Here is a 72089-nt window from a genome sequence, read left to right on the forward strand (position 1 = left end):
TAACAGTGTAGAGTCACTTTTTTTGGCATTTATAGGATTCGAACCGGCAACCTTCCGATTACCAGTGCAGATCCCTAGCCTCTGAGCCACCACTCTTCTTATATTCTCCATGTAACTGCGTATTATCCTCTTTAATAAAACCCCTGTGTGCGTCCAGTGTCCGTGTGTGTGTCTTCTGGTGAAGTGCGCATGCGCGGGACACGGTGCGACGCTTTCAAAGCAGATGCTTCAAAGGCCGCCTGACGCGTCACACAAGACAGAGAGGGCGGGACCTATAAAATATCGTGCGGCCGATCCAATCGGATTTCGGTAAATGAGGTAAGACCTAAAACATAAAACACAAAAAAGCCAATCGGGTACTGAGACGCGGAGACCAGCTTCCCCATTGTTGTGCAAGTGTTCACTCTGAGGATGTCAGATTTGCGATTAAGAAGCTTGGCCCTGTAAAGTGTAAAGTGTCAGTCGTTGAAATGGTTTTCCTAAATATATGAATTTTCATGATATTACAATATGATGACTTTTAAAAGTGGATTTATTTTTGTGCACATTACATCAGTTGCTGGGGAGAATCTGCTGATTGCCCACTGTTGTGACAGAAAATTAAACGCATATTACGGACTGCAAAGCCAGTATTACTGTAAGAGAAAATTACAGGCATTTTACGGAAAAAATTTAATGAGGTAAAAGGTCCCATGCCATTTAATATAGACTGTTCCTACTAATGTTTATGAATTACTGTTCTAGCGCCCGTTCTTGTAACAGGCTTAATGTCTAGTATTTTAATAAAAATCTAACAAACTTGGTCTGTAATTTCTACAATGACTTAAAAACACAGATACTGGGAAATAATGATTCACTTAATTAGCCTAAGAGTTCAATGAAAAACAGAAGGTGTTTGGAACAAAAACCTGCAGCCACCGTGGGTCCCAAGGATCGAGTTTGGGGACCACTGGTCTGTGGGACCCCCTTTCAGACTCAGTATCCCACTGCTTAAAGTCCTCTCCTGTAGCTTGAGCAGGACTCACCTGATTAGATTCAAAAACAATCCCAAATAAATTCAACGTGCACCTTTTAATGTAGAAGATGTTTACATACATTGGGGTTACCCATGAGCCTTTGCACACATCTATGCAAATGAAATGCTGCTTCTAGAGTCTGCTGCAGATAATGACGGCCGCTAATAGTTAAGCAAAGCTGTGTTAAAATAACGTTAATTTTAAAGCCAAACACAGCCAATGTTTTTCTTTACAAATTAAATAAAAAAATAAGTGTAATATATCTGATAATACTAAGCACTAAGACTATCCATCCATCCATCCATTTCCCAACCCGCTGAATCCGAACACAGGGTCACGGGGGTCTGCTGGAGCCAATCCCAGCCAACACAGGGCACAAGGCAGGAACCAATCCTGGGCAGGGTGCCAACCCACCGCAGGCACTAAGACTAGTTATCATGAAATGCAACATCATAATGTTTTATTCCAATTCCATGGTGTACTTACTTTTTCGTTTGACTTTTGAAGGTGTTATTTTAAAAGCTCCTTGTTTTTATGGCTCTTTTTACTTTCCAGACAGCACGTTTCAAAATAGCTTATTCTTTACTTGAAAAGCTCGTTTTGTCGCCAGTCTCTCCATCAATTAATCTTTTGTATACATTGTTGCAGTTTTTTCAAAATGTAATGATAATTTATAATAATAATAATAATAATGCATTTTATTTTTTGGGGCACTTTACATTAGCAGTAAATTTCAAAAGCAACATAAAAAGATTAATACATATTATTTCCTTGAATTACCTTTTTATTTATCTCATTTAATACACGCGACTCTAATATTCCCCCTGAATCGCCAGGGACACACAAATAAACTTTATCACCCGACAAAGTCCCAACAGAAGCGAGCTCATCTTAACTAGCGACACATTAGTAAGTCTTCTTGATAATTCTCTCCTCGGCTCTTTGCAACCCAATCGAGCCGGCGTTCGGACAATTTGTGCTGCCTTGTCGAAATATGCTACTCGTGCAAATATTTACACGTCTCAAAGCCAAAACGTTGAAATGAGCAGGCGATTTTTTTATGGAATCACTCACTGTCATTTACTTTAATTATTTATTTACGTAACTTATTTATTGACTTGGGTGGCGTAGTGGTAGCGCTGCTGCCTCGTAGTAAGGAGACCTGGGTTTGCCACCCTGGTCCTCCCTCCGTGGAGTTTGCATGTTCTCCCCGTGTCTGCATGGGTTTCCTCCCACAGTCCAAAGACATGCAGGTTAGGTGCATTGGCCATCCTAAATTGTCCCTACGGTGTGTGTGTGCCCTGCGGTGGGTTGGCGCCCTGCCCGGGGTTTGTTTCCTGCCTTGCACCCTGTGTTGGCTGGGATTGGCTACAGCAGATCCCCGTGACCCTGTAGTTAAGATAATGGGTGAATGGATTTATTGACTTGATTCAGAATAAACGGATACTGCGCGTGCGAAGAACAGCTTTGGAGAACATTTCGTTAGGTTGCTTGGTTCGATAGAACACCTGCTAATTAGCTGACATTTTCTGCACTGGCAATCGGAAGGTTGCCGGTTCAGACCCCATAAATGCCAAAAGTTACTCTACTTCGTTGAGTCCTTGAGCAAGGCCCTTAACCTGCAATTGCTCCATATGACGTTAATCTGCATCCAGCCCTGCATGTAGGCCCTCCAACTTACCGGGAAGACTTGGGAGTTGGTGGCAGCACTCCAGCCACCATAAAAATCCTCCCAGTGTTCCACTCCTTCTGAACTGGTGTGGTGCTGAGGTGTCACCTGTCACACGGCTGCACTCGGGTCCTAATCTGGGGATCCTAAGATGATCTGTCATGTGGTGGGTGCGGCAATGCGCTGTATCAGCACCTGCTCCTAACCTCTACAATATGAAACAATAACACAATAAGGTTAAGTGTGAACCTGAAGAATTACATAAACCTCCAGTACCGTGGATATATACTACCTTCCAAATTTTTCAGAAATAAAATTGATTTTAAATTGGCCCTAGTGTGTGCTTGGTGTGTGGGTGTGTTTGTGTGTGTCCTGCGGTGGGTTGGCACCCTGCCCAGGATTGTTTCCTGCCTTGTGCCCTGTGTTGGCTGGGATTGGCTCCAGCAGGCCTCCGTGACCCTGTGTTTGGATTCAGCGGGTTGGAAAATGGATGGATGGAAAATTGCATTGAAAAGCTTCACGTTTCACCATGCCCTGCCGCATGTCACAGTATGTGGCACTGCTCTTCATTTCCTTGATTTATACCTTACCGACATTGGTGCAGGGGAGTGGGAGGAAGTGGGGTTTTATGGTGGTCCTGGAGCAACACTAAAGAGAAGTAACAAAGCTAAAAAATTGAATATAAATCAACAAGCCCCTGATTTAATGACTGCGTTTCTATCAACTCACCATGGCTCTGGATGCAGGAGCAGGATGGGCCATGCACACCTGCTTACAGGCACAGTGACGGCCACCTCGTCTCTTTCGTAATGTCTCAAGCAGCCCATGCTGACAGGAAGCTCTCGGTAGAAGTGTCTGTCTCAACTTTAACAGCATCAGCTGTGAGGGACGCTTGCCCCCACACTCACACCTGAGCCCACTGATCTCTCTCTTTTTTCTGATGTCTGATCCTTTACCGTCTATGAAGCACATGGCGTCAGAGGCATCAAAGTGTCTGAGGATCGCAGTCCTAGCCAGTGGTGAATGGTGTGTCTGTAGGGGGGGGGGGTTTGTCTATGCTGTTCATTCTGCCCTGACAGAGGAGCTCAAATGACTCTTCGATCCGCATGCAGTCATCTGCCGGCGGCCCAGCTTCTGCTTTTAGTGACTGAGCTGTGATCTCAACTGAAACGGAGCCCCCCAGGGGAATGTGTTAAGTACGCTTCACCGGGTTTGCCAAGTCAGACTGAAGCCCTTGGTTCACGTAACTTACCATCATGCCGGCTTAAAGCTAACTGACAATCCCCTCTCTGAGTTAAACATCTGCAAATGGGACATCAGGTGTGACTGGAGATGCATGATCTGCCTGTAATGGGCATCAATCCATCATTAGTGTTTCAAACGTTTATCTCTTCCTACGCTATTGTGGCATATATTTTATGCTGTCGATGTTACATAACTGACTGCCATTACGAACAATGCTGCACACCAACACTGAGGACTTCCATCTAATGAAACATTCAGCAGAAGTGTGACAAGACACACTTTGCAGTTTTGCAGATGATACCAAGATAGGTGGATTAGCAGATAATTTGGAATCCGTTATATCGTCACAGAAGGACTTGGATAGCAGGCAGGCTTGGGCAGATTTGTGGACGATGAAATTTAATGTCAGTAAATGTAAAGAATTACATATAGGAAGTAGAAATGTGAGGTCTGAATACACAAAGGAAGGTCAGAAAATCGAGAGTCCACCTTATGAGAAGGATTTAGGAGTCATAGTGGACTCTAAGCTATCGACTTCCCGACAGTGTTGAGAAGCCATTAAGAAGGCTAACAGAATGTCAGGTTATATAGCGCCTTGATGTGTGGAGTACAAGTCACAGGAGGGTTCTCGTCTAGAGTGTTCTAATGTTCTAATGTTCTAAAAGACACACGACTTGGGCTCCTTAATACCAACAACAACACGCCTGTATAGCACCTTACTGGGACTGGAACTGCCAGGTCTGAAGATTTCTTCCTTTGTAGTCATCCTGGTGTGTATATCTAATTATTTATTTATTCATTCAAACAGCTTCTGTAAAAATCCAAGTTTCCCTCTGGGGATAAATAATAAAGTTCTAATTAAAAGAATATTAAAATGACCCTGTTAAATGCCCATTTCACATAGTCGTTCCAATGTCTTGCTGAATCTAACTTGCATTGGCAGTGACCTTAACCATCTCAAATGGCCATAGTTTGCTGCAGATAAAAAAATGAATGCCAGATTTGCCCATGGAGGTGCCTACTATGCCTTTGCCATGCTGTGCTGTGGCGTAAAAATGTTGAATATTTCCCTTTGGGCCTGCAATGGGCTGGCGTCCTACTCTGAGCATGCGCCTCCATGAAGTGACCAATCAAAACACAGTAACTCGTTAGATCCCGCCCTCCCCACTTGAAAGTTTTAATTTTAAGTCGTATTTCATGCTGGGAGAGGCCTCACTGAAACAAACAAACAAACAGAAAAATTAAATCAATAAATATGTAAAGCAATAAAACATATTTCATGATATATTTGATGAATGTGATTTAATGTGCAGTAAACGGACATGTTTCAGACTGGGATTCCCCCCTGGCTGGGGATCAGTAATCTCATTTATGTTGACTTTTATGGTAACTTTGTTGGTTATTTACAGTCCACTCACTTCTCATTCGTATGAATGCTATGGTCAGACACAGTTCCTGCGCTCTCAGCTCCAAGCGGGGTCGGAAATAAAAGACAAAGAGTAGAAGACAAAGTAGAACGTCGTAAAGAGGTTCAAAAACGTTGACACGGTACATATGCAGAGCAGGTTAGAGATAATGAAAGTACGAAAATTTGAAAGTCTCAAAAAACTGATAGTAAAGATCACATCAGTGCTCACAAATGGAAATTATTACTCTGTGAAATGATGAAACAGCGAAAAGATAGATAGATAGATAGATAGATAGATAGATAGATAGATAGATAGATAGATAGATAGATAGATAGATAGATAGATAGATAGATAGATAGATAGATAGATAGATAGATAGATACTTTATTATCCCAAGGGGAAATTCACATAAGAGATCAAATATATGGACAGAGGTGATATGACAGAAGTATGTAGGTATTGTTTGGCTTTAAACTTTAAGTCGGAGACTTGTAGATCGTCTAATTCGAGTTGCCATCAGGAAAAAGTAATGTTTTTTCCCAATGAAGAGGCATATCCGCGAGAAATCAAAGTTTTGTTGTTTGGTGAAAGTGAACTCCACATACGAGAGCGGCAGAGACGCAAAGTGGCTGGTGTGTAGCGGGGGTGGGTGGGGGGGTTTGGTGAGTAGAGCCCCCTAGTTTGCGTTCTAAATATCAAAGTGTCTTCTGCTATGGTCCTTGTGTTTTCTGGCCAGTCCCCTTGCCCATCACCACAATGGGGCTCCTCTAACCTGTATAATGGCTGAGTCCCTTGCGGTTCATTGTGAATGCACTTGTGGTGGGCTCGAGTTCTCCTGTGCATGTTGCTCTACTGATTATTGTGAATTACTGGATTTTGATGACGCTTGCTGTGTTTTTCGACCCACTCATTGGATTTTTGCATTGAGTCTCAGTTCACTTTTCAGATTGCCTATCTTAAAGGCATTGCCTTCTGTGGTTTTAGTGTTCTCCAGAGCTTCGCTGTTTCAAGTCCTTTTTGTATAGTAATAAACCTTTTACTTATAAAGGTACTACGTTTACCTCTTTGATGACTTGCCGGGGTTTGACAGTTCTCTCCCCCCGCCCCTCCCCATTTTGAGTAGTTTTGAGACACCGTGTGCTTAGGATCTCTCTACTTCATAACTTATACATTGTCGCATTTCAAAATATATTTCTTTAGCGCGCATTTATTAATTAATTAGTCTGTTTAGAAATATTCTTCCATAAGAGTGAAGCATACAAAGGTGATGTTTTTGCTTAATCGGTGTGGCCGGGTGTAGGAATGATAATTTGGGGTGCCAGCCGAGTCGTTCTGTTTAATGTCAAGGCAAAATAAAGAAAAACAGCACCTGTCATGGGTCACAGGCCAAGAAAATAGAAAAGAAAATATTCCTCTGTGGGTCACCATTTAGGAATGTCCGTTGTGACGGGTGGCCTGGACGCCCCTACTGCATATGTTCCGGGGGAGCAACCATGAGCAACTCAATACCTCTTCTGGGACGCTTGGAGGCAGCCTCCCTGGCCAATAGTGATTCCCCAACCTCCGACAGGGCTCCTTGACAGATGGAGTCATCCACAGCCTGGTTGGGAGCTGGGGTGGCCGCTAGGGGGTGCTGTCTGGATTCAACAGCCCAGCTGGACGAGTCTTTAGCTCCACCCGGAAGTGCAATTGGGACCAGGTGGTCAAGCACCTGGTCCACTTCCGGGTGGGTTATAAAAGGGGCCAGCCACCACCACTCCACAGCCTGGGAGAAGTGGTGGTGCCAAGGTGGAGAATTGTGTGTTGGTCAGTGTTCAGTGCTTTGGGACTGTGTTGTGGCTGGGGGGGTTCACGGGGAAGACGTGCCCTCCAGCTGAAGAAAAATAAAAATCTTTGTGATTTTACACGTGCCTCTGCGTCAGTCTGTGCCGGGTCGGGCGCTATATAGCACCTTATTACACCGTTTATTGGTGCGTTCCTTTAGCAAATGATGCCTCCTTCCGAGAGTCCGGTGGCTTTTGGACGGGGAACAAGAAGGGGCGGAGTCAGGTGCCTAGACTGAGCAGTTTCTCAGCAGTGTTAGCAGCTGCGCCCCCTCTCGGCCCAGCACGTTATTACATATCGTGACGGAGTCCGTAATGAGACTCTCAGACCGGTAAACTAGGGTGTCACTCGAATTTGCACAAGAGCGTTGGTCAGCTCTCAAAAGCTGCTTCTCTGGCTCTGCTGGGCGCAAGGCAGATGTGTCAGATACAGGTGATCCCCCAGAGCATTTCAACCTCTTCATAAGTGACGACTTGTAATTGTGACCAACGGAGATGCACAACAACTGATCCGGCCACTCGCACTGACACCCCATTCTAGGATGCACAAATGCCTGGTACAACAAACTGCTGTGTTTTTGTATTTTGGAGCATAATTTAAATTCCCAAAGTTGAAATGTGCTGATCAACAAAAAGCTTTGCACAGAAGATCATGAGGGACACAACGTGACAGCTTACTGCTGAGGTGTATGCGCTTTTTTACCAACAATTTACCTGTCAGTAGTGAGAAGTCCTTTTTGAAAGGCCAGCCTTTCTTGACACCCCAATAGAGCAGTTCACTGAGTCGGCATACCTGAGCAGAAGGCTGCTGGTGACAAATCGCTTGTTCTTTGGAAAGGTCGTTTGACAATGACGCAAAAACTGCCTCAAGCAATATCGAGTTGGCCGTATTCCTACTGAATAATAACGTACCGTACGTAAAATAATTAGCAGGCTAACAAAAGTGCCCAGAGGCTGCAAACTGATGAACAACTAAAACTGCTCAGATATTTTTATTTTACTTTTGAATCTATTTCAACTTTTTTTTTTTTTTTGCTAGTTTCTGTTACAAAGTAGAGAGTTCCAAAGTACGTACGTCCCAAAAACGTGCCCACTAGAGGGGGAATGACCACCAAACCCCTGATACTCACACAAAGGACAGTGAAGAATCTTTATGAAGAAAAAGATTTATTAATAAAAGCTCTGCTGAGCAAAAATACGCTCAGAGTATCACAAAGGCATAGAACAACAACAACATTTATTTATATAGCACATTTTCATACAAATAATGTAGCTCAAAGTGCTTTACAAAAGGCAACAACAACTCCAAAATAGGCAAACCAGAGACAAACTAATACATCATTCCAAAAGGTGAAGGCAAACAACGGGACAACAGTTCAGAATACGCAGACATCCCAAAAAGTGCAGAATAAACTCAAGAGACTTCACCACACCACCATGAACCGCAAGGGACTGTGGGTTTGTAGTCCTCGGTGGTCATCGCCACCTCTTGGGGGTATCACTCACAAAACACAAGGAACACAACGGAATACACACTGGCATAAAGAAAATAAATAATCCGCACTGTTAATGTAAAATACAAACAAAATAAACAGAAAACAGAATTTGAATCCCCCCGGCTGTAACACAAACAGTTTTACCTTCACAGACGAAAATACCTGAAATTGTGAATATAAATCAGTGCCTGAATAATATGGTTAAATATTTCCCATCCCTCTCTAGGCCTCCCTCTTTCTCACACTCACTCTTTTTTTTTTTGACATTTCGCATGGCCAGCTGTCTCAGCTGCGGGATCACCTGCTGTCCTTCTGTTTTGCTCTGATGGCTGTCAAGTGACATTTCACACTCCTTCCCCCTCATATATAATATAATCAATTTTCAACTACAGGACACTGGATTTGTGGAGTAGCTGTGCTAACCTGTGCAGCATCTGAATTAAACTTAAATAAATAAATAAATAAATCCATCCATTATCCAACCCACTATATCCTAACTACAGGGTCACGGGGTCTACTGGAGCCAATCCTACCCAACACAGGGCACGCACACACACACACACACACACACACCAAGCACACACTAGGGACAATTTAGAATCGCCAATGCACCTCGCTTGCATGTCTTTGGACTGTGGGAGGAAACCGGAACACCCGGAGGAAACCCACGTAGACACGGGGAGAACATGCAAACTCCATGCAAGGAGGACCCGGGAAGCTACACACTGCGCCACTGTGCCGCCCATCTATATATATATATATATATATATATATATATATATATATGTATATATATATACATATATATATATATATATGTATATATATATACATATATATATATATATATGTATATATATATATATATATATATATATATATACAGTATAGATAGATAGATAGATAGATAGATAGATAGATAGATAGATAGATAGATTTACACAGTATATGTATAGCTTGAATTGAGTCGGCGGTCCCGCTTTTCGCCGCTGCATACCGGCAGTGTTCAGGAGTGTACCGGTATCACGTCTGTCCTCGCCACTCTCCGATCGAATATTTTAGCGCACTTAAGTCCAAATGGGGCCCAACTCTATTTAGAAATCCGACATAATCAGGGGTTACCAGCACTTAGTGTTTCCGTGTATATTATTACAGATAAAGTTTGAGCTAACGGATTTATCACGTGCTTCACTGTGAAAGGCGCTATATAAAGCAGTTGCGTTGTAAAGTGCTATAGGACAGTCCTAGATTGCATCCTGTTAAAAATGCGTAATCTTTTGCCATTTATTGTACCAACCATCCGTTTTCTCTTTCTTCTTTTGTAGTTCCAGACAGAACATCAGTCGCTAGGGATTTACTCGGCACTGCAAGTCCTCTAAAAAAGCAGAATGATGAAGAATGAGGAGAAGGGTTAAAGTTCAGTCTATTGTATTTCTAAATTTAAACTAGCTTGCACTTTGTTCTTTTGCTCCTCACTTGTGATTGTCAATTTTGTAGCTTTGTCCTGTCACACTGGTTCCTAAACGGTACCCCAGACTGATGATTACTGATTGTTTTGTAAGTCGCTTTGGATAAAACGTCCCGCTTAGTAAAAATAATAAAAATAAATATAAACCAATGATAATATTATTCTGTCATCTTTTATTTATTGTATTTATTTTTTAATTTTATTTTTGAATATAAACAAAGATAAATAAAGATACCTGCTTACATGGATGAAGACTGCTCTCTTAAGGGCGACCGAAGAAGCGCAGCCCTTCAATTTTCCCCGTTTGTCTTGTTAATAAAGTTATTGAAAGCTAGATTTTCAAGATGGCGGCGCCCGTCTGTCGAAACGCGCGCCCGGTGCTCCAGAGCTGGTCGGCGCTCTCCACGCGTTTTCGCGGTTTTTCGTCGCGTCCCGCCCGCACACCTGAGAGGACGGCGGAGAGCGCGGACGGCGCCGGTGGTGGTGGACTGAAAGCGGAGGATTTAGCCGAGAAGATACGCAAGGAAAAGAGAGATGCAGAGGTGGAGAAGAAGCAGCAACAGCAGGTGGGAGTAAAGTGACGGCCCCAACTCACATTTGGATTGGTACCCTTTTTAAAAATCCAATTGTTTGCTTCGTTAATTGTGCTGTCAGGCAGGGGGTGCTGTTTAAGTCACTCAGTGATTGGTTTTTATTTTGTAATTTAATTCTGGGCTCACGAGGACAGCGCTACACACATAAACACTCAGCTTTATGGAGTGGGAGATTCTGTTCCATAAAATACGGGCGGATTTGGCTGGGACAGACGGACGGACTGACTCCCTGCTTTACGTCGGATCCGCCAGTCCAACCAAACCAAAGCCCAGCCCAGTCGGCGAGTAGCTGGCAGATGGGCGTCAGTCCTACAGTGGACCCGACTGGTCGGCACAGACGTTCGTTTATCCGGATTATCCGTTGATCCAGAGCTCGATGTGTTACTTGTAGCTTTAACTCGATGTGTTTTGCTTGGCTGGGCTGCTTTCAGTTTTATGCCAAGTCTGGCCAGCCTAGCCCAAGCATGATGCATGAAATTAATACAGCCATGTGAAAAAGTAGTACATTTCATGGAAACTGACTGTTTCAACACGTTTAAATATGTAAACAGTGGCTACAGATAAAGGGTGATCTGCCGGAATAAAAATTACAAGGAAACGTTTCCTCTCAATCATTTATTCAACAAAAGTATCAATAGATGGAGTGGTTAAGTGGCAAAAAAGTAAGTCGACCTTTGGCCTCAGAAGCTGGTGTTGCCCTCCTTGAGCAGAATTGACTTCTTGTATTAATTTTCAATAACTGCTCACCCATCTCTGCCGTTGACTCTGTGAAACGTATGCCCAGTCCTCTGATGCTGAATTCCCAGTTGACTTGATGACTGCCAGCAGCTCAGCAGCAACGCAACCCCATACTGTGTAATATTTACACCACCATGTTTCAAAGTTTTTCTCCTGAAATGGTGTCTTCAGTTTGCACCAAGTATGTTCTACAGTTTCTGTGGCCAAATAATTCTTAATCTTTGATTGTACTGCCCAGGGCACATTGTTCCAGATGGCCTGGGCTTTACCTCGATGTTCAATGGTAAACTGACGTCTTGCTTTAATGTTCATTTTTGTACAGCAAAGGCTTTTTCCGGCAGGTCACATTTGCGCAGTCTCTTTCTAATTGTACATGCATGCTCTTTGAGACCCAACTGTTGCAAGAGTTACCTGTAGATCCTATGATGAACTTTTGGGGTTCTTAGAGACTTCTTTTAGCATTTAAGGTTTGCTTTGCTTGGCCAGACACTCTTGGACAAATTAGCAGTCATTTGAAATTAAAGCCACTTGTAGACGATTTTCCTTATAGTGGAAGGATTGATCTTTTTAAATCCCTTGCCAGAATCCTAAACATCCACAACCTTCCTTCTGAGGTCCTGGGAGAGAGCTCTTTTGATCTTGGCATGATGGCACCATACCCTTTAATAGCAAAGAGAACATATGATACCTGCAGTTTATAGAAGTCAGTTTGGTCTACCTGCATACTTACTTAGGAGGTTCTAATCAAAAGCACCCCATTTAGAACTCCTGATTCTAATTTAATTTAAAGTGGTGATAAATGTGGGATCCAGAAAAGTTGCCCCCCCCCCCCATTTAGCCCCTGATACAATTTCACCCCCCCACCACATTTCACTCCTCACACTTCCCTCCAGATATTTTTAGACTTTTTCAAATTATTATTTACCTGTATTTTATTATTTTGATTTTATTTTAAATATCAAAATAGTGTTCCATAGAACTAGAGGTACTGGATTTTGCGCATTTTTTTTGTCAGCACCATTACTCGGTTTAATGTGTCCGAATACACTACGGCTGTTACGCAGCACGCGTTTGCTGTTTTCGCTGCCTAACGTTCGGCGATGCTGACGAACAAGCAACACGTCATAGAAAGTGCAATATCAATATGTACGCCGCCACGCACTGTGCTGTATAATATTATACAAATTTACAATGGTGAAAAGAGTTCTGTCAATAAGAGGCCAATGAAGATTGGCAGATGATGACAACCATATTTTCATGTTTTCAAAAAAAGGTAGATTTTATTTTATTTTAAATATTAAATTACTTTTTAACTACAGAGATCACAGTGACTTTAACATATAGGTGGTGCAATTGGCCCAGAGACGAAATAGAAAATGGGACTGTAATTTTTATTGAAACTTTGATATAACATTATATGACATAATAATTGTCTTAATGAGCTCTACTTAAATATATTTCATATGCTTTTTGTTAACCTTAAAATTCCAGGTATATTTTTAAGTGTATTTCACATATTTGGTAAATTTTTTGGCAAGTTTAACGTGTTTTTATTAATCCATCCATCCTTCCATTATCCAACCCGCTATTTCCTAACTACAGGGTCACAGGGGTCTGCTGGAGTCAATCCCAGCCAACACAGGGCGCAAAGCAGGAAACAAACCCCGGGCAGGGCGCCAGCCCACCGCAGGCTTTTATTAATCCAAAATAAATTAGGAGATATATAAAAAAAATGAGGTGCATTATTTACATTTCTGTAACCTACTCATTATCTACAGGGTGAAAATTGTAGAAAGTGAAATGTGAGGGGCTAAGTGTAAGAGGCGAATTATTGGAGGTGAGATGTGAGGGGCGACTTTTCCGTAAACTGGTAAATGTAGGGGTGCACTTACTTTTTGCGTGTGACAAATCTTCAGTTTTGTTAACTTTGATTGAGAATGAATGCATCACTTTAATGTGTCATTTATTCAAGTATATCACCTTTATCTTTAGGCATTGTTTGAATGCAAGTCTAATGTTTGCTTTTTAAATTATGTTGAAAAAGTCCACAGTTTTCATGGGATTTACTTACTTTTTCACATGAGTGTGTATGGAAAGGGAGTCACTACTAAATTAGATATGATCGTCCAGTTAATGCATTTTTTTGATCTGGATTGGTTTGGCTATTTTCCTGTTTCTGCTTATTATGAAGTGGCTTGCCTGGATAGCACCGGTGTCCCTTTAAACTACTTAGACCCTTGCCCTGAATGGACGCCACTACCAAATGTTAACCAACTGGAGGCAGTTTTCTTTTGGTGTCACAGCTGATCATGGCCTTGTGTTTGTGCCAGTGTTAGATTTTTCTCAGTGATGAGCTTTCCTTCTCCTTGCTTGTCTTTTTTTTTTTTTTTTTTTTTTTAATTTATCTTTCCTTGTGCTGCAGGTCCCCACCTCCCCCCTTCAGGAGCGAGTTCAGGAGCTGAAGAAGTTGAGTGGCCAGCTGCAGCAAGTCCACCCCAATGTCCTAGCCAAAGTGCTGAAGCAGGGGCTTTTGTTTGAAAATGAGAACATCATTGTGGCGAACAAGCCCTATGGCGTCCCAATGGATGGTGAGTGTTTGCACCTGCTGGTATGATTCACATAAGAGATGGCAGTAAGAAGGGAGACTCGTGTAGTTTCTCCACTCAACCACTGAATGAAGTCTTTTCTTGCCTTGTGTCCTGCAAAACTTTGCCCACCAGCTTCACACACCTTCCACTGTTTTGCTTTACTCTTCCTTAGGTGGCCCTAATGTGAAGAACAACATAGCTGACATCTTACCCACTCTTGCAAGATGCTTGGTGGATGCGAGCAGAGCCCCTGCACATATGCCATAGACTGGACAAGGAGGACGACAGGTGCCTTTGTGCTGGCCAAAAGTGAGGGGGCTGCAGAAATGGAACGCAAAGTTTTGAAAACCCACCAACTGGAGAGAAAATACTGGTGAGGATCTGGCTAAATGTGCCTGGGAGAGCCATTATTTCGGGGCAGGCACTGGACTTGTGCAAACATGAAGCTGCATAACTGTGGCCACTCTTAATCTGGTTTTCCAGTTTTGTGTATGTTCTGACTAGTGCGGAACACTCTATTGCAGGGCTCTATCTGTCGGGGTACCTGTTCCTTCAGAAGGAGTGATTGACATCCCGATTGTGGAGAAGGAAATTGCCGGCCCTCAGCCTCACTTTAAGGTGGGTGGGTTTGCCTGAATGGCGGTCCACATGTGGCTATTGACAAACATGAATCATGACTACCTGTCCTCTCTAGATGGCCCTGTCCTCCTCTCTACAGACTGAATGAGGGAGCTGACAAAGTGACTCGAGTGTCGACCTGCGCAGGTGCTCAGAGTGCTGTGACACGAGTATGGCATCTTGAGCAGCACAGGCAACAGCGCACTGCTGGAGGTGCAGCCCAGTCACAGGTACTGGGAATGGGATGGGGTTTTGGTAGTGGCTACAACTCTCATGTATTACTTTGTATCTGTCTGTTTTTCTAAGTTGTGTATCCAGCTTAATATTGCAAAAAAAGAAAGAAGCATTCCGGAACAGATGGCCAGTTTATCAAATGGTGGCTACACGGAACTAATATTGATATCTTCCTTTTTGTAGACCAGGGGTGGGCAATGTCTGTCCTTGAGAGCCGGAGTGGCTGCAGGTTTTTGCTTCAACCCAGTTTCTTAATGAGAAGTCAATTATTGCTGATGAAGAAGCACTTAACTGCTCAAGTGACATTCTGATGCTTCAATTTAGTGGTCTTGCTTGTTAAGGTTCCACACCCTGAATTGCTTATTTCAGTCTGAAACCACTGCATTCAGTGAGTTAATGGCTCTTTATTAGCAATAAGATGCAAATGACAAAGCAGCCAGCAGTTCCCCTTTCTTTTTTTCCCCAATTACATCTGTGTGTGTTCATCATGCACTGCTTGATTTCATAAAACACTTACATTTTTCTATTAACAAACCTGAAGATTATCCATTTTAGGCTTCAAATCATTTGAATGATTTCCTTGGAAAGGAAATAAATCTACGAGATACGAACCTAACATTGTAGACTAACAAGCCATAAGATTAAATAAGGTCTGAGATTGCCAAGGATTGGTTTCTGATTAAGCAATTGGGTTGGAATGAAAACCTTCAGCCACTGCGGCTCTCCAGGACTCTGACATTGCCCACCCCTGTTCTAGAGTGACTCAGAGCTGACATTAAGGAAAAAACAGTAAAGGGACATGGAGATTTCAGTTAAAATAGTGCTGTTGCAACTACCCAAGTGAAACGTTACTTTCACTTTCAGTCACATTAAACAGAAAAATGATAGCAAATAGTCCTTCTTGTAATTTGGTATAATAAAATCGGTCAGATTTTTTAATAAATTAATATTTAATTAGCTTACTAGTAACCTTGTCGCAAACTAAACATCATGGTTGTATTTTTGACTTTGCCCAATATTCACTCCCCAGTTTAAAAGTTTTTCAAAACAATGTATTTTTTAAATGTTAATACAGATAAACACTTCTTACATGAAATTTCCTCAACCGTTGTAAATAGTAAGCTCAGTTCATGTAAAGAATTAACAATACAGACTAAAAATTAAAGTAAAAACATCAGCAATGTACTTTATAATAATAATAATAATTCTTTTTGCATTTATATAGCGCTTTTCTCACTACTCAAAGCACTCAGCAATTGCAGGTTAAGGGCCTTGCTTAAGGGCCCAACAGAGCAGAGTCCCTTTTGGCATTTACGGGATTCAAACCGGCAACCTTCCAATTGCCAGTGCAGATCCCTATCCTCTATAACAGGAACATGAATACTGAAAAAGAATGTTCAAAATTTGTGAAAGCTGCTGTTCGTATGCCCACTTGCAGCTTTGAAATATGGAATTAAATTTGTTCAATCTGGATGGGTGAGTACTTATGCTGCACCTACGTGTCACTTTAGGTGCAATCTAGGGGTTAGTGTAGTTATTGGATCACTGGTAAGTACAGTATGCTTAATTGTAGGCACAAGTTAATTGGGGAAAGGAGTTTGAAAGTCCTTTCATCTAAAAATAGTAGTTTGCTTGAGAGGGCAAAGCCCCCATGGTGCTTGGCCTGGTAGGGCTACCTAAGCATTATATTAGGATCCAGTTTATAAATGTTGCCTGGAGCTGGAGTGTTGTATGTTTATATGATAAATATTCTGTGTAAATGTTTTCACATTGCTAAAGGAGGTAATAAACAGCATTTACCTATTTGGTAAGGGAACTTCTAATTTTGCCTTTACATCTGTTCTGGGACATTGGTGTTTAACCAGACCCTAGAAGATTATGTCCCTTACTCATACCAACAACAATATGTTCTACATTTCTCTGGTCACACATCACAGATAACATCCATTGCAGCCAAAGAAACTACTGCTGAAACCTACCACTCATTTCCATAAGCACTATTCGGACATTGCTCCACTGGCTTTCTGTCATAAAAATTCAATGTAAGTTTTCAGTTATTTACGTCCACTCCAGCTACAGACCAGTTCTATTGCCAGCATTACTACAATATCAGAAATCACTCATTGTACCATTAAGAACTGGACGGTGTTTGTTTTCCTTGTTTGTAAACTTTGTTTTGTGTGTCAACATTTTGTTTATTTTATACAAATCAAACTTGTCACTCGCATATTATACATTATGCAGTTAAATATATAGGGAAATGCTTTGTTGCTTAACATCAATGACTGTGCCTTTAAGAAGAATATAAAAGGGCAGTAACAATAATACGTAACTTTATAAATATTAAATTATTGGTAGAATTTTAAATACTGTATGTGCTATTAACTAAATAAATAGATGAAATAACTTAATGTGGGAGAGTTAACAATAGGGCATCATGTAGTTCTAGACTTTTTTTTCTTTTGCATATGGACTGCAGAAAAAAAGCTCCTCTTGAGTCGCTCTGAACTGGACTTCAGGCAGCAGTAACGTCTACCTGACCACAGTACAGAAAACAGGCTACTGGTGGATGGCTGGTATAACTGATGATTTTTGTTGTCCTGGTCTGACATCTCTTGGTGTAAATGTCCTCTAAGTTAGGGAGTACACAGCCAGTGATGTGTTCGGCTGACTGCACCATTCTCTGCAGAGCCTTGTGGTGCTGCTGTGTGCCGTTCACTAACCAGGCAGGAATAAATGTGTGTTGTGAGGACTGCAGGGGTGGAGGGCAGTTCTGGAATTAGCGGTGCGAGTGCAGTGCTTGGTACATGACTGATGAATCTGAGATTGAGGTCTTGCTGTCGGGAGTGTTTGTTGTTTTTATGTGTATATTTTAATGGTCTTTCATATGTATGTATCTGTGTGTATGCATACGTATGTATATATAGTTTGTGTGTTTGTGCAGTGGATTCAGAAAATATTCAGACCTCTTCACTTTCTACGCACTTTATTGTGTTGTAGATTTAATTTAAAATGAATACATTTGCCATTTTAGCCCATCAAGCTACACCCAATATCTCACAATTACAAAGTGAAAACATTTTTTCAGAGAGGTTTGCAAATTCATTAAAAATCAGAAGATGAGGTTTTGAGAGTCCCCTACTTTTGCGATGTCCTTTCAGGGAAGCAGTTTCAAACACACCTTAACAGTGGTCCAGGAAAGGTGTGTGTCACTTTCAACTGGGAAGAGAGGACTTTGAGCTGCAGGTTTGACAGGTCGAATGGCAGTACGAAAGCCACTGCTAAAATGGGTAAAAATTTTAGAACACCCATTTTTCCAGTTTTTATTGAAGTTTATGCAGTATAATATCTCGGTGCCTACAATGAAATGTAAATTACAGAACAGAGAATACGGCAATGGAAAATTCTAAGGAAATGTGCTTCCAGACAGTAAAGATAATATTAAATAAAAAAATATATATATAAAAAGTGAAAAGAAGTAAAGACTGAATTGTTGGAACATGTTCCATTTTTAGAACAATGTCCAACAACAGTTTTTACATGATAATTTTAATTTAATAGCCAATTTTTGATATCACACAGAATTAAGTTATTCTGTTTATGCAATTTTATACACAAAATATAACGATATAGATAAATTAAGGGTACAGGCAGGACTGAAACTATTTTGCCACTGACTGGCAGTCAGACATGCTGCCATCTGCACTCTTCTGCAATGACTAATCCTGCTGTTCCTCTCTGTGTCCAGGTGTGAAGCATCAAATCCGTGTCCACATGGCCTATGGCCTGGGTTGCCAGATCCTGGGAGACCACAAATACGCCCATTGGAACAAATTAGCGCCTCAGGTTAGGAGTTACTGCTTTTATTTTTGGCTCAGAAGTAGGATAGTTTAAATTAGTTTGCCCCTGAATGTTGTGTGTCCAGCTGTCAGAGAAAGTGGAAGCCTTGATATGCACAGTGAGATGACCGGGTATTACTCATTAAATAAGGCCTTTCAAGAGAGAGTCCATTTCTGGATAGTGTAATTCCTACAGTATGTGGAGGCTGACACCTTCCCCACTGATGAGGTACAGTAACAATAAATGGGGATTTCACTGCCATACTCATGTTTTTCTTTTGCTGTCATCCTCTTGCAGAAACTTCCAGAAAGGATGCTTCAGAAGCTGGGGCTGGAACAAGCCAAGGTGCGTCATCTGCCTCTTCACCTACATTTACGCCAGTTGATCTTACCAGGGGTTGAAGGCCAGGAGGAGATCCGTGTGATTTGCCCACTGCCAAAGTTTTTCTTTGGATCATTGAAGAAGCTGAAAATCAAATTACCGGACAAAGACCAGAAGTGAGGAAATGGACCACTGCCAGGTGAGCTGAAGCTGAACATCTAGGCCTTGGACGTGCAGGGTGAAGTAAGTTGGAGTGCATCAGATTCTGTGCTTCTGTGTTTATTTAATGGTCCTGCACGCCACACATATTCAGAGATGTTCAAGGAGCTCAGCCAACATCTGCAGTCCAGCATACCAAATACCATAGACTTCTATAAAGCAGACATTCTTCATGTTGAATGAAAGATGCAATTTCAATTTGGAGTTGTGCTTCATGGGACAAATACATGTTAGTTTTGATTCCTAAAAAATAAGACCCACTACTGAAGCAGCTTTTTATTATGAGCCTTATAATGATAGAAATTCTGATACAAACATTGTCTGTGAATTAAATGGTTATTCTAAAAACTTGTTAAGACAACTTAAAGGGCTGATGGAGGTTCTGTGTTTCATATTCTCCTCTCCTAAAGGCTTTACTCTCTGGTTGGCTTCTGAGTATTGGCGTAGAGCCTGGATGAAAGTCCTTTTTGTTGAATTTTCATCTTCTAAAAACCACTACAGGCCCTCTATCCAAGCTAATTGTCTCCTGGTTGGCCTGCTTATAAAATCCACTGTAGGCCCTGACTCCAAACCCATTGTCAAGATGACTAGCTTCAGAATACTGGTACCGATCCTATCTAATTAGATAGGTCATGCTTTCAAGTCTGTTGACCTAGTTAGTCATCTTCTGGATACTGGTACAGGCACCAAATACAAACCATTGTGCTGAACAGCCACTTTATGAACATCACTACTGGTCCTGCCTCCAGACCTTTTATCTTGATTGGCCAGCTTCTGAAATGGTTTAGGCCATAAATCTAAGCTCGTTTGTGCAAGTTGGTCAACTTCTGAAGACTGGTACAGGATCTGTTTTGGGCAGTTTCCAAAGCCCTTCCCTAATTGGTCAGCCACTGAACACCTTTGAACCTGTGATCCTGACCAATGTGACATCCTTCAATGAGGCTCTGTCATATGCCTGACAAGGTTATTTTATTTCTGTGGTCTCTAGGGTACAACATTGTGTACTTGAGTCTGTTTTTTGACATTTCACTTTATGGGGCCTGGTTAGTTCTCAATAAATACATCTCTCTCTTGTTTTTGTATATTTGAATTATTCACACCAGTAAGTGGAGCATGTTTTCCAGGAAATTTTTTAGTAAGCTCAGTCAGATTCATGGGATGAGTTATCAGATTAACTTTTCGGTGACGAACTCACATTTGTGAGTTTATTTTTGGAATACAATGGATCCTAGTAGTAAACTCATAGAAGGCAATGCAGTGTTAGGTTTGAAAATTGATTAACTGCATAATATTTAAGCCTCCCCTTTAGATTGTTAATGAAGTCTGTTTAAATCCAAACAGCCTATAGATAAAATAACAAATTGTTCTTTTAAATTTTCCTAACTTTGAAATTGTTCTTTTAAGGTTTCCTAATAACAGACCTCCTTTTATGGGGCATTTCCTTGTCAAGCACCAATAAAAAGGCGTGTCTAAATGTTGACTCCACCCATTTCATCCCGACAGTCAGTTTGTGCTGCACTCTGGCCTTTTCTTGTTTAATTTGTGACCCACCGTCCACATTCTCCTTTTAAATGCATGTTGCCACACAAGCTTCCTGTTACATTAAAAAAATCTTTATGCCATTTTGAAAAGAAATAAATAACAAAAAAAATAATCATTTTCTTCATGCTTCTGACCATGTAGCCAACAAAAAAACAATCAGCACATCATTAAAGAGATACCATTAAGGGCAAAACAAAGAGGATGACCAGCCAGTAGCTTAATGTGCTGGCCAGAAGGCCTGTCCCAGCATTAAAGTCACAGGTGCAAACTTTGTCCTTAGATCTGGGGTTCTTGACTGGGGGCTGACTGGCTGTAGGCCGTGGAGAGCATCTCATCCAGTCCACTGCCACTGATTTGGATGTGCCTATTGCTTGGTCTATCCCACCTTTTTTCTGAATCCAGTACTCGTTACCCTTGAAGAAATACGTATCACCAGCTGTAGGGGAAGAAAAAGAGAGTGGGTTATTTAATGAAAAATCAGGCCACTTTGCAATGGGGGGGGGGGGGCACTGTTTTTTTTAAATGAACAGTTTATTGGCCTAATTTCTGACTGGGTGGCAGATTTCTCTGTAAGCAACCATTTTAATATTGCCACTGCTCACACAAAATTCAAAAAGGCTTCACCTCAAAAACTAGACATCAAAACTCCAATGATGGGCTAGAAATGTCTTAAAAACAAAAAGCAGGCCTGGCCCCCAAATTCAAGCAGTAGGCTTTGTTGCCTGCACAAGCCAAGAGAAGTTAAAGTCTTGTGACAGAATAGAGGTGGTTGCTCCTCCGAACTGTCATTACAAATAGTCCAAAGCCGACACCCTAAGTAATAACGCCGGCCTTTTCTTTAGGCAGAGTGTGATGACATAGCGGGCCGCATGACTTCCTCATCATGGGATCGACAACAGCTGTAAAAATGGTTAATAACCAAGGAAATTCTTCTTTAGCTCCACTGGCTGAGAAGGGTGTTGAGTAATTCAAGTCACATCTTGCTCTCTTAGGGATGATGACCAATGAAGATGAAGGATTGTAGCAGTGCTACATGATTAATGTCATTGTGAATGTATTTTGTGCTGTGTCCCGTCATTCGTAACGTTGTCCTGTTTACATGGTTTGTGTGTCTATGTAAAGATGCTCCCCTGGAAACAATGGGGGGGATAACACTGTGGAACCAAGGCCCCCTAACGATAATTGGTCCTGTCAATTCCATCGCCTGCATCCGATCATTCACTATTTAAATGGATGGACAGAAAGAAAAAAAAAAAAAAACGTCCCGTTCTACTAGACCGCCAATTCATTACAGAGCCAGGAAAAGCAGTGATCCGAATCATTCCCCCTATCTGTCTACCTGTCACTTTCAACACCTGACAACAATATCTTTTCACCGCAAAACCCCGAGGTTCTGGATTACGCCATGTACCGAGGATAAGCACGGTGAGACTGTTTCTTGTTGTTTGGGGAGAGGAGCAGGCCATCATTATCATCCGTGTAATTTCCATAGGACTATTTTTCCAGCTGAACCAGGTTCACAAACATTATCCATTTTCCGTTAAATCTTCCAGACTTTTATGTGCGTTTCGTGCTTTGTGTGTCTTTGTGAGTTCGTGTTCAGTGTGTGGTCGAGGGAGGGTTTGTATTGTGTATTAACTTTGTGCTGCACCTTTTCTTTTTATTAGTATACTTCCACAGGACACTTTTGGGGTTGGTTGGGGTGTGATATATAGATATATACATACAGTGCATCCGGAAAGTATTCCCAGCGCATCACTTTGTCCACATTTTGTTATGTTACAGCCTTATTCCAAAGTGGATTAAATTCATTTTTTCCTCAGAATTCTACACACAACACCCCATAACGACAACATGAAAAAAGTTTACTTGAGGTTTTTTGCAAATTTATTAAAAAAACTGAGAAATCCCATGTCCATAAGTATTCACAGCCTTTGCTCAATACTTTGTCGATGCCCCTTTGGCAGCAATTCCAGCCTCAAGTCTTGTTGAATATGATGCCACAAGCTTGGCACACCTATCCTTGGCCAGTTTCGCCCATTCCTCTTTGCAGCACCTCTCAAGCTCCATCAGGTTGGATGGGAAGCGTCGGTGCACAGCCATTTTAAGATCTCTCCAGAGATGTTCAATCGGATTCAAGTCTAGACTCTGGCTGGGCCACTCAAGGACATTCACAGAGTTGTCCTGAAGCCACTCCTTTGATATCTTGGCTGTGTGCTTAGGGTCGTTGTCCTGCTGAAAGATGAACCGTCGCCCCAGTCTGAGGTCAAGAGCGTTCTGGAGCAGGTTTTCATCCAGGATGTCTCTGTACATTGCTGCAGTCATCTTTTCCTTTATCCTGACTAGTCTCCCAGTTCCCCACAGCATGATGCTGCCACCACCATGCTTCACTGTAGGGATGGTATTGGCCTGGTGATGAGCGGTGCCTGGTTTCCTCCAAACATGACACCTGGCATTCACACCAAAGAGTTCAATCTTTGTCTCATCAGACCAGAGAATTTTCTTTCTCGTGGTCTGAAGGTCATTCAGGTGCCTTTTGGCAAACTCCAGGCAGGCTGCCATGTGCCTTTTACTAAGGAGTGGCTTCCGTCTGGCCACTCTACCATACAGGCCTGATTGGTGGATTGCTGCAGAGATGGTTGTCCTTCTGGAAGGTTCTCTCTCCACAGAGGACCTCTGGAGCTCTGACAGAGTGACCATCAGGTTCTTGGTCACCTCCCTGACTAAGGCCCTTCTCCCCCAATTGCTCAGTTTAGATGGCTGGCCAGCTCTAGGAAGAGTCCTGGTGGTTTCGAACTTCTTCCACTTACGGATGATGGAGGCCACTGTGCTCATTGGGACCTTCAAAGCAGCAGAAATTTTTCTGTAACCTTCCCCAGATATGTGCTTTGAGACAATCCTGTCTCAGAGGTCTACAGACAATTCCTTTGACTTCATGCTTGGTTTGTGCTCTGACATGAACTGTCAACTGTGGGACCTTCTATAGACAGGTGTGTGCCTTTCCAAATCAGGTCCAGTCAACTGAATTTACCACAGGTGGACTCCAATGAAGCTGCAGAAACATTTCAAGGATGATCAGGGGAAACAGGAGGCACCTGAGCTCAATTTGGAGCTTCATGGCAAAGGCTGTGAATACTTATGTACATGTGCTTTCTCAATTTTTTATTTTTAATAAATTTGCAAAAATCTCAAGTAAACTTTTTTCACGTTGTCATTATGGGGTGTTGTGTGTAGAATTCTGAGGAAAAAATGAATTTAATCCATTTTGGAATAAGGCTGTAACATAACAAAATGTGGAAAAAGTGATGTGCTGTGAATACTTTCCAGATGCACTGTATGTATGTATATATATTTTGTTTGGAGTTTGTTTCTTTTTTTAAAATTTATTATTAATGTTTAATACTGACCTTATTATTTTGCATATGGTTTGTTGTTTGGCTTATTTTGATTGTCGATTAATGGAAGTTTATTTGGAAGAAGTACGCCTTGTCGGGTGTAACATCCTTAGCTTGCCAGGCCCACGGGTCTTCGTGGTGTAGCTGCCAGTTTTGGCGAGCAAGTCAGCCACTATAGGATAACACCTCAAATGAATTCCTAAGTAGCGATACTTACCTTCTCCCCAACTGATGACATCATCCAGATCCTCTGGAATGCCCTGCCACAGTGACACTTCTTTTGGGTATCCCTGGTCCATGGTCCTTTTCTGCTCATCATACCTCCAGAAATGCTTGCCACGGAAAAAGTATGTTTTGCCATTGTGAGCCCAGATGAAGGCGGCATCAACTCCCCCAGAAGGCAGACCAAATTCGGTAAGTGAACGAGGGTATCCAGGCAGTGCCGTTGTATCCTTAAACAGCCAGTACTGGTCTCCTGTAACAGCAAAAGAAGTTTGGGTAGAGGAAGTTCATTTGTACTTTACATGTTGGGTTCCCAGCAGTCAAACTCACTGATAATGAAGACAATTTTGCTGTCTCCTGGCCGCTCATAAACTGCATCTATCTTTTTGAAATTCTTAGGAAGACCTTTCCAGAAGTTGGAAACTTGAGCTGGATTAAGGGAGACGAGGGAGCCAGTCCGCTGTATCCTCCAAAAAAACTCATCTGTGTAGAAAAGTGGAGATTGTTTAGTTGAGGTCAAGGGAGATGGAGGAGGATGAGGAGATCAGGAAAACAGGCTTCTCAAAAGATGTGTTTATTGAAGGTGAATGAAGGAACGTGCAGTTCAACGATGGTGAAACTGGCCAGTCCAAAGACTAAAGGAGAACAAGAACCAAAACTGGAATCACTAAACCAAGCCCAAGGGTGATAAACACTTCAACTCCGCCATGTTTTCAAGAACCTCCCTTCAGCTTTGAAATAAAAGCTGTTTTGTCAGCCGAGAAAAAGGGCAAATGTTAGAATTATGAAGGTGGCTGGAAAAAGAGACCTCCAAAATGCAAGCAGAAGAGATAGGATTTGTAACAATCTTACCTCGTTCCTAATTGCTAAACCAAAAATCTAAGATGATACCTGAAAAAAGGAACTCTTAACAGCAATCACACAAAGAATTCTGTAGATTTCTCCGGAAACTCTGGTCACCAGGAACTACAAAGTGTCGACCTTTTATCGTGTCTCAGTGAAAACATCAGCCCTGGACACCTCCGAGGGTTATTGGACAGCAATGTTGTAGCAACCACTGATCAATGGGGAGGTTTGCAGGAAAAAAAAGATGTATTTGGAAATACATAATCATTAGAAAATGGATTCTACAACCCCAAATACCTACAGTATATCCAGATATAGCGGTTAAATATTAGACCTCAACAAAATAATAAACTTAACTAAACCACCAGTCCAAAAGGGCAAACAAAACTGAGCGTACAAACAGACATGAACTGCAGTCTTTAATGGTCCTCTCAGGTGGTGGCGGCGGTGGCACCCAAGAGGGCCAATTCTAATGGTGGCTCCGCACTTCAAAATCAAAATAACACTTGGAAGCACGTGGGATCAATTTGAAATTACATACAATAATCGAGCAGGCGGAAATACAAATACATGAATGGCGTGAGGCACCGCTGCAGCCCTAGCACCCGATCTGCGGCTTTGGTCCATTTCACTTGCAGTGCCCCAAAGCGTTTTACTTACTCTTGAAGAAGAACACCTCTCCTCGGATGTTGGCGATAGCATCAAAGCCCCCCAGGCAGCGGTTTGGCAGGTTTGGTTGTGGGCTGTGGGACAGAAGATAACAAAGTAAGATGTGGCTGTGTTTAGAGTAATGGGGACAAAGTTGGAATGGGACTGAACCCTGGCCCCCTTTTTACAGATTCAGATGATGTATGATAATACGTTTTTTTTTCGGAAGATCGTACTGCTACTTGAGATCTGAAGTGTTGGACCAGATTGGAGAACATTTTGAGCTTGGATCATCAACATGGATGGTCCATCGCTAGAGTGCAGGATTGTTACGAGCCTGTGAGCCACCAATTTAAGGAACCCTGAAGGCAAAAACACTTCAGCAGGACTAGGATTAGTTAGCAGTTGACGAGACGTCGGTTTAATAAAAACAAGAACCGTTCACACTTGTTGGTGAGATCTCAACTGTTAAGAGATGATCAGTTCAACACGAGCAAGAACTGTTGGCAGTTAATGATCAGCTACTGTGAATAAGAACGAGGAAGATTCATGGATGAGGAACCACCAGGTTAACAGAGTGGGTGACGATCACTGGTTGAAGAAGCATCAGTTTATTAAAAAGCAAGGACTGCTCATGGATGATGAATATTGGGGTTTGAGGTTTCTATGGTCCTTATTGTCCTGTGTGCAGAGCCCTCTAATCAACATGGCAAACGCCACCGCTCTCCAGGGCCACGATTAATGAGTAGAACCATTTGGCCTCAAAAACATCTGACTTCCTTACCTGAAACATCTCAGAACCCATTTGTCATAACCCAGCAGCAACAAATTCTTTATGAAACACGTTCAGATACTTCTACCCCTTCCACACTGGCGTTAAGACCAAAGGGCAGCCCTAAACTTGGTGAAGATAATCACCTCAACGATTTAGAAACACCACACTGATGTGAAAAAGACAGTTGAGGATCCACCAGTTTAATGCAACCAGAGAACCAGAACCATCTGAGGAACTTCCAATTGAACAAGCACCACAATGGTCTCCATTCCTTCATTTAGTTTGGACTGAATGCTCCAAACCTTTGAGTGACCAACAATAGCGATAGCCAAGCCATCGGTGTAAGAGGTCTGAGATTCAGTAGTCAATGGTAGAGGCTGAAGAGCCACTAGTCATGGAAGAACCACAGCCTAACAAGAAGTAGAATTGCTAGCAGCTCAAGATAATGTGGAGGGCAACACAAGGGGCTTCCACTGACCAAGCAGTGGCTGTTGAAAGGCCCCCGATTTTAAGGGTGCTGCCAAACTTGGGACTACGACACCGGTGAGTGATCAAGATACCCAAGTGGCCAAGTGCATCACATCAATGTCGGCCAACACCCATGAAGATTGAAACCAAAGCTCCCAACTCATAACTCTCATCTCTTTTTTTTAAAAGAACTCACAAGCGCGTAGCCCTCGGTGGAGGTTGGCTGGGGACCTTAGGCAGAGCTGGTGTTGTCATCGTCTGAGTGGTGGGCTTGCTTGGGGAGTCCTTCCTACCTGTAGAAAGAAAAGTCAAGGTTAGGAGTTTGTTGCTGAAAATGAATTTCAGGACCCTGAGAGTGAAGAAAACTCCATCCTGGTCCAGAACCTCACTCCTAAAATTTTTGAGCTTCTGGTCAGCATTAGAAGATTGAACATGCTGGACCAACGAATGCATCAAACTAGCATCAGAGAACACATTTCCACTTTTTCAAGTCCATGTTGTCCTTACATGAAGACCAACAAGGGAGCATTACATCCAGGCCTCAGGAGGTGAGGTGCTTTCCGATATTTGCTTTCAGTGCCAACAAGCAAAACAAAGGAGGACATCCACCCCACCAGCCAAATCCATCATCACATAGCAAAATTCCATTAGATTAGAAGAAGTAATAACAGTAACCGTATGACAAATGTCCCAAAGCCCACGTGTTGACAGCCACTCCCCTTTTCCCAAACCGGCCTACCAACCATACAACTGCTGGATCCCTTGGAGATCATCAGTGTGCAGCTGGAAGGTGGTCGGATGACCCACCGGTCCTTGATAGTAGGGAGCCATGATGGAGCTAGAAGAAGATGAGTGAGCCAGACCAAGAGCATGTCCAAACTCGTGGATGGCCACCGTGTACAAGTCTGTGCCCTGGTCAGCTGGAAAAGAGAAAAAACAAAGGTTGGTGAAGCAGAACCAGCCTGATGGGACCCTGCTGTCTACTCTAAGATCAAAATGACTGCTGAGCAAATCTGACCCTCCTACCCTCCTTAAGGAGAACTGACTTCCACCACCCCGAGGTCTGATCATGCACCTTTAAGTAGACTTTATTGAACTTGGTGAGATCTGCTCAGAAATGACCTTGCTGGAATTGGGAAGGTCTGACTAGTTGAAATCTTTTTTATATATCTGTTAAGTAATTGGCCTCCGCAAGATCTGACCAGACTGAACCTGCCTGATATCCTCAAAATCTCTCCAGACCCGACTTAGTTCAGACTGCAGATATCTGCCCAGAGTTTAATCTGCTGAAATCTGACTAGACCTAACCCAGTCAGGTCACCACCACCACCGCTGAGATTACTCACATTGGACCAGCCCTGTCCTGACTCGGATAACTAAAAGTCTGACCAGACACGACCCATCTGAGATGACCAGTTTGTCTGAGATTGCTGATTTCTGAGCAGACCTTAACCTTCTGAGCTCATTACTGTCTCAACAAAACGTACCCTAGATTGGTAAAACATGACCTGTCCTGGTGAACATTTCCAAATTCAGACCTGACTTGTCCCAACTCAGATTACTCAGATCTGACCAGACCTGTCCCAGGTTGAGACTGTTGATATCTGACCTGACCTTAACCTACTGAGCTGACTGAAATCTGACCAGATCTATTGAGGTGAAAGTTGACAGAATCTGACCAGACTCGGGTGACTCCAATCTGACCAGACCTCACCCCACCATTGCTAAGATTATTGAAATCTGACCAGATCTGGAATTGCTGATATCTGACCGATCTGTCCTGGCTGAAATTACTGATCTCTGAGCAGATCTGTCATGGATCAGATTGCTCAGATGTTACCATGTTACTAAGATTTTACCCAAAGGAGACCAGACCATGATCTGTTTAGCTGACCACAGTCTGGCCAGGACTGACCTGACTGAGACTGCTACAGACCCGTTCTGGTAGACATTACCAGAATTTGAGAAAACCTGTCCCAGCTCAGACTGTTGAGATCTGTCCCACCTAAACTCCACCTAAATTTGTCACATGTGAGACTGTTCATGTGTGATAATTTCTGACCAGACCTCCCTGGCTTGAAACCACCTTTATCTGACCAGACCTGAACCTGCTGAGCTCGCCAAATTCTGATCAGGCTTCACATATCTGACCAGGCCTCCCCAACCTGAGATCACCAATATCTGACCAGAGTTTAATATGCTGAACATAACGAAATCTGACTAGACCTCGACCAGCTGAGCTTCTCCTTTCTGCCCAAATGTGCCTGATGTGAAATCACCAAGCTCTGACCAGATCTTGAACTGCTAAACAAATAGATGTTGTCCAGCTGAGCTTAGAACGTACTTGTGATCTGGACAGACCTGTCTCAGCTGACCAGTGTGGAGCTACTTGAGACCGAGCTGAGATCACCAATATCTGACCAGACCTGAACCTGCTGAGCTAACTGCTACCTGAACAGATGTGATCCTCCCTAGTGATCTGACCAGACCTGTGCCTATGGACATCACTGAGATCTGACTGAGCCCCCCCTTCTGATCTCTGTTCCACAGCTAGCAAAGATGGGGTTGTTGAAGTCTGGTCCAACCTTTCCCAAGTAAAATCCATGAGACATGGACACATCCAAACCTGCTGAGATTCAGCCAGACTTGACCCAACTTATTTATTGATATCTGACTGGACCTACCCTGGCACAGACCTCTTGACCATACGAGAGCCCCTGAGGTCTGACAGTCTGATATCACTGAGACCACCTCGAACCTCTCCCAACCAAACTCACTATGATCTGGATAGAACTGACTCAGATGAAATTGTAGAACCTCGTCCACAAAAATCTGTCATCCTGCCTGGACAGAACTCTACTAATGACCACAGCATTGGCCAGCGAGCAGAACCTCTAATGGTCAGCGACAATAAAATCGTGCCTACCTCCTTGCTGTAGAATTGTCCAGGTTTCTTCATCATCGAAATGGGTGTCACCTGAAATGGGGTGTTCGCCAGGGAAAAATGCATGTGCCAGTGTGCCACCGGCACCATCGAATGGGTAGCCGTCATCATGGTAGGAGCTGCTGAAGTCCACCACGATATCTGGAGTCACCGAGCCTCGCGGAGAGAGCTGCTGGAAGGTGAGTGGCACTGCATCCCCCCATACTTTAAGAGCATAGTACATGATGGAGTCAATGGTCCGAGAATCCAAGTTTTTGTTCTGCTCAGATTTGGGGTAAGTGTGTACCCTGTCAGGAAAAAAAAATTGAAAAGTAACCAAAAAAAGAAGAAGTTACGTTAGAAAAATAAGCATTTCACGATGATCACCACCAGATGTCGCTGTAGTTGCTACATTTTTGGTGTACTGTACTAAACAAAACTTTCAAATAACTAAACATTCTTCTCAAAGGTGCCCGTGGATGTCCTCACAGACTCCAAAGACATGCCGGTTAGGGGGACCGTGATCACCCTGCGACGCCTTGGCACCTGCCCTGGCATTGTTCTACCTTGCACCCGACGCTTGACGGGTTAGGCTTCATCTTCCCCACACTCCCATTCCGGATAAGCGGATTTACAAAATGGATGGCACGATAGATTGTCAGAACTGTTTAGTCAAATTCAAGGTGTTGGGGGCCGAAACCGATATCCACAACTTCGAGGGCAAGGTGGGTGCCACACCTGCATGGGGCACTTTTCAATGCAAGCGTAGGGGGATTTTTTTTTTTCATAGCTCGATATGTATAGCACCTTCCATTATATATAGTGCCTTTCATTATCTATTGTGAGGAGGAAACTTATTTACTGACATTTAAGCGACACAGGGCACATGTGGGACCCCCTTAGAAGCGCCAGTTTAGCACGTCTTTTGGGATGTCGGATGAAATGATGCCTGCACACAGAGACTCGGTTTGGTTTTGGTTTGGGTGGTCTCAGTCGTTAGGAATGTCACATGAGACTTCAGGGGAGCGCGCCATCAGCTAGGCTTATGTAAATGAAGGTTACAACTGAAAGTCGCCTGCTTTGAGACGCGGGCTTCAGTTGCGGCTTTCGCTCCGGCTAATGGACGACTACACGAGCTGACCACAAGGGGGCGCTGAAGTTCCGTCTTTGACGCCGGTTTCAAGTTGGATTTTCTTTGAGCGGATGAGACCCCGCTGGGATGTCGATTTCTATTTACGAACATTAAGATCGTAAACATTAAGAACCGATTTTAGATATTTCAGTGTTTTCATCAAACTCGCGTGTGGAGTCTCTCCTCGGATTGTGTTCTCAGTGTCCTTGTGTCTGCCAGCCAGTGTCACTTATTGGGATTAATAAAGTATCTATCTATCTATCTATCTATCTATCTACTTTCCCAGACAGAGACCCTAACAGTTGCGGGTCCCTCATGCCGGTGCTAGCGCCTGTACATCACCAGGTGGCGCAGTCGGGTCGCACTCACTTCCACGTTAGGCTCTTCTTCTGCCACAGCAGCCCGCTGAGCGCGTAGCGTCTCCGCCGCCGTCTGCGGCGCAGCAACTCCGATGTGCCGATGATGTCGGGCAGGGAGCAGCGGGGCTTCTGCATCAGCGCCAGGGTCGCGGCGTCTGTAAACGACAAAATGGTTACCACAGTTGCCCCGTTAAGGCGTCACCGTTACTATTCAGCAAACCCAGTTATATACATTTCTTACCCATCTGTCCAGTCTCTTTCAGACCCCCAAACCTCTGCATAGTTCTGATGGCTTCCTCGATCCCTTCTCTGGTCTGCAGCTGCGCTGTCATTGGGTCTGGAGGAGGGAGGTAGCCATACCGGGTAAGCCAGTCCTAGGAGGAGATCAACCATGGGATGTTATACAAGTTCTGATAAGATGCACTGTAAAAAATCCAAGAAAGGAAAATTTGTGGTTATGAAGAAAAAAATGTTGGTGCAACAACTGAGTTAAAAAATGTTGTCCTAAAACAGAAAAATGTGTTGAATAGATGAATATGCAATAATTGCCATTCAACTTAAAATATTTTATTAAGTGAAATAATGTTTCTGCACTTAGTCAGCTTTTCAGGTTTGACAAATAAATACATGTTGGCTGAGCAAAATCCTGGTACTTTTCATCTACTGAGCATGCGCAAATTGAGGAGTAAATTCAAACATTCTGGATTTTTCCAAACGACGAACTGTGCAATTTCTGTGCATTAATCTGTCAAAAGCAACGTTAAATGAACGGTCATACATTAACAGGTAAGTGAAGTTGTACACATATGTGTAATTTTGTTCAGTAATGCAAATTCCATACTTTGTTCACTGTTATTTTAACAATTAATACTTTGAACATTAACTTGGTCAGCAAGGTAATTAGTTTTCTGTAAAGTTAATATTATTTGCTTACTCTTTTTAACACAGCTCTGCAGGGCAGCAAAATGCATCACTTTTATGATTACAATCTGCTTTCAGACACATTTGCCATTTTCGAGTAAGCCGACATAGGCTTTTTGCAAGCCCGTGTCCAAACCTCCGCTTTTTTGAGAAACTATTGTGTAGATCTTTAATCACTCGCTATCGTAAGGTACGGGACTTTGGTGGATTACTGTAAAGGTGCGTCAGCACAGCGGTGGTTTCCTGCGTTATTTTGGCATCTACGGTAAATTCAGCAGTAAATGCACAAGACGCCAGTCCTGTTGTAAGGTTCATTCTGTCACCGTGGAGGATGCGTGTTCAGATGTGAAATGCAGTGAAACCAGCATTTTATGTATCCTGCCGATTGCACGCGTGCTTTGTTGGCACTTTGGAGGAAAAGTGGTGACCCTACGCCAGCTACTTATACAGATCTGTCATCTCTGATTCCTCAGTTTGAAGAAGCGAGGCAGGTAGCGTACTTTAAAAAAACAGCCATGGAAAACCTAGTTAGTGCATATTAAGTACGCGCCCAATATTTCATCTTCCCCCGAAGTGTCGTCATGAATGTCAAAGTAGTGTCAGAGCTCCTACACCAAAACACACTTCACATGGCTTACTTAACACAACTTCTGCATAAGGCAAATCAATGAGCAGCAAACATCAAGCTGAAGAGCACATGAAAACACATAAGCCCACCGACAACAAAAAGCAAAAAGACACAGAAAACAACATGTATTTTAGATAGCACAACTATAAAGAGATGATACAACAGTAATAAATACACAACCACACATATATATATATATATATATAACTTGTATAATACACATGCGCACATGCATTAATGCAATTGCCTATTTGTTGATAACACTTATGTTGTGGTAATTACAATTTTAAAACTAGCTGGTTGGCTTTACACATTTTATTTTTATCCTTGCACAGTGTGACAACTGAGGCATGCCTTGGAAGCTTTTCCCATTTCATTTTTTCTCTCCATTTAATAAACCAATCAACTAACAAACAGTATAGTTAAGATTATGCATTTTGTTATTCTTTTAGTGAAAGTTTGGGTATTAATAATCATTTGGTACAGAGTTTACCTTACTTTGTTATATAGCTAGCAGATCTGACATTACTTTGTATAGAAGTTGATTAATATTTATATTTGCTTTATTAAGAATAACTTTGTAATCAATTAATGTTATGAATGATATGTACAGTGATCCCTCGCTATATCGCGCTTCGCCCTTCGCGGCTTCACTCCATCGCGGATTTTATATGTAAGCATATTTAAATATATATCACGGATTTTTTGCTGGTTCGCGGGTTTCTGAGGACAATGGGTCTTTTAATTTCTGGTAAATGCTTCCTCAGTTGGTTTGCCCAGTTGATTTCATATAAGGGACGCTATTGGCAGATGGCTGAGAAGCTACCCAACTTACTTTTCTTTCTCTCTCTCTTGCGCTGACTATTTGTGATCCTGATGTAGGGGGTGTGAGCAGGGGGGCTGTTCGCACACCTAGACGATACGGACGCTCGTCTAAAAATGCTGAAAGATTATCTTCACGTTGCTATCTTCTGTGCAGCTGCTTCGTGACGTGACATGCTGCACGGTGCTTCACATACTTAAAAGCTCGAAGGGCACGTATTGATTTATCTCTCTCTCTTTCTCTGCTCCTGACGGAGGGGGTGTGAGCTGCCGCCTTCAACAGCTTTGTGCCGCGGTGCTTCGCATACTTAACCCTTTGCAGTCGTATTTAATTTTCAACGTCACGCTACATTAGTCGTAATTAATTATTGAAAAAACGCCAATAATTACAGCAGTTATTTTTTTCAAGCACGTAGGAATAACACAGGCCACTTTTCTCGACCAGGCGACTGTGCAAATTGGTCAGAAACTTGCAGGGCCACCAGCGGTGGCCTGACGACCTATAGCGCACTTTTTACTAAGGCCAGTTTTCTGGCCTAACGACCGCAAAGGGTTAAAAGCCAAACAGCCCTATTGATTTGTCTGCTTTTCTCTATCTCTTTGACATTCTCTGCTCCTGATGCGCACTCCTTTGAAGAGGAAGATATGTTTGCATTCTTTTAATTGTGAGACTGAACTGTCATCTCTGTCTTGTCATGGAGCACAGTTTAAACTTTTGAAAAAGAGACAAATGTTTGTTTGCAGTGTTTGAATAACGTTCCTGTCTCTCTACAACCTCCTGTGTTTCTGCGCAAATCTGTGACCCAAGCATGACAATATAAAAATAACCATATAAACATATGGTTTCTACTTCGCGGATTTTCTTATTTCGCGGGGGGGTCTGGAACGCAACCCCCGCGATGGAGGAGGGATTACTGTACAACATTCTCAGCACATTGTAACACATCTCTGCAGTACTCCAGTTTGAATTTAACACTGGGTATGTCTGCCCAGGGTGAACTTTCACTTTAATTTATAACATTCTCTGTCAGTGATCAGATTCATGTAAGCACCATTATGTTTTTAGTTTGAGTCTTTATATGTAAATTTATTGTTTGAAAATCTCCTAAATACATAACTTTTTGTTTTTATTTTAGATGTTTAATTCTCAACAAAAGTCAATGCAGTGCTGCTCTTGTAAATTTTCCATGCAACAGGATGAGCCAAAGTTATACACAATTGAACAACGATGGCCAGGGCTTTGTGTTGAAGAACAGGTAAGTATTAAATTCCACATGTCACTTTAATGTCTTCAACACCCTTGGTTTGTTTCTGAAGTGTATTATCTCAGTCCTCACTCGCTGTCTTGCTTACACGTTGGTTTATGCAGAATTTCTACACATAACGTGTGCTGATCATGAAGTTACTCCTAACATCTCTGGACAGTTCTACTGTGGGCTTGCTTATGATGTACAGAGCTCAAGAGGAAATGGAGAATCTACTAGAAAAACAGGATATGCAGGTAGATAACGTATCTAAAGTCATTTTACCAATGTATCAACTTCAGAGTAATCTAGATTTTTCTTTTTAGCTTCATCTGTGGATCATAAGCTAAGCAATCGCTTTTCCCTCCATTCATTGACTTATCTTGTGTTGGTTTTGTTTTTCTTTTCTTTCACAGAGCACAGACTTAACAGCGCACAGGACAGACATTGTTCTTCTGAGTCTTCCCTTCTACCTGCCAGAGCTGGCCTCAATTTCAAAACCATCCTGGTAATTTGCTTTCCTCATTTTGAGGCGCATCAGTTTGATGTTTTATGGGGGTGTGACTTGCATTAATATACGCAGACCTTTGATATCTTCTTACAGTTTATGTGATACTCATGACAATGGTCATTTTTATGAAGTGTCTAATTTTAATTCATGTCTTTTGTAGAATTCTGCAAGGAACATTACGATGGGAATTTTAGAGTTGGTCAGGAATGGCGTCCCTTCAAGATTGCTGTGCAGTGCAGTAAATGTTGTAATTGTCCTTGAAGAGGAGGTGGTTATGGAGAACCTGGGAAACTTTACAAATGCCTTTACAGTCCTGTTTTGCTCACTTTATGCTTTTAACATGAACTATCGCAAGAACCTTAAATACACATTTGTGGTGCTCCAGAAAGTGTTCCAGTACCTTGGAAATGACTACACTGCTAGAGTGCAATCTCTAAAAAACAAACTATCTGCAAATATAATACAAATTTCTGTGTGACAATTCCAGTTAATTTTGTCAGTTTGGGCCCCTGCTTTTGAAGAAAAAAAAAGTCTTTGATCGCAGTTTTAGTTAAATGGAATTGACTGTTAGATAGATAGATAGATAGATAGATAGATAGATAGATAGATAGATAGATAGATAGATAGATAGATAGATAGATAGATAGATAGATAGATAGATAGATAGATAGATAGATAGATAGATAGAATTTGGTATAGTAGGCAGGATTAGATAGATAGATAGATAGATAGATAGATAGATAGATAGATAGATAGATAGATAGATAGATAGATAGATAGATAGATAGATAGATAGATAGATAGATAGATAGATAGATAGATAGATAGATACTTTATTAATCCTGATGGGAAATTCACATTCTTCAGCAGCAGCATACTGATACAATAAATAATATTAAATTAAAGAATGATAATAATACAGGTGAAAAAAACAGACAATAACTATGTAAAATGTTAAATGTTAACGTTTACCCCCCCTGGTGGAATTAAAGAGTCGCATAGTTTGGGGGAGGAACGATCTCCTCAATCTGTCTGTGGAGCAGGACAGTGACAGCAGTCTGTCGCTGAAGCTGCTCTTCTGTCTGGAGATGACATTATTTAGTGGATGCAGTGGATTCTCCATAATTGATAGGAGCCTGCTGAGCGCCCTTCGCTCTGCCACAGATGTTAAACTGTCCAGCTCCATGCCAACAATAGAGCTTGCCTTCCTCACCAGTTTGTCCAGGCGTGAGGCGTCTTTCCTCTTAATGCTGCCTCCCCAGCACACCACTGCGTAGAAGAGGGCGCTCGCCACAACTGTCTGATAGAACATCTGCAGCATCTTATTGCAGATGTTGAAGGACGCCAGCCTTCTAAGGTAGTATAACCGGCTCTGTCCTTTCTTACACAGCGCATCAGTATTGGCAGTCCAGTCTAATTTATCATCCAGCTGCACTCCCAGATATTTCTAGGTCTGCACCATCTGCACACAGTCACCTTTGATGATCACTGGGTCTATGAGGGGTCTGGGCCTCCTAAAATCCACCACCAGCTCCTTGGTTTTGCTGGTGTTCAGGTGTAGGTGGTTTGAGTCGGACCATTTAACAAAGTCATTGATTAGGTCCCTATACTCCTCCTCCAGCCCATTCCTGATACAGCCCACGATAGCAGTGTCATCAGCGAACTTTTGCACATGGCAGGACTCTGAGTTATATTGGAAGTCCGATGTATATAGGCTGAACAGGACCGTTAAATGTTAAATGTTAAATGTTAAATGTTCTGTTGTCTTATTTGATTTATTTGTTTTCTAAGTAAGTCTCTAAATCTGGATTCCTTCACCATTCTACTGCTCTTACATAAAGCATTCTTTCTTAAATGCACAGTAATATTGCAGCTGCAAAGTTATAAATGTTAAGAATTTAAAGTGATAGGTCAATAAAATATTTAAAATATTTTGTTTTTGTCCTGTATTATTCAATAAATTCTGTATTAGTTTTAATTTGTAGAGCATAAAATTTACAGTTGGGCTTGGTTTTTAGTACTGGCTTTGTAGTTAACTAAACTAAACAACAGTATTTAATACAACACAGAATTTGTAGTTAGAACAACAAGCTGATCTGATGAGTACCGACAATGTAACTGACACAACTTATTATTGTTATTTGAGCCAACATGGTAAGGATGTCAACACAAATCAAAATAATCAATTTACACAACTTTAATTAGGTGAACTCAAATTTTTGAGTGCAACAGGTCACTAGAAAATTTAAAATTAAAAAGGACAACATTTTTTTACAGTGTGGGGGGCGCGCTGTGTGAGCTGTTGGAGGGTCCTGGGACATAACGGAGATCTGCTTTCACCAAAACACCCGAACAGCCATTAAGGTAAATGGAGCGAAAACAGTGGAAGGGTGGATATCCTTAAGTTTAGGGCTTCTCATTTTTGAAGGTATGCCCCAAATTCAGTACCTATCTCAACAGGTGTGTGCTGCCATCTCATCCCAGGACGCACTCAACATTTCAAGAGACATTTCAGTTGCCTAAACGGATGAAATGAAGAAAACGGACCGCCAGCGCTGCCATTCGGACACACGAAACCGTAAAGCCTCCGATTAAACAAAAGTATTGGGTTGGCTACAAACGGACTTCAGAAGTAACCCGGATAGCCCGGGACTGTCCGATGCTCTGAAGCTTCGAGGCTTATTCTGATTACTTTGTGACCATCTAAAATGCGAAAGGCGCTATGCGGCAAGAAGTATAACCGACTGACTGGCCGAGATAAAGGAAATGAGAGCAGGGTGACATCAACACTGGCGGCTTTACTCAAACTCTCCAGACAGCCGCTCCTCATATAGCGCCAGGAGCCATGTGGCAGACTGAGAGCGCTTCAAATGGGCGTCTCCTGGGGAAAAAGTGCGACCCTCCTGTCACTTGCAGTAATTGGCCTGAAGGGACTTGGGCTGCAAGGATGTCACCAAGACAGGCTGTCACCCGCCGCATGAAACCGCGAAAGAAAAGAAGCCGGCGGCCTTTAATGTCTCCTGAGAGGGGACAGACAATAAGAACAAAGAAAAAAAAAAGAAAAGAAAGAAAAAGGAAAAGACAGAAGTGAGCGACAGGCAGCGTCGGAGCTCAGAAAGCCCACTTGAGAGAAGCAACGTCAGCCTGTCGCTTGTCCTGACCGGTGGGCTTAACGTCCGACTGAGAGACGAAACAGGGAGGAGAACATGAAGGTCCAAGTAGACGACGACCAGGCTGAGAATCAGACACAGCTGTCGGGTGTAATGATCAAACTCTGTATTATATAGCGCCTTTCAGATCTATCTATCTATCTATCTCTGGCTACTACACCAAATTATATCTATCTATCTATCGATCTATTATATAGTGCCTTTCATATCTGCCTATCTAACTATACATAGGGCCTTACACAAATCTATTTATGCCTCAATTATGTACCCTTATATATCACATCTATCATACAGCGCTTTTTATTTCTGTTATATAGTGCCTCTACCTGTCAAGCAGTTAAGGATTCTTCACCTGTCAATTATTCGTCAAGATAGCTGAGTTTAACAACTACGAGGATCAAAGATAAAAACTCATAGACACGAACTTCTCAATACTGCAGTGAAAGGCGGACCGACGATGGAGTTTTAGTTTGATAAAGTCCTTAACGGTACACACTCGAGTTCTGTTGATGTGCGGCAGGTGCGAATGTGCAAATGAAGTGACAGGGAATTCCTGTGGGATTCGGTGCTTGGGCTTGGTCTACAATTTCTGTTATTTCGAAATTTCTTTAAAATATGTGTTTTCAGCACGTCATTTATGTCATTAACAGTTTTGCTTGGCATGGTTTTCTTTCTGTGCTTATTAAATCCCTAAAAAGGTGCTTAAAAATATAAATTAAAATAAAAAAAAACGTGCGGGAGTGCAGAAGCCCCCCAGCCAGCCCCCCCTCTTCAAAGTCCGCCCCTGCATCGAATAAGCGCGTTTTCTTAATTGGCCCGACGTGAGCTCCGAAGCCTCATTGGGCGCCCCCTTCGGGTCCTGCTCCTGACTCACCCCCGATACTTTATCTCTGATGACTCTCCGCGCCCCGCATTTGGATCAAGATGGTTCAAAAAGTTGGCAGAGTGAAGAAATAATAACCCTAAAGGCACTATATATAACAGATATGAAAGAAACTATATTTTAGATTGATATGAAAGGTACTATAACATAGATAGATATGAAAGGCGCTATAAAATAGATAGATAGATAGACATTGTGTTAATGCGTGCTGATAAGACAGTATACCATAGACATGAAAGGCGCTATAAAATAGATAGATAGCTAGATAAAATTTGGTATAGTAGGCAGGAATAGATAGATAGATAGATAGATAGATAGATAGATAGATAGATAGATAGATAGATAGATATTGTGTTAGTGTGTGCTGATGAGACAGTATACCATAGACATGAAAGGCACTATAAAATAGATAGATATAATTTGGTATAGTAGGCAGGATTAGATAGATAGATAGATAGATAGATAGATAGATAGATAGATAGATAGATAGATATGAAAGGCACTATATAATAGATAGATAGATAGATAGATAGATAGATAGATAGATAGATAGATAGATAGATAGACATTGTGTTAGTGCGTGCTGATGAGACAGTATACCATAGACATGAAAGGCGCTATAAAATAGATAGATAGATATAATTTGGTATAGTAGGCAGGATTAGATAGAGAGATAGATAGTGCGTGCTGATGAAACAGTATACCATAGACATGAAAGGCGCTATATAATGAGTGTAAAAGGAAATTCATCATAAATAAGCAGACGTGTAACGCACTCTATGACAGATAGCAATGCGGTCCGCACTAGCGCCTCTCCTTCAGCCCCATTGTTGTTGCCCCCCGCCCTGCCGGTCCCCGCCTAACGGTACTCACCACACCCTTGCTGACATCCACTGATTGCGGTCTTTCGCTTTTCGCTCCGCCGACTACGACGCTGGCCAGCAGCAGTCCCAGTATGAAGCGTGTCATCCTCACCCAGCGGCGCGCGGGTGACCCGAGCGCTGTCGCTGTCGCTTCTGTTCCGATGTCGCCCTTAATTCCGAGTCGGGCGCCGCATAAGCCGAGTGGCTTGTCCGCCGCTCGTTTCCCGTCAGTCCATTCGGTTTCAGGCGATTGTGTCTGCCGAGTGCGCGCTGCGAGGCGGGCGGGGCTCCTCCTGGTGTTTGTTGCTGCTGGAGTCCCAAGAGAGGACCGCCGACTGACCGGATCGATGAAGGAGTGGAGAGATGAAGAAAAGTGCGTCCTGCTAAGAAGAAGACCGGATTTGAGTGAGACGTCACACACACTCACACACTCACACACTCACACACACACACGCGCACACACCCCCAGCCCCGATCGTTTAATTGACAGAAGACTTGCAGCGGATATACGAAGCTGCCGCCCGCAATGAGCTCCAAATAAGGCCGAGGTTGTCCCGTACACTCGCGGTCAGTTTTTCTCTTTATATCTTCATTTCCTGAGAGGTGAGGTACAAGTCCTTCGGATAGCAGATCTATGTATAGCTACATCTGCCAGTCCTTATATGGAGTTATAGCGCCTTCACTTTTTATACATTTTGTTTTGTTGCCGCTTTTTTCTTCATATCTTTTAATTTCTTTTTTTCCCATCAAGCAGCACTCAATACCCAAAAAAGACAAACAAAAACAGGATTTAAAATTTTTTTGTCAAGGTATTAAGGAATTAAAAAAAAAAAAAAAATTAAACGCCATGTTACGTTGACTGTGGTGGGCTGGCACCCTGCCCGGCGTTTGTTTCCTGCCTTGCGCCCTTTGTTGGCTGTGATTGGCTCCAGCAGACTCCGTGACCCTGTAGTTAGGATACAGCGGGTTGGATGATGGATGGATGGACGTTACGTTGACCCGGGTGTTCCAACCCTCCGCTTTTAGCTCAGGTGCATCTCATCCTATGGATCATCACTGAGGAGTGTGGAGCCCACCTGTGGTCAGTTAGATGTAAATGGCACACAGCTGTCCAGAGGGGGTCCCACAGGTGAGCACAAAACCAAGCCGTGAGGTTCAAGGAGTTGCCTGCAGAGCTCTGAGACGGGACTGTGTTGGGGTGCACACCCCCGGGGGGGCTCCATAATTCTTAAACATAACATGTCTGAGTCTTCCTAGAGCAGGCAGACCAAGTTGAGCAATCACAGGAGAAGGTCCATGCGGTATGGAGAATTGACTGAGAACCTGATGGTGACTCCAGATGAGCTTCAGAGGTCCTGTGTGGAGATGGCAGAAACTTCCAGAAAGACAACCATCAATGCACCTCTCCATCGACCGGGCGGCCGGACAGAACGTTCTCTTCAGTCAAAGGCACATTTAAGGGCCGCTTGGCACCTGAAGGTCTCAAAGATCGAAACCAGCGCCATGTGTGAAGGAACCCGGGCACCTGAATGATGTCATTAAAATGGGGGAGCAGGGGACTCTGAGATGATGTCATTCAGCTTCCTTGTGACCCTGCGCACAGAGAGGGTTTAGAAGATGGATGGACCTTCTGAATCTAAAAGGTAGCCCAAAATGAATTATCCGGTTATGCAAACCTCCCTCAAGTTTAACTAAGTGGTCCGTCTCTAGACGTCAGCTCAGTGGTGATGACAGACTTTACAAAGCAAACTACACCCATATATAGCGCCTTTCAGGGCCATCATTAGGCCAATCCTTTTATGGTGCCATTCACAGACTCTACCATCTTTACAAATTAAATTGAAGAATTAATTTTACGCGGTGCCAGCGGTGGGCTGAGTGATCACAAAAGGACGTGTCCTGTGGTCTCCTGGGGGTCCTGCTGCTGTCCAGAGCTGAGCTGTTAATGGGATTACATTGAAGAGCTGAGTAGGGGGGTCTGAGTGAGAGGAGTGTCAGGGGGGAGATGGTCTTGGAAGGATGACTTGAGCCCCCCCAGTGCTACACTAACCCCCCCCCCCCCCGTGTGACCTGCGCAGGCGGTTGAGTGGACACCTCACTGGCTTTGATGACTTTGGGACAGCAAACCACGCAGCACCCACTTCTAGTCTACTTGTTAACAGCCCTCGAGTGTGTGAACGTGTGTAACACTGTGGGGGGGGGGGGGGGGCGCAGTAAAGGGGTCCAAACACTTTCTGGTGGTGGGATTGCCATTTAAGCGTTAGACTCCCCAGAGCCCCCCTTCCACTCAAACAAAGCGATGCCCATTGGCAGACCTCCTAGCCCCCAGGAACACCTCAGCTGGACCTACCAACGAGGTGCCATTTTGAAGGGAGTGGATTACAGAAACACATCAATGGAGGCGGAGGGCAGAGGCGGGAGAAGGCGCCGTGTCTGGCAGTAAGCGGATGTTCCTCCATTTTAACTTCTGTCTCCGTTGCCTTTCTCTGTGACAGACCACTGGGGGTCCTCATACATTTTATTCTGCTGGTTTGTGCTCCGATCCTCTGCTCAGGCTAATGATTTTGTTGGATGTTCATACGTGGCGCTCCTCCCACTGTTCATGCAGTGATGGCTGGCAGCATGCGGTCCAGTAAGTGGCACCAGAATGTCACGCCATGCGTATGTTTTCTAACCTGCTTAAAATAAATTGATTTTGACGCAATTGAAATCCATCAACAAACGTAGAAACAAAAAACATCCTCTGTCATTTAGATATCATTAAGGGTAAGGGTGATGATGACTGACAAGGCCCACTTAGACGTCCTCAAGCCATCCTCGATAGAAATCGACAGAGAGGGGGGTCCAGCTGCGGACCTCTGTTAGGCAGCCAATGGGATTGCAGGTTTTTGTCACATGGTCTAATTGACTTGCGTTGGATAACTCCTCCCCCCAACCCTAATCTTAACCGCAGTGCAACCCGATGTTGTTACCACTTGGGAAGTCCGCACATGAAATCCCACGCATCCCGGGGGTCCGTTAGAAAGTGGATGAACTGACAGATGGATATCCATCATTGAAACACGCAGTGACTTTCTGTTCACTTCATTGTCCTGCCACCTGGTGTCGCTAAAACGCCAACACCGAAAAAAAAAAGTCTGCGTAGGACTTACAGCGGAACTTTACGGCAACTTTGTGCTGGTAAGAAATGACTTGCACACATTTAAGAGCCTGAGCACGATTTATACAAGAGGCCCCTGGAGCTCATGGTGGGCTCCACGAACCACAGGTGGGGCACCAGTGAGAAACTGGACCACGACAGGCAGTGGTGGGAGGCCTTTGGTGACGTCATTATGTGCCTGAAGAAGGGCCTATAAGTAAATAAGTCCATTCAGCATGTGTAGGGTTAAATTGTATTGTCGGTAAATCATTAACATTAAGTGCTTTAAGGAAGGCAAAGATACTATGTTATTATTATTATTATTATGATGATGATGATGATGATTTTTATTGTTATTATTATGATTGTTATTATGATGATGATGATGATTATTATTATTGTTATTATTATTATTGTTATTATTATTATGATGATGATTATTATTATGATTATTATGATGATGATGATGATTATTATTATTGTTATTATTATTATTATTATTATTATTGTTATTATTATGATTGTTTTTATTATGATGATTATTATTATTGTTATTATTATTATTATGATGATGATTATTATTATTATTGTTATTATTATGATGATTATTATTATTTATCTATTTTTTTTTATTATTGCGCTAATGATGATGATGATTTTTATTGTTATTATTATGATTGTTATTATTATGATGATGTTGATGATTATTATTATTGTTATTATTATTATGATGATGATTATTATTATGATTATTATTATGATGATGATGATTATTATTATTGTTATTATTATTATTATTATTATGATTGTTATTATTATGATTGTTTTTATTATGATGATTATTGTTATTATTATTATTATGATGATGATTATTATTATTATTGTTATTATTATGATGATTATTATTATTTATCTATTTTTTTTTATTATTGCGCTACTCCAGATGTCAAGGTGTGCAGATTCTGTCGTCGTTTACGTCGCGTCACCAAATATCAACTAACCATGGGGTCGCTTTCTAGGCTCAGCCTTCAATTCCACGAGGCTGCCCGCACCTGAGCGCAGGTAGGAGGAGACCACTGAGGGTCCAAAGGGCAACAAAGAAACACGCGAGCAGCACCAGGCGCGACGAAAATGTCACAGAGAACGAGACGAGAAGGCCCGGGGCTGTCATGGGGGTTTGATGGTGGGCGGCATTCTCACCGAAAAAAATTTGAAACCTTACGAGCCGGTCGTCCCCCGCATTACCGTCTCGGTCGCGCAGATGTCGCATGCGACTTAAAACCAAATCCGTGCGTGCGGTTGTTCTAATTTTGTGCGCCTCGTTTATAATAAGTAGTTGGAATTTGCCCTTTTAAATGAGCGCAGAGACACACTTAGTGGACTTTGCGCCTCATTCGATGGCAGAGATGCCCCCCCAACCCCCTCCCCCCACGTCCTCCTCAGCCCTTCAGCTCAGTTCTGTCACTCGTCAGTCCCCGTTATGGCGCAACATTAAAGATCGCGCGCCGATGCGGGTGAAAGGGCCCGCATACCACCAGGTATCTCGAAGGGCAACGTGTGCGGCCCCCCATTCAAGTCCAGCTCGAGTGCCTTTCATCTCCCCCCACTTCGGTTTCCTTGTTTATTATTCAAAGTGTAGAAACAATGGCCGATATGAGAAAAACGCGCAGGTATGGATGTCAAGAAAACAGGATGTGCGGTGGATAAATTTAAAAGGCTATAAAAAGACTTGAAGGTGGTCACAGGAAAGCCCCTCACGCACTGCTATATACACATATAGATCACATTCATATCCTGGGACCAGCGTGGGGGGCGCACTGACTCATCACCCCAGAGTCCTGGGTTCATATCCCAGCCTGGGCACTGCCAGGGTCATGTCCGCTTGGCATCCATGAGGGTACTCTGGTACAGGTCACCCCGCATCCCACAGATGTAAAGATGTATGCGTGGCACTGATATGGGCAATGCCTTGCCGCAAAACCTACTGTCATAGACACGGGTCCAGACCACCTGAAATGCATGAAAATGGATTGACAATTGGGGGATAAGAAGAATTAGAGACCCTGGCATAAGCGGCACCACTGTGCCCACACATGCATTCCTCTTCTTTGAGCTGCGCAAACACAAAAACCAAAATGTGTACCATAACTGCCATACAAGGTGGGGGACATGTTGGCCTGTCATGGTGTGATAGATAAAGAAATATGAAAGGCGCTACATACATTAATAGAAAAGACAGATGCACAGGACACTACATAGATAGATAAATAGATAGGGAGATGAAAGGTGCTATATAACAGACATACGTGAAGATAGATAGATAGATAGATAGATAGATAGATAGATAGATAGATAGATAGATAGATAGATAGATAGATAGAAGGCACCATATACAGTAATAGATAGATATACTGTATATGAGAGGCACTATATAACAGACAGATAGGTGTGAGAGGCACTATTTAATGGAGACACAGGCTGGTATGACAGGCACTATTTAATGGAGAGCTGAATGTGAAAGGCACTATATGATTGTCAGACAGACACCCTTGAAACTCGCCACGTCATTGGAGGATACAAAGGGCACTCTTTAAGAGTCAGATAAAGAGACTGACCGAGGCCTTATATACTGCACAATAAATAGACAAATAAACAGACAGCTAGGCAGTGCCAGTCGATCCCAGTGCCCACTCCCGCACACGCCCTCGCCCGCAGTCACACTGGCCCAATTCCAGTCGGGTGAGCCTAGGCTGCCCACCATGGGGATGAACATATTTGCAAATTGAATTCTCAAGTTCTCACAGAGCGCTGCGATGCCCCCAAGTCTCTCAGGGTCCTCGTGAGTATTCTGAGCCAACGCTGGCACACCAGACTCGCATGCTGAGTTGAGGCCACGCTTGGAGATGAAAGCAGAGCCCTGGCATTGATCTGAAGACGGCAGACAGGATGAGTCACACAGCAGCCATGAGGTCATCGTGTTCTTAATGAGGTCCAGCTTGGGCTGTTGAGGGGGCTGAGCGGTGGTCACACATGTGCCGGGGCAGGTGCCAAGATGGCAGGGCAGTCAGGATTGAGCAGACAGTGATGGTCAGTCTGCCCTTCTCCTCTGACGATGCCCTTGTTGAAGTCTTTCATGGCACTTCTTCAGGATGGGTGGGCACACTGCCTGCTTCTGATCATTAGATTTCAGGTAGTCTGCCAGTTGTAGTTCTCACAACCCTGAGGTCCAAGGCTGTGGTCAGGATGGCCCTTGAGTCCAGGGGGTCTGTCTTGGGCTGGAGGGGTGCAGGCTGCTGCATTTCTCTTTTCCATCAAAGAGAGGTAGTAAAAAGCAGAGACCACTTGTGCAGACAGCCCCTGCCTCCTCACTGCAGGCCTCCACCAGCCATAGGAAGTCATCCTGCTTGTCAGCCCCTGGCCAGCCCTCCCTTTACCCCTCCCAGAAGTTTCAGACCCTTCATGCCTCTTTCTGGTTTCACTGTCCGCTTCTCCTCCACTTCATAAAACAGGAAGACCCTTTTCTCAGAAGTCACAATGGCCTCAGTTTGGCACAGCGGCTCTCTGGTTTGATGCCTTTTTTGGTGTCTTCTACTTCTGCAATGCTCCAGCTGAACAAAATATGGCAAGGCGGTGGGAAAACAGCTGATTTAGGAGAAGAAGGAACATCAGGCTGGAGAAAGGGTCACCCTGAGGGCACCAAGCTCAGTCAGAGCTGGTCACTGTGCTTCTCTGGTGGGACTCAGCTGGGTCAGACCCATTATCTGTAGACAGGGCCTTGTGGGCATCACCGTGGATACGCTAGTCACCTGTGTGGACAGCACCTTGGACAACTCCTGTTATATCTGTGGACAGCAGTTTAGACAGTCCAGCTGTATCACTGGATGGCGCCCTGGACAGTCCTGTTTCATCTTCACCTTGGACAGCTTCAGATGTTGAACCTCTGGACATGTCTCAGGGAGTCGTGGTGAGTCCGTCAGGTAGCAGGGGCAGAAACTCAGGTCCACTGCTCAGATCTCACAGAGGTGACACGAGTCATGAATGGTCAGTCCACCTCACATGGCCACACATGGAGAAAAGCCAAGTTTGTGTAAATATCCTCAGACCTGAGCGGACAGGGGATGGGTGACTAGTGCTGAGATCCCAGAGTTAGTTAGTTAAACCAGCAGCGGTCACTCCTCATAGTCACACCACTCTGGACAGCAGATGGACATCAGGTGAGACCTTAGGAGCTCATATGATAGATAGATAGATAGATAGATAGACAGATAGATAGATAGATAGATAGATAGATAGATAGATAGATAGATAGATAGATAGATAGATAGATAGATAGATAGATAGATAGATAGATAGATAGATAGATAGATAGATAGATAGATAGATAGATAGATAGATAGTGACCTTATATACAACATGCTCATTTCAGCGTAGTTGGTAGGATTAGATAGATTCATATATTGGTAGGTGTATATGATATATGAGAGGTGAATAGACAATAGGAGTGGCACCATATGATAGATAAGCAGAGTACCAATCAGATCCCAAGAAGATGAGCCAAGTCACCGTTGTTGGCCAATAGCTGCTCAGATGGTGTGCCACGACTGTATATGCCTGACTTCTCCACAGCTCCCCCTTATGGTTTACTTTGATCACACTGGATTGAAGCATCAAACAAATCATTTCCGGTGACTTCCATTAGCTGTGCTCACATTTAAATGGCGTCAGGTTGACTCTTGACAGCCATCCTCAGAGTGTTTTAGGTTTGCTAAGGTTCAACCGCCCTAACCCGACACAGACAGGCAGGACATGGCTCCTTCTTTCTCCAGCCAGTCCTTCCTAATCCACTCCTCCTTCATGAGCTTCATCCACTTCCTCCCGACTCAGGCCCCTCAAAATGGAGTGAGGCGGCCCCTTTAATAGTCATCCAGATCTTCTTCTGGAAGCACTTCTGGTTGTGGCGGAAGTGCTGCATCCCAGGGCTCAGAAACTATGCAGGTGCCCCCTGGTGGTGGCTTCTAAGCTCCAAACCTGTGGCACCGCTGTGAACCAGGAAGGTTGCCCTCTCCTGTTCCAGGGGAGGCATTGCCCTGAATATGCCCTCTCCCCTGGTCCTTCCATCACAGGGGTGTATTGGCCAGGCAAGGTCCCCGGCCATGTGCCACATGGGTCACTTCTGGCAAGACATTCTTATATGAGGCTGACCAACAGCAGGGTCAGTTATTGGGATCAGATCAGATCTGCTAACACGTTGACCAGTCTCTTCTGAACTCATGACACTCTGCACGTCGTCTTGCCAAAAAATGGAAGCCTGGCACTGGCACAGCCCGGTCACAGTGGACAGAAAGTTGCTCCACAGTACCCTCTGAGCCGGTTTTCATCAGTTGTCCTCGTACTGCAGTCTGCTGCCTACAGTGGACAGGAGCTGAGCTCAGCACTATGGTCTGGTGAGATGTCAGCAGACTGAGGGGTTTGGACAATTTTGTTTGGTTCTCAAACTCCAATTTGGCCAGAATGGACAGCAACGGACGTCAGATGTCGGTGAGCACCACGGCTTACAGATCTCGACATGTCTTCCTGTGCAGCACTCCAGGGGTTAATCCGCTGCCTCCTGCCTTTTTAGTGGACAGGAAATAAAAGACCCCTTTGAGTTGCCCCATGCAGTTCACTCTGATTGTGATCTGCTGGCCGCCTTCCTCCTTGGTCTGTGATCAGAGGCTGCCACATCAAAGTGGGGCCAAGAACGAGCTGACCCACCGGACGTGGGGCCAAGTGACTCACAGGGGGGGCTCGAGGAGATGAGGATGGGAGGTTAGAGCTGGGGGGGGGGATACAGATAATCATTAACTGGGAGTGTGGGGGGCTTGAGCCGACAAAAGGTCCTGCAGAGACTGGTGTGATGTAGCCCAGGGCCTATTGAAACAGCAGCAAATGCAGGTGTGAAAGAAAGAAAGAAAGAAAGAAAGAAAGAAAGAAAGAAAGAAAGAAAGAAAGAAAGAAAGAAAGAAAGAAAGAAAGAAAGAAAGAAAGAAAGAAAGAAAGAAAGAAAGAAGAAGAAAGAAAGAAAGACCATCCATTCATTACCAGTTTACTTTAACCCAGCAGCCCTGAGGAGTTCCACCTGTCACTGTGACGCGGCCCCCCTACAGCCCTGGGGGCGCGCCAACAGTAAAGCCCCTCGCACGGTGCCCCCTGTGCCTAAACGCCCACCATTTTTGAGTTCCATTACAAAGCCTTTATATCTTGAAAGGCACAGGGGCTGCCCTGCCGTCTCTGAGGTCCACAACGTGGGATTTGAACCCTGTGTGAAGATTACATGTCTTCCTTGTCTAAAAGTACAAAAAGAAAAGAAAAGAAACTGGTCACTGGACGAGACGTCCGTCAATTTTATGGAGAAAATTGGGCTCAGGTTAGGGTTAGGGTTAGTTCTGTGTTCTTCCAATTAAAGTGTCCTAAGAAAATGTGAACGTGAGCATGACCGTGGCAACACCCAAAGTATACACTGTGATCAGTGCCCACCATATCAGAGAATCGGCTCGGGAGACTCCTCACACCTCAAGACAGCCAACTGAAACGTCTGATGTGACAGAAATTCCTCCAATTGTATGACAGGGAAATGTCAGCCGATGAAGTTGAATTTGGGGCTGACTTGGAAAAGCGGTCGGCGACTGTAAATTGTGCCAGCGTCACACAGGGTGTGTCTGACATTAAATGACATTACCAGCAATTGTCAGTCCTGGACTTCAGTTACATGATCTTTAGTGATATGGAGGCAATCTGCGGAGTGTGTAGTCGTGTAATCTGATGAGCGAGCGACTCACCACGACTCGCTCTGACAAAATTAGTCATAGAGGGGGCTCTGTGTGCATGAGAGCTGACAGCCAATGAATGCTCATCCAGAGGTACAATGCAGAGAACTGCAGCGACAAGGAATGAGGAACACGGGGGACTTTAGAGGTCCCAAACAGAAGAGACGCTCGTCTGGCTGGTGTCACGTGATTCCATGTTTCACATACCATAGCATAGACAAAAAAAAAACAGGGGAGCCGAGATTGGGTATGTGTTAACCCTTTGTTGCTCCATCAGGCAGCACGCTATTGGCCGTCACACTAAAAGGAGGCGTGTACGAATGTGCTGGAAGGCCGACTTGCACTCGCTAAACGTGACACGGCAGTTGACAAGTCCGAGATAGGGTCACGTGACATCGGCTTCAGTCCATATCTGCTTTTATTTCTCCGTCTGTTGTGGTTCAGTTGTCTTCTCTTACCGATTCTCACCTGGTCCCATTGTTACACGCGCAGTTCTGTGTTGTCACGTTCTGTTAATGGAAGCCATCGTCAGCCGGCATTGGCCCCGTCGTAAGTCTCTTCTGTAGTTTCACATTGTTTTTTTATGCTTTTCTTTCTTTCTTTCTTTCTTTCTTTCTTTCTTTCTTTCTTTCTTTCTTTCTTTCTTTCTCTGTCCGTTTGTCTGCTGGTATCCATTAGATTTTCACCAATGCCTGTTGGTCACCTGTGCCTTCTCAGATCAGGGTGTTTCGTCCCTCCCGATTCTCAATGCCCATTTCTTGCCCACTGCAGCCCCTTGTTGCTCATCGGGCCCCCTTGCCCCAGTTGTTTTTTTTTTTTGGTCTCAGACTTGTTTTTCTATGTGGCTTTTTGATTGTTTCATTATTTTTCCCCACACCTTCTGTTCTGGCAGGGCGTGGGCTACCTTGGTATCTCCAAACTGAGGTTAGAGCAGCCGCCTGTTTCTTATCACGACTTCCCTTGCTAGATTTTTTTTTTGAATTTTTTGATGAAATGTAACAGTCTGTGGTATTCTATAATGGAGGTGACAGGAAGGTGACAATGACATGGTGACCGCACCTGGGCTGCTCTGCCACCAGTGATTGAGATTGCCACCAGCCACAGAGGTCTGCAGCCCGCATTCATTTGAAACCGTTTGGCACAGCAAGGAAGCCACAGAAACTGAAACCTGCTGTGTCAGGGCAGTGAGTCAGTGCAGGGTCTCGAGGACAAATGTGGGGGTCCCTAGGGGAAGATGGAGAAGCGATCCACTAATGAGCCAAAACTGAGCTGCAGTTAGGAAATTATGACCCTCATCCAATCATAGGGCTAATGGTTTTTGTGTTTGAGCCCAACTGAAATAACTTTGACAGCATTGTGATTCTCTGTCTTGTAAATTCGTTCCTCATTCTTAGACGTGTTCAGACTCTTTGCTGCGGAGTGTCCTCACTCAGCCGGGATACCGAACAGTTGGAAGGACTGGGGAGAGACAGCGTGCACAGGGCATTATCCGCCTCAGCCCCCCTGAGTTGCATTGGCAACTCGGATTCCCACAGGGCAGCATGGGACACGGAGTTCTTCAACTCAGCCCAGTTGGGTTCCGTGGGTGCCAGTAGGGGGTGCTGCAGGGTTCTGGGGAGCTCTATTTCATGGGGTTTCCGTCTCACCCAGAAGTGCTTTCAGACCACGTGTACGGAAGACCAGAACTACACCTGGGTGGGAGATAAAAGGAGCAGCCTGCCTCAGTCAGGAGGAAGGTGTGGAGGAGGCAGTGATGGAGAGAGAGAAGGGAGAAAAGGGTAATTGTGTGTGACTGAGCTCATTGTACTTGAGGCTGTGGTGGGAAACGCTTGACTCAAACAGTTTCCCACAATAAAAAACTGTCTGTGCCATTGAACTTGTGTCTGTGCCTGCTGGGGTTGGGTGTTTGGGGAGCTGCCCACAGGAGTCAGGTGTATTCTGTTTGCTGTTAATCCTCCTTGAGGTGTGTCCAGATCTTGACTGGAGTCCACCGGTGGCAAACTGAACAGATTGGACATCATTAGGAAAGGCCCACGTGTCTACCTGTGTACAGAAGGTCCCACAATCCACGCTGCATGTGTTTCTTGTGTGAATTAATTATTAGGAAACTATGGCAGAGTACACAGTCATGGGTTACAGAGGATGCTCTCTTCTTTTTTGAACTTTTGCTGCATTTTTTTATTGATTGTTAATAATTAATAAAAGGTAAACTTAAAAAACTCTTTCTTTCTTTCTTTCTTTCTTTCTTTCTTTCTTTCTTTCTTTCTTTCTTTCTTTCTATATTTAATGCTTGTGATTGTCTATGCTTGGTATTGCACATAATGCTATTTCAAGAGACTTCAGTCCTAATTAAAAGAGTTTACATGAGGATGTGTGAAAAAAATACGTGAACAATGAAAATGAAACATCTGTACATCTTTTAGGATGTGAAAGGAAAAACAACAAACCTGGAGGAACACACAAACACACACACAGACTCCACACAGACATGAATCAGATGTCAGATCCAAAGCCAACCGCTAATCCCTCTGACTATGCCACTACGATTCCTTAAATCACCATCACAAGAGGAGGATTGACAGGTGTTGAATACCCTAGGATGAGGGTCGTGTTGTGGTTGCTCCATAATGTTAACACCTTTACTTACCTATTCAAGAAACACGCCTCAGATGTTCTAGAGTCCTAACGCTTATCCTCTAAGTCAATAAAGGTGTCCATCTCTGAAATCACCATTTGCCTGAAGGCAGTTTAAAGAAGAGGATCGACAGTCGTTGAGCACTCCAAGATTAGGACCGTGGTCTGAGTTACTCCATGACGTTATCACCTTTTCTTACTTATCAAAGAAACACAGGCTAGAATTTTCTAGAGCTGTAACCCTTATCCTCTGAACAGATGAAGGTGTCACCCCCTAAACTCATCATCTGGTTCATCGTTGTCACAAGAAGAAGATCAACAGATGGTAAATACCCTAAAATTAGGGTTGTGGTTTCGTTGCTCCATAATTTTATCACATTTTCTTACTTATTCAGGAAGCATTGCTGGAACATTTCAGAGGACCACACTTAATCCTTTAAACAGATGAAGGTGTCATCACCTGCCTGAAGGCCACGAAAAGAAGAGGATCGGCAGTCATTGAATTTACTAAGGTTAAGGCCATGGTTGTGGTTACTCCATAATGTTTTGACCTTTTCTTAATATTTCCAGGTCCACAGATCACCTCCCGGTGGGGTACACCCCAGCCTCTGAATTTCAGGGCTCCCACTCCCTTTCCTGTTTGTTATCCCCGGCTAACTGGAGGGGCTGGTGGCCATCTGTGTCCATGCTGATTCGAAGTTTCTTAGCACTTCCTATTCGCTCCCTTCCCCCACTAACATTGTTTACACACAAGATGGCTTTGTTTCCACATCGTGGCTATCAAAAGATGAAGTCTGAAAACCACAAATTGATGAGGCAACAAGTATTTTGATGAAATGCTGGTGAAAAGAAGTGTTGGTAAGGAAAAGAAGAAGAAGAAGAAGAAGCTGAAATTCATTGAAGTCCAAGCTGGAGGCGTGTGGGAGGTCGTGTGATCCATGACAGGATGTGGTTGGCCACAGTTGCTTGCTTCAGACAAGGGTAAGCTGGACTTCCTCTGAAGAAATGGGGAGCCGCACTCTGTTTACAGTGCCCGCATAGTGCAAGATCTGTGCCAGGGAGAGAAGGGCTGGCACGTGAATTGTTCCGCTTACTCTTTCATCTTTAGTTTGGTGGCAGGAAGCTCCATCTCTCCAAATAATGTAGCCATAGCCGTTGAACCCTTGGCTCCTTGTCCTTATCTGTGCTCTTTGCCAGTTCTCCAAGTGTGTTTAGGTTGGTTTGGCCCATGATGGTGGACGTTGATGTTTTTTGTCCATTTAGGGGGGAAAATAACTGAAAGGCCACGTGTTTTATTTCCCTCTAGTCTGTCCTTTCTTTGAGTTGCACCTTGGCTACCCATAAATGAACAAAATGGAGAACTGTGTGAGTCATCTTGTCAGCAGACAGGAGGAGGCACAACTAAATGGGCCAAGTCAGAGCTCATTCAATAAAAATGAATTTTCAAGGCCTACCTTACATTAGACGAGGGCTAATGGGTAACAAGGTGCTGTAGGTGAGATGGAGGAGATGTAGGGTAGTTGTAGCAGTGATGTAGGGGAGATATAGGGGAGATGTAGGGGTGATGTAATGAAAATGTAGAGAAGTGTGGAGAGGAGATTTAGGAGGGGATATAGGGAAGATGTTGGGGTGATATAGAAGAGATGTCGTGGAGATGAATGTAGAGGGAAGATATGGGAATGATGTAAAGGAGATGCAGAGGAGATTTAGGGGAGGTGTAGTAGAGATGTAGGGGTGATGTATGGGAGATGAAGGTATGATAGGGGAGATGCATAGGAGATGGAGAGGTGATGTAGTGTAGACACAGAGATGATGTAATTGTGATGAAGGCATGATGTAGGGGACATGTAGAAGAGATGTGGAAATGAAAGTAGAGGTGATGAGGGGAGGACATACTGTAGGTGTGATATAATGGAGAAGCAGACGAGATTTAGAGGAGGTGTATGAGGCGCAGGAAAGACATAGGGATGATGTAGCAGAGATCAGCAGAGACGCATTAGAGATTAGGAGTGATGTATGGGAGATAAAGCTATGATGTAGGGGAGATGTAGAAGCGATGTAGTGGAGATGAAAGTAGAGGTGATGTAGAGTAGACATAGGGGAGATGTAGGGGAGATTTAGGGGTGATATAGAAGAGATCTCATGAAGATGGATGTAGAGGTGATTATGGGAAGACCCAGGGATGATATTGCGGAGATGCAGCAGAGATGAATTGGAGATGTTGGGGTGAAGTAAAAGAGATGAGGTGAAGATGAATGTAGAGGCAATGTAAGGAAGACAAAGAGGGGTGAAGTAGGGGAGATTTAAGGGAGGTAAGGGGGTGCAGGAGAGATGTAGGGCTGATGTAGAGCAGCCTTAGGAGTGCAGAGGAGACATTAGGGAGATGAAGTAAAGATGAAGGGGAGATGTAGGTGGGGGTGCAGTGGAAATGAAGGGGAGACGTAAGGAAGTCTTAAGGGTGATGAAGAGGAGATTCAGTAGAGCAATATAAGGGAGATGTAGGAGTAATGTAGGGGAGATGGAGGATTCATATAGGGATGTAGTGCAGATGTAGGGGGCCTAGTGGGAGGTAGGAGAGGGGTAGAGGACAAGCAGGAGCTTTGTAGTAGAAGTGCAGGGGGTGTAAAGGAGATGATGTGGGGAAGTGGAGCAGACATAGCGGAGGTGGCTTGTCGGGGGGAGCATGACTAACGTGAAGTGTCACACACTGTCGTGGTGAAGTTCATTTTAATTTCTCAGGAACTCGTTTCTTAATCTCTGTGTGTACCTTTGCTGACTGCGGTTGTGAAACTCTTACTTCCCATTTGATGTTCTTCTGTCCTGGCTGCTGTGGAGGAGGGGTGGTTGCTTTTTTTGTGATGAAATTTGAATTGAAATACTAAAGCAAACATGTCAAAGGAGAACATCCGCCATTCAGAGAGGAATTACATAACCTGGCACCCACCACCCAGCCTACAACCCCATAACCCAACCCCACCCAGCCCTGCTATGTGAACAACAGAATAAAGGAGCCCATGGGGACCATCAAGTGAGGGAACAACACAGCAGCACCGACCCCAGTAAGAAGAAGAAGAAGATCTGAGGGTTAGGGGTGCGCTCGGACCACCTGAACCACATACGTCCAGGTTTTCTGTCTGTGGGCTCCATTGTTATGTGATCATCTCTCTGTTCATCAAGTGACCTAGGGGTCTATGGGGGTCTTAATCCACTTACTTGGTTATCACACTGGGTGACACCAACCCTAGTGACGCCATTGATCTGTGACACAATAAGCCTCACTGAGAGCCTGAACACCACGGTGTGGTCCTCACTGCATGGCCAGGGGCTCCGAGGTTCGGCCCTGCAGTTCACTCTCTAAGCAGAAGAGTCAAACAGGAAATCTACAAAACATACGCCTTGAGGTTCTTTTGAACTCGTAGTTGAAGTCACGCAGAATGTTTTCCTGTGTTCAGACAGACGAGTTTGCAGATTCCCCAATACTTTGTCCTGGCAAATTCCAACAAAACGGGTCCTCTAGGAGACGAGATGTTTCATGTGGACACACAGACAGACGTGGCTACTGCAGTAGGTGCCCCTCGTATTTGATGTGATTTGATGGGCACCCAAAAGTGACCATGATGGCACCAATCTCAAAGGACGCCCCCAATGCCCCACCACTCGCTAGTCCATTTCAGTTACAGGTCCGACCACAGATCTCAAAGATGGACCCGATTACTTGTGTCTCCTTTTGTACCCCTAAGCCAATCCTGCTAAGAAGTGACCCCATCAAAGTAAATTTCACACCAACATTAGGACAAGAGAACCACAGACTCATGGGATAAGTGACCAAGTGGTGTGGTGGACAGCAGGACTTTAGGGACCCTCAGAACACGACTTGAGGTGATTTTGGAGGAACTGAGTGGGTAGGACTGGCTGGTCTTTTCACGTCTATATTTTTCTATTGTTTAAAGAAACAATATCTATTTTTTTTCCAAGTGTAAGACATTTATTGATGCCAACTCAAATGAAAAGAGACCCCCACAGTGACTACAAATGCTATTTAAGGTTTACCCTCATAAGAAAATACAACACCACCTACAGTTTTTCTAACGGGAATGGAGGTGACAATTGTTTGGTGACATGAACTGCAACTACTCAAGACAATACGATGAAGAGACGGAGCTGAAATGATGTTGAAGGTCACCCCTCAATACCAAAAGGGACCCTCATGGGCGGTTCAAATTCCATTCAGGGTTCACCCCTAATAACAAAAGTGACCCCATCAGAGAAGCAAATGTAAGAGGATCGTGAAGGTGACAACTGATTTGGTAAAAATGGGTGCCATTTTAATGCGGACCCCTAATACCAAAGAGGGACCCCATAAGGGAATACAAAGACCATTTACTGTGGAGCACTAATTCCAAAAAGGGTCCCTATAAGGGTGTACAAGTGTCATTTCAGATTGTTCCATAACATTCCACAGGGGGTACACATGCTATCTAAGGTTTACCCCAAGAACAAAGATAGCCCCCTTAAGAAAATAGAAACATTTCTGGCCAAAAGGGGCTGTGGAGGTGATAACTGATTGGTGAGGAAAACTGCAAATGTGCAACACAGTCACATAAAGAGAAGGGGGGCTGCAATGTTGACCCCCTAATGCCAAAAATGGACCCTGTCAGGGGGTACAAATGCCATTTAGAAATGACCCCCTAATGACAAAAGCGACTGTTATGGGTAGCAAAGATGCCATCTGAGGTTCCCAATACAAACGGGACCCCATAAGAGGGTACAAATGCCATTTAATATTGACTCCAAATTCCAAAAGTGACCCCCTCCCCCCGATATCCAAAGAGGTACAAATGTCACTTAACAATCACCCCAATGCTAAAACTGTCCCTCATGGGTAGTAAAAGTTCACCCAATACACAATGGACCCCATAAAGGGTACAAAAGCCAATTAAGAATGACCCCCCAAAGACGAAAGGGACCCCTTTAGGGGGTACAAATGACTTCTAAAAATGACAAACGTGACTCTAATGGGCTGTAGAAATGTTATATAAGACTCACTTCAGTACAAAAAAGGACCCCATAAGGGGTACACATACCCTCTGACAATGACCCTCATTAACAATACATATGTCATTTAACAATGACCACTAATGCCAACAGTGACCCTCATCGGGCAGTATAAATGCCATGTAAGCTTGGCCCCCTTAATAATTGAAGAGCCCCCATAAGTGGATATAAACATTTCTGGCTAAGGGGAGAGTGGTGGTGATAACTGATTGGTGACAGAAAGTGCAACTGTGTGACACAATAATGCTGACCCACAAAGGGTACAAATGTCATTTAAAATTAACCCCTATTTCCAAAAGTGACCCTCTAAGCAGGGTAAAGATGCCATTAAACAGTGACCCCCCAATGAAGAAAGTGACCCTTATAGGCAGTATGAACACCACTTTGGGGTCCATCCCTAGTGCCTAAAGTGCCTCCATAAGGGTACAAGTGCCATTTGCGGAGGCTGGCAATTGAGTGGGCACCATCAGAGAATAAGATGATGAGGGCTAACAAATCAGCTGAAGTTCACGATAGTTTCAGATTTCCTTTTTATGCTCTTTTCTTGGTGACAGTTGTGAAACTTCTGGAATTTCCCAGTGGTCTCAAATCTCCTGTAAGCGGTGGGGCTTCAGACTTTTTTTAACTTGTTTGAGCAGGACACACACACACACACACACACACTTGGACCTCCGCTTACACATGCTTATGTTTATTGATCCTTAAACCGCTGGTGCCCGTGGTGCCCCTCGGGTGGCAGATCAGTTGCAGTAGTTGTTGTCACAGCAGCGGCCCGTCATAATCGGGTTACTCAGCAAGTTGTCACACTCGGTTTCTGTGGCACAGCGCTTGATCTCGGCATCTGTGAAGAAAATCAGGTGTTGTGAGAGAGGGGACACAGAGAGGGGCCTCCTGCACCCCAAGTCACAATATGGGTGTCTTCCAGCCCCTCGATCTAAAACCCTTAATATTAAGATAAATCTGGCATGTTCAGTGTGTAATGAGCAAAGGCGCTATATGGGGACTCAGGCCCAATGCTCTTTAAACATATTAAGGCTGAGGAGCACCACACAGGAGGGGCATCAGAGCAAAACTACCAACCCCAGAGGTCTGCACAGTTGAGACACACACCTGGTCATTGACCACCTCCCACATGTCACCAAAGGGTTTGTCCACTCAAGAAAGGGCCGAGTGCCGACCGTCACAGCATGAGGCTCACTTACTGGCTGGAGGCAGGAAGATTTGGTGCATGCAGCGCATCTGCTCAGCCCGGCAACGCTCCACCGTGTCGTTCTGACAGCTCATCTCACCGGACAGCCTCACACACTGCTTACACGTCAGCGAGCTTGACAGCGCTGGCATGGCGAAGGGGGACAAAGGAAAGCTACAGTCAGTCCTGCGGGGGGCAGCAGCACAAAGCATGAGGAACTTCACGTGAATCGTATGACCACCCACCTCTGTACCTGCCACAGATGAGGCCGAGAAGAATCAGCGACCAGGCCAGCGGGAAAGCCATCTGAAGGAAGGAGGACCTGCGGTGGGTCTGATCTGCTGGGCCTTCGGGAAATGGAATTGTGCTGGAGGGGTCTGCACACGGGCCAGCCAATGGTATGGAAGGTCTAGAGAGGTGGACGGAGACACAGGAGAGACGAGGTGACCACCACAGCAGACTGGGAGAGTCTTAGTGACAGACAATCGGGCAGATAGAAGGAAAGACACAACCTGTATATAATAGAGTGACAGATGTGAAAGGTACTATATGATAGATAGATAGATAGATAGATAGATAGATAGATAGATAGATAGATAGATAGATAGATAGATAGATAGATAGATAGATAGATAGATAGATAGATAGATAGATAGATAGATAGATAGATAGATAGATAGATAGATAGATAGTAGAAATATATAAACACATTTTAGTGTAGTTGGCAGGATCATATAAATGGATTTATAATAGATAAGACAATATATAATAGAAAGGTATAAAGGTATAAATTAATTGTAGTGTAGTTGGCAGGATTAGATAGATTTATATATAGATGAATATGACACTATGTAATGGTAGGATATAGATAGATAGATAGATAGATAGATAGATAGATAGATAGATAGATAGATAGATAGATAGATAGATAGATAGATAGATAGATAGATAGATAGATAGATAGATAGATAGATAGATAGATAGATAGATAGATAGATAGATAGATAGATATGAAAGGCACTATATGAAATGAAAGTAGATACTAGTGTGAGTTGTTTTCACGTTTGGTTCTCAGCTCCACCGTCTAGTCTTCAGTCTGAGGAACAGCAAAGAGCCACGAGATGATTTAGATGCCGAGGAAGAGGAGCACATGAGGAAAGCTCGCAGAGAAGCAGCAGAGACAGACAGACAATCTTAGTGACAGACAATTGGGCAGATAGAAGGAAAGACAAAACCTGTATATAATAGAGAGACAGATGTGAAAGGCACTATATTTTAGATAGATAGATAGATAGATAGATAGATAGATAGATAGATAGATAGATAGATAGATAGATAGATAGATAGATAGATAGATAGATAGATAGATAGATAGATAGATAGATAGATAGATAGATAGATAGATAGATAGATAGATAGATAGATAGATAGATAGATAGATAGATAGATAGACTCTGTATACAAGTGATTTTAGTTTAGTTAGTATAATTTGATAGATTTATACCTCTCTATTACAGGGGTCTTCAGTTATACTCCTGGAGGGCCGCAGGGGCTGCAGGTTTTATTGCTCAGTTACCCTTCTGCTTCACTTTAGTGGTCTCGCTCGTTAAGATTTTGAGCCCTTATTGCTTATTTTAGTCTTAAACAGCTGTATTCTTGGTTTTTAATAGTTCCTAATGAGCAATAAGTTGCAGATGACAAACGAGACCAGCATTTCTCCATTTCACGTGTTACCATTTACCCCCTGTGTGTATTTATTTTTTTAAATTATTTTTTGGGTTTAATTAAATACTTGGAAGGAAAGTGAAGAGAAAAAAGTGAAGGACTGAGAATTCCTCCTCCGTTTTAGCCTTCAGATCATTTGGATGATCTCTTTAGAAAGGGGACGAAAATCAAGGATATGTGAATGAGCTGACATGGCAGAGTTAAAGCACCAACAACCCACAAAATTAAATTATTGACAAGAATTGTTTTCTAATGAAGCAACCGGGTGAGAACAAAAACCTGCAGCCAGTGCGGCCCACCAGGACTGTGACTGAGGACCCCTGCTCTGTTATATTAAAGTGTTTTCCATTGTGCCCGCATTATTCAGCCTTGACCACGCCCCTCCACAGCACTCGTCCAATCACCACTCCCCGTGACTCTCTGTGACTCGCCCTTCTGTTAAACGTCAAAGCAGAAAAGCAAACCATCTGCTCAAGAACGTGGAATTTTAGATCACAATAGAAAAGGAGCTGCAAGAGCTAATAATGAAAGTCAAAAAAAAAGAAAACAAACAGAAAAGAGCTGCCAATAATAAAATCAAGAATAAAGAGAATCATCCAATACAAATATTCCGCACAATATGTGAACGGAAATGCAAAAAAATAACATTTATAGAATGTAAGTTAAGAGGATAAAGTAATTCATAGTATTGTTTTTGATGAGGCGTTAATGTAATTTAGTTTTTTATTTAATTTTTATTGTGTTTTCACTACGTTTTATTATTCACTGCTATCTAAAACAGACAGCTGTATTGAAATGCTCCAGTGACTGATTTTTCTCTCTATAATTACGAAGCACCAAACCTTCTTCCTCCCGCACCCCACATGCCCTTCTCTATGCCATCTCTTTCAGTACAATCACTTTCTCTAATAGAGGAGCACCCTGATGCCCTTTGAGATAGCGGGTGCCCAGTGCCCGCCCCAGGGGTTGGCAAGCGAAGTGAGCAGGGGGCAGAACCCCCCCCCCCCCAGTATTTATAGTAAAAGTACTGCTTTGTGGAAACATGCAAATTAAATGTTAGTGTAGTTGGCAGGATTAGATAGCTCTCTATATATACAGTAGATAGAAAAGGTGCTATGTAATCGAATGAGAGAAATTAATTTTATTGAATTAGACAGATAATGTCATTCAGGCTAAAACGTTGCTGAATTAGTGGATGGACAGATGGGCACTGCCCATAATTAACTGCAGATAAACTCGTAACACGCACTCACTGATGGACACTGAGAGGTGGGTGGACAAAGATCCTGTGATCGTCCTGGATGTACAGACACACGGATGAAGACGTACAGATGGACAGGTGAACATCAAATTCAGGTGATGCTACTCAGGCTGAAACATTTTATGCTAGCAGATCAACATCTGGACAGAGCCTTAGGTGGGCACAGCCCCTAATTAACAGCAGGTGTAGACTCACCACTGAGACAGATGGACGCAGACCTAAACTCAGTGACAGAGATGGACACGGAGACCCACAGGGACACTTCAGATGAGGCAGGTGGACACACAGACGCCTTGCCGTCGACAGACTTAAATTCCTATTTAGTGACAGACGGATAGGCAGACACACACATGCAGACAAACAGATAGACCCACAAGCGCCATGCCTTCTTAAATGTTTGCCCACCTGGTCAATTTCTCTTCTCTTGTCTTCTGTCTCTCTCTGCTCCTTCGGCTTCTTCTCTCCACAAAGGCGCAGATTCCCTGCTTTTTGACTTGGTAATTGGAGACCCTCCTGTCCCACCCAGCCTCGCCCCCTGAACACCCCCAGGTGTTGCTCCTACCCCTGCAGACTCATGGATATCAACTAACAGTAGAAGACCTGGCCAGCCATTGCCTGCATTGGGTGGAGCTGCTGAGATTGGCTGACACCCAGGCTGGAGTCACCTGAGTGAAGAAGAGACTGGCAGGACACAGAAGGTGAGACATCCCAGAGGGATTAAGGATGTTCAGAATTCCCCAGGAAAGAAAAGGAAGCAGGAAGTGTAGAAAAGTAAGAGAGATATCATCTGCAATCAGAGAAGCGGGGTGACAAAGGCAGCTTTGTGCCAGAGCCGACATCTGAAAGGCAAATCAGGTCATCCAATAGCCCATCGGCCATCTCCACGCTACATGCACTTAACCAGTTACTGCCACCTTCAAAGTGGACGGCTCTGGGCAGATTTGATCCTCCTGACCACACCAGCCAGGTCACAGCCTGCTGAAAATGGCCAAAGACCAGAGCAGACGCTGGCCACTAGAGAAATATTTAGTCTGCTGACCATCCAGACCTTGATGACTACGCTGAGAGTTGTGTTACCCTGCTGACCACACCAGCAAGGGCACAGTCTGCCAAAAAATAGTCAGGGGGAGAAGCTACACTCTGCTGACCACCACAGCCATGATGACCACACTGTGAACTAAGTGACCCTGTTGACCACAATAACCAGGGCAAAGTCTTCTGATAATGACCACTGAACAGAGAAGAAACCACATATTCAAGCAAAATTCACCATCCAGACCTTGATGACCATACTGAGAGTTGTGTGACCCTGTTGACCACACTAACCGGTGCACAGTCTGGCCAAGGCGGAAGGGACGCACTAGAGCACCATTCAACCTGCTGACCATCCTGAGCAAAGAGACTCGTGTAACCATACTGACCACACAAACCAGTGCACACCCAGGACCACTGACCAAAGCAGAAGTGTCACACTAGAGTCCTACCGAACCTGCGGGAGTAACATGACCTTACTGATTCTACCAAACAGGGATGGCAGCCCACCACAGTCCGACAGAGCTGGCCGCAGCAGAAGTTCTGTAGTACTCAACCTGTCGACTGTCCTGACCTTAATGACCACACTGGTCTGACCAAGTCACTAACCAACGCCAGGCTGACCTCTTATCCTCCGGGAGATGTAAGCAGATTTCAGTGATCTCTACAGACCTGGCCAGATCAGGATCTCTCCACTTTACTTAAGTCATTCATCCCATCCTGTCCTGCTTGTATTAAAATCTACTGGACTGTTGACTTCCTCCAATGCCACCACAAGCCAACCTGTTGAGCTAACCACGCTCTGTCTTGAGTGGAAGCTGCCCGGTTCATCGAGATTTTCCTGATGCTGAATACGTTGGATACTACTGATGACCAAACAGATGAGAGTCCTAATGACCAAACTACGGAAGCACATTAGGGCCACGGAGAAGAAAAAAATAAATAAATAATACGGACACAGTGAAGAAAAACAAGTGTATGGTGAGAATGAAGTCAACATGCCAACTTTAATCTCGAGGGCAGCAGGAGAGTTATGCCCGACTGTGTGGACTTCAGCTCGTCGTTTAACACCATCCTCCCACAACGACTGGTGTCCAAACTGGCAGACCTGGGACTTCCATCACTCACCTGCAGTTGGATACTGGACTTCCTGTCTGGTCGCTCCCAGAGGGTCAGGCTGGGTCCCCACACCTCAACACCGGGACGCCGCAGGGTTGTGTGCTCAGCCCACTCCTCTACACATATGACTGTGTCCCCACTCACCATAGCAACAAGATCATAAAGTTCGCAGATGACACAACGGTGGTCGGAGTCATCTCGGGCAAGGAGAGTGAGCTGGCATACAGGAACGAGGAGGAACGGTGGTGCAGAGTCAATAACCTCCTCCTAGCCCATTAACAGCTGTGTTCGGTGTTCTTCCAGACGGACTTGGAGTGGAGAAGGACAAGCAAACGGTGTTTGCATTCACCACACTTGTGGCACGCAGACTTATTTTGTTAAATTGGAAGAATCCTAACTCTCCAGAGGATCGAGACGGTGACTTTAAAATGCGTTCATCAAGAACACGTGGACACAGTTGGAAACTTGTGAAGGGGAAATTTTGCACAAACGTTAGGAAGTTTTTCATCACACAAAGAATGATAGACACTTGGAATAAGCGACCAAGTAGTGCGGTGGACAGTAAGACTTTAGGGACTTTCAAAACTCGACTTGATGTTGTTTGGAAGAAATAAGTGGACAGGACTGGCAAGCTTTGTTGGGCTGAATGGCCTGTTCTCGTCCAGAGTGTTCTAATGTTCTAATCTAACCTTTCCATTATAAAGGATGAAATCTCGATGACTGGTCCACGCCTGAGCCTGCTGTCTACAAAGAGATGATGAACAAGCCATGCTGACCTCACCTGGATACAATGGAGCAGAACACACAACAGTATCTTCAATGAAAACTAAACTATCTCCCTAGGGTTGAACACCCTGACTCACTGGACTCCAGTGTAATGGGCACTGGTCATCAGTAATATCATATTCTGCACTGGTCACTCCAGCTTGTCTGGATCCTTAACAGTCAAATGTTGCATTATTATTAAGAAGAATGAAAATCACAGGAGTTCAAAACATGAAATTCTTCTTGTCATAGATTGTTGGTTTTTTGGGTGACAATGACCAACAGGCAGAATGACTCTTTCCCTGGGAGCAAGTGAACGTTGGCTCATACGGTTTATTTGATGGTTAAAGTGGCCTCTGGTAGGCAGCATTATACTGATGGTAATGGAAACTATCAGGTAAACCCCTAAGACCAAAAATGACCCTATAAAAGACTACAAACACCATTTAAGGTTGACCACCAGGATCTGAAAGTGAACATACAGTGCATTAGAGAATCAAAGTGTCCTCCATGCTGTCTATGTGACCATATTTGAATGAGTCGTGACCTGATCCTTCCTACTACGCCAGAATCGAACCAGGCTGAAGATATTTGTTTAGCCCGGCTTCACTCTGCGGACCACAATGAGGTCTAACAGTTCATCTGAATGGATGAAATCCTGGTGACGAGTTCAAAATGGTGCTTCAAACTCCTGTAGTTCAAGGTTTCTAACAAAATATCATCAAAATTACACCAATCCTCAGTGCCCCTTCTCCCAATTTAATTAGATTTCCCAAATAGACTTGACAGCAGACATGGGTTCTTTATTCATATCAGTAGGTCCTCGATGTAACAAAGCTTCAATTGTTTCACCACACACACCTTCAAACAGCTTCGCTGGAGTGGACCCCAGGACACCAGTCTCTAATCATCTGGTTTTCTAAATGTGGCGTCTGATGCTTCATTGCATTCTCACCCATGATGGGTGCCCCGCATGGTGGAGCATTAAAAGTGACTCCAGGCTCCAGTGGTCAGGCGTACCGGCATCTTCTCAGGCATAGTGAGCCCAGAGGAAAACAGCCACAGTCATCATAACAAGCGCATTAGCATTGACGATGTTTTTCCACAGGGGGTCCTCACTGATATCGGTCAGCTGCTTTGATGCGGCAGCCATTTCCTCCTCCGTAGGCTCGGGGGCTTGAGATGAGTCGACTCCACAGAACCAGCTGAAACAGCGCCGCAGTGGAGATGACGAGGACTTTATCTCTGTGTACCAAGAAAAAGGGTGGTCAGTACAGAAGGGGTGGGGGGACGAAAATGGGAGAAAGAAAGGGTGGGCATGAAAATGGGGAGAGGAGGAAAACAGAGAGAGTATGTGAAGAAGGAAAAAGTGGCAAAGTAGGGATACATGGGAAGAGAGGTGGGATATAAAAATGGGGAGAGCTGAAATCAGGAAAGGGGAACAGAATGTGGAGGAGGAGAAAATCAGGAAAGGAGGGATAGATGGAATAATGGAGAAGAGAGCAAAGGAGAGCAGAAGGAGGAAAAGAGAAAAAGAAAAAAAATTCCATTCGTCTTATGAAGTTTACGGTCATGGTGTGCCAAGGCACTGGGAGGTATGAGGGGAGCAACCCAGGATGGGGTGCCAGTCCATCACCAGGAACCCACACTCACAGACATTCATACTGGACAAATAGGGAATAGTGAGGAACTGGTAAATAAAAGGCAGGAAATGAAAGGATGACCAGTCAGAAGAAGTGTCTGATGTTTCAAGGGTTAGGACTGGAACCTGAGATCTTAACTGGGGACAAAAGGTACAGATGATAGGTGAATGGGTAGAATAAGATGAGGGAAAGAAATAAAAAGATAATTGAAAGAGTAGGTCAGCAAATAGATAAGCAATGTTTATGGTACCAGAAGTGGGGTAAGAGAAAAACACGAGAGCAACGAAAGGAGAACGTCTGTGCACAGAAATTCCCAATATCCCCAATCTCTCCAATCTAGCTGATCACATTTGACAAGCAGTAGCAGGACTGAAAGCTCTTCCTGATCAAGCAAAAGCCATCCAATCATTTCTCCTGATCATCCTGGAGTCACCACTCTTCTAATCTGCTGTGTCAAAGCCATACACCTACCATCACTGAACGGTCTCCAACTGAACTGGACCAGGGTGAGTGAACGGCAGAGGTGGACCCTTCATCAAAGGGGGCCACATGAAGGAATGTGTGAAACCTCACAAAACCTGAGCCAGGTATCTCTTCACCATCTCAATCTCTGTGAAGTAACACTGGCCACATTCTGTAACCTTCCTCCTTGATCTCCATATGAGCATCTTTCAAAACTGGCTTGAGCGAGCATTGATGTATCGAGGATGAAACGAAAGTGGAAGAGGGCAAGCGCAGATCTAGGAAGATTAAATATTAGAAGGAAAGCTGTGGAGGCAGGGATACCTTCCAACTCCATCTGGTTTCTCACAGTGCCATTCTCTGCTGCTTCTCTGCGAGCTTTCCTCATGTGCTCCTCTTCCTCGGCATCTAAATCATCTCGTGGCTCTTTGCTGTTCCTCAGACTGAAGACTAGACGGTGGAGCTGAGAACCAAACGTGAAAACAACTCACACTAGTATCTACTTTCATTTCATATAGTGCCTTTCATATCTATCTATCTATCTATCTATCTATCTATCTATCTATCTATCTATCTATCTATCTATCTATCTATCTATCTATCTATCTATCCAATCCTGCCAACTATGCTACAATTAATTTATACCTTTCTATTATATATTGCCTTATCTATTATATATCAGTTTATATAATCCTGTCAACTACACTAAAATGTATGTATATTATATATCGTCCTATATATCTATATTACTAATCATGCCAACTCCACCAAAATTAATCTATATCCTTCCATTACATAGTGCCATATTCATCTGTATATAAATCTATCTACTACTGCCAACTACTCTAAAATTAATTTCTTTCTTTCTATTATATAGTTCTCTCAACTACTACAATTAATTTGTCTCTTTGCATAGTGCCTTATCTATCTATATATAAACCTATCTAATGCTGCCAAATATTTCTTCTTCTTTCAGCTGCTCCCGTTAGGGGTTGCCACGGTGGATCATCTTCTTCCATATCTTTCTGTCACCCTGATCACCTGCATGTCCTCTCTCACCTCATCCATAAACCTTCTCTTAGGCCTTCCTCTTCTCCTCTTACCTGGCAGCTCTATCCTTAGCACCCTTCTCCCAATATACCCAGCATCTCTCCTCTGCACCTGTGCAAACCAATGCAATATCGCCTCTCTGTCTCCCAAACGTCCCACCTGAGCTGACCCTCTAATGTCCTCATTTCTAATCCTGTCCATCCTCGTCACACCCAATGCAAATCTTAACATCTTTAACTCTGCCACCTCCAGCTCTGTCTCCTGTGCCACCGTCTCCAGCCCATCTATCTATCTATCTATCTATCTATCTATCTATCTATCTATCTATCTATCTATCTATCTATCTATCTATCTATCTATCTATCTATCTATCTATAGTCCTCCCAACAGCAGTACAAATAATCTCTGTTTCTGTTATATAGTGTCTTACCTATCTGTTTGTAAATGCTCATTCTGGACCTACTCACGTGTCTCTCTTCAATCTCCGGTGTGCAGTAACTAATGATGAGCACAAAGACAGCAGTTATAAAGAAGAGGATGATGGCAAAATACAGATAGTGGACACCACAGATAATGCTGGGGCAAGCAGATGGGAAAAGACAGCTTCCTGTCCCATAGGTGAACTCTGGAATCATCCGGGCCAGTCCAATGAGCAGCCCACCAATCAGCCCCCAGAATGCACCCTGCAGGAAAGGGGCGGAGCATCAAAGGCACTCAGAGAGTGACAATATGTTAACTGCGGCACAGGACAAGAGAACATTCAGGATGACCCTACTTACTGGCTCATTCACCCTCTTCACAAAGACTGCCAGGAGGAAAACGGAGGCTATGGGTGGCGCAAGGTAGCTGGTGACGGACTGGATGTAGTCAAAGAGCTGCCCGCTCTGAGCTGCCTGAACCACAGGAATCCAGGCGATACTCACGGCTACAATGCACAAAACCCAGACCCTGTGGACACATAAAGGAGCTGGAGGAGATCATGAGGCAGTGGGACTCCATCACCAGACATTGGGTGTAACAGGAGACATCTGGATCACAGTGCCCTCTCTTCACTCACCTTCCCACAATCATAAGCTCACGGTCCCGGGCCTGAGGGCGAATCTTGGTCCAAATATCCATAGTGAAGAGAGTACTGCTGCTGTTGAAGATGGAGGCCAATGAACTCATCAGGGCGGCCAGCATCACAGCCAGCATCATCCCTCGAAGGCCTGCAGAGGACCAGAGAAAATGGCTTTGACAGTCTTGCAGTCTAAGAAGATGAGGTTTAAATGAGTGAACAGCTCAAAATTCTGTCAGGAATTTCTGGCCATTGGAAGCACTGCAAGGTCAATAATGCAGAAGAGAAATCGGAGGGCATATTTTTGGGTCTTTGCTCCCAGGGCTATATGGTGGCAGTTTCTGGCCCTTGAGATCCCATAGAGTTTGGATGTGTGCAGAGGATTAGTGCTGGTGTCCCAACCTGAGATGGGCTACCTGGTTTGAACCCTTTTGGAGGAGGAAGGTGGGCATTGTGATTCAAAGTGTATGGTCTAATGGCTGAGGCTGCAGGTCGCCACTACAATTAGGACCTGGAAGATGCCATGTTAGTGTTCAAGAGGACCTGAATGTCAGAATGTGGACCCCCCACTTCAGACCCTTCCTCACCCAACAAGTGGACATGCATCTTACCATTTGGCATGAGGGTGACCACCAGCTTAGGGTAGGCGATGTTGGAACAGCCCACTTTTGTGCCACAGATTTCCTCGCACTTTTCGGGCACAACACAAGCCACTTCATCTGCAGAAAGAAAGCGACTGAGAGATGGTTAGTAAGCCTGTCCTTCACGAGTCTTCTGTTCTCCTCCTCTACGCTTCTCTCACCAGGATACAGGACCCGGCTGATCATTCCAGGGAACACCATCAGGAACATCGGAAGCAGTTTGAGATACCCGCACAGGATGCAGCCAGCCTTGACGTGTGTGAGGTTCTTGGCAGCCAGACACCGTTGAACAATGACCTGCATGGACACGCCTGGCATTAGGGAAAAGGGCACAGACTTGGGCCAACTCTGCTCATCTATGAAGGGGGTCCTTGGGTTACCTGATCACTGCACCAGTACCAGCAGCCGACAACAGCAATGCCAAAGATGACGCCCGGCCAGGGCAGGTCCCCCGTGATGGGACTCCTCAGAAGGTTGTAGGCGTCGGGACGGGGGGTGTAGCACTGCGCGGAGATGTTGTACTCCTCGGGCCGTGGGGACTCGATGAGGCTCGGTGTGGCTTGCATGTACGTGTCAAAGAGGCCGTCGTACCCACCGACTTCATTGAAGGCTGCGCGAATGTAAAAGGAAGGTGAATTTGAGCAGTGATGAGGGGAGAACAAGGTGCCCCCCGTGTCGCCCTCTACTCACAGAATCCCATAAGCACAAAAGCTCCAGCGATCATGACCAGCGTCTGGACGGTGTCGGTGTACATGAGGGCTGCAAGGCCACCTGGGTAAAGGAGCAACAGCACTGAGGTTAGGTCACTTACTGGCATCGTCAGAGCCAGCACCACAAGGATGGCATGATCCTCCTTTAGAAGGGGAACCAATTATTGGGAGCACAAAGGTGGTCTCTTTAAAGTAAATGTGACCCCCTTTCTGGGTAAAGAGGAGGACAGACTGCCTGGGGGTAACTTGGCTCTTTACATTTGTATGTGGCAGACACCCCCAAGGTAGTGTGCCGTCTGTGACAGTCGCTGAGAGATGCAGGAGTTGGGGTCCCGTTACAGTATATGTGGGCACCTGATTGAAACTGACGAGAAGGGATTACCTGGGGGGGCGGGGGGGTTGCTTGATCCTACCGATGGGAGTTCACATGTTAAAGGACAGGCAACCCTACAGCTAGTCTGTCCCCTCTTGTATCCTGAAGGAGTCACAGAGCTGGGGGCCCTTTACAGCATATGCGGACCCCCTGATTGCCACTGGGATGAAGAGACCACCTGGGGGGTTGTTGTTTGGTCCTCTTGATGGTGGCTCATTTGTAAAGGGACAGGCAGCCCTCAGCTAGTTTGTCCTCTCCAACATTCTGTCGGAGTCACGGGACCCCTTATATTATATGTGGGCCCCTGATTGATATTGGAGAGGAGAGGAGAGCAGAGACTACCAGGGGCTCTCCTGCACCTATAGATGGGAGCGCAGATGTAAAGTGATGGGCCACCCCAGGGCAGTCTGCCCCCAAAAAAAACATCCAGCAGGAGTTTCAACTTCTTGACCACCCATGGAGGACCCTGCGGAATACTGGGAGGGACAGACCACCTGCAGGGCTGCCTGTAGTTATAAGTCAGAGCTGGGGTCTTAGGACCGTATCTGCACTTGGTGCCCAGTTCCCATTCAAACATCCCCATACATCACATCCACCCCAATTCCAAGCAGGGGGGTTCATGAATCAGGACCCCTTTACAGAATCTACCAGATTGGGGGTCTCACATAGTCTATCCACTTCAATATTCAGCAACAGTCACAGGGGGTGGGCCCCCTTTGCAATAAACATGGGCTTGGACAGAACCCCAGGGGTTAACTACAAGTATAGACTGGAGTTGCAGCCTCTTGATCGTGTAGGA

At 44.1% G+C, this 72089-nt stretch overlaps 3 protein-coding genes across 3 annotated transcripts in view; 1 reads left to right on the top strand and 2 right to left on the bottom strand.

Annotated features, from left to right (window-relative positions):
- Nucleotides 1-10409: 10409 nt before the first annotated feature.
- On the top strand, nt 10410-20660 carry LOC114661736 (pseudouridylate synthase RPUSD4, mitochondrial). Its single transcript, XM_051934838.1, is given in 11 exon segments — nt 10410-10692; nt 13880-14045; nt 14218-14275; nt 14277-14325; nt 14327-14418; nt 14570-14663; nt 14740-14751; nt 14753-14833; nt 14835-15077; nt 18627-18743; nt 19035-20660. Coding segments are annotated over 11 exon segments (1338 nt in total). The 5' UTR covers nt 10410-10470; the 3' UTR covers nt 19239-20660.
- A 214-nt stretch (nt 20661-20874) lies between these two features.
- Nucleotides 20875-41041, bottom strand: mmp25a (matrix metallopeptidase 25a). The gene is made up of 10 exons (XM_028814909.2): nt 40640-41041; nt 31829-31961; nt 31598-31742; nt 30100-30404; nt 27917-28093; nt 27370-27466; nt 25943-26025; nt 24767-24919; nt 24432-24689; nt 20875-21255 (listed from the first exon to the last, which is right to left on the bottom strand). Exons 1-10 carry the CDS (start codon nt 40733-40735, stop codon nt 20987-20989), a joined length of 1716 nt encoding a protein of 571 aa, XP_028670742.1. The 5' UTR covers nt 40736-41041; the 3' UTR covers nt 20875-20986.
- A 25095-nt stretch (nt 41042-66136) lies between these two features.
- The window catches only part of slc5a2 (solute carrier family 5 member 2), an 8699-nt gene continuing 2746 nt past the window's right edge, over nt 66137-72089 (bottom strand). Inside the window, exons 6-14 of the mRNA XM_028816970.2 lie at nt 70898-70978; nt 70588-70817; nt 70369-70504; nt 70178-70285; nt 69567-69717; nt 69289-69457; nt 68977-69192; nt 67784-67922; nt 66137-66599 (exon numbers count right to left, since the gene is read on the bottom strand). Of these exons, the coding sequence (XP_028672803.1) occupies nt 66385-66599; nt 67784-67922; nt 68977-69192; nt 69289-69457; nt 69567-69717; nt 70178-70285; nt 70369-70504; nt 70588-70817; nt 70898-70978 (1445 nt within the window). The 3' untranslated portion in view covers nt 66137-66384. The remainder of the gene's footprint in view (nt 66600-67783; nt 67923-68976; nt 69193-69288; nt 69458-69566; nt 69718-70177; nt 70286-70368; nt 70505-70587; nt 70818-70897; nt 70979-72089) is intronic.

This window comes from Erpetoichthys calabaricus, chromosome 12, assembly GCF_900747795.2.
Source record: "Erpetoichthys calabaricus chromosome 12, fErpCal1.3, whole genome shotgun sequence".
Lineage (NCBI taxonomy): Eukaryota > Metazoa > Chordata > Cladistia > Polypteriformes > Polypteridae > Erpetoichthys > Erpetoichthys calabaricus.

Excerpts from the sequence above, each read along its gene's own strand:
- mmp25a (XM_028814909.2), bottom strand. The coding sequence starts at position 40,735 with ATGACACGCTTCATACTGGGACTGCTGCTGGCCAGCGTCGTAGTCGGC. Across the intron at positions 26,026-27,369 it reads CCACCGAGGGCTACGCGCTT|CCCACAACCAAACCTGCCAA; the intron begins GTGAGTTCTTTT and ends TCTGTCCCACAG. Across the intron at positions 21,256-24,431 it reads TGTCATCAGTTGGGGAGAAG|CTGGTGATACGTATTTCTTC; the intron begins GTAAGTATCGCT and ends CTTCCCCTACAG.